Source organism: Xenopus tropicalis, chromosome 5, assembly GCF_000004195.4.
Source record: "Xenopus tropicalis strain Nigerian chromosome 5, UCB_Xtro_10.0, whole genome shotgun sequence".
Classification (NCBI taxonomy): domain Eukaryota; kingdom Metazoa; phylum Chordata; class Amphibia; order Anura; family Pipidae; genus Xenopus; species Xenopus tropicalis.
The window spans coordinates 159,318,543-159,390,631 of record NC_030681.2 but is presented as its reverse complement, the minus strand read 5'-3'; the positions used below and the strand labels follow the sequence as shown (position 1 = coordinate 159,390,631).

Sequence of the window (72,089 nt, the reverse complement as noted above, 5' to 3'; positions counted from 1 at the left end):
AGAATGGACAAACTGTGGAGTAGAATAAAAACATGACTTTAAAGCACAATAATTAATATTTTGGTCAATATATAAATTCATTTCTAAAAGGGATTTTAAAATGGGTTTTACTCCCACCATCACGAACCACACCCTAAAACAAAACTAATCACAAAATCGAAAATCCTTAGGGTTTTAATTAGTATTATGGTGCTTGTTAGCAATATATCCAAGTGCAAGTATAAAAACACTTTTTTGGATACTCATACTGGCCGGGTTTTAGAAATAAATAATAATAACACTGCAATGAGTTCTATGTACAAACTGAGAATGTGAGTGACTTTGTTCTTTTCCCTCCCTCGTGTTTCACTTGATTGCATCTTTACAATCCCAGAGCCACAAAGAAACCCTCATGCTCTGCCCTTGAATTTGATCTTTGCACTAGGGGGAAAATGTTCTTTCCCCCGTTGCTTGAGAAATTCTGCCTTTAGAACCTGCCACACTGAACAACACTGTCCCAAGAAAGATGCACTGGGTGCAATTTAGAGCAGAGGTAGGATGAGGTGTGCAAACTGTGGAAATGTTCAATGTCCATCCTAGATGTTGCCAAGATCTTCTGCCCATGGATCTGTCTCAAGATGAAAAAGTTCCAAAATTACTTCTGCGGTGGTACTAAACCCCACCAATACATGCCTAGAATTACTCCATGTATCATCTTCTGTGGGCACCAAAGTAATTAAGGCCAAGGGGGTAACACATGGGGGCATGAAAGCTATTGGATCCTGCAGGCAGTGGTGCAATGCAGTGGCCTACTTATCCTAGATGGGACCTCCCAACTATGACAAAATCCACTGGAAAAATGCCCCCTTCCTGAGCCCCTCCATCTTGCCAGGTGCTGGTCCCACCCTATGACGGATGTAGAGATTGTCATGTTGTCGCTGGGTAATCTACTGGCTGCAGGCACACCACTTAGGTCTAGCTAGAGTACTCCTAAATCTGGGAAAGACTTTAGCACTTCAACATGGAAAAAGAAATGTAATAAGTAACAACTGGACACCTAGGGGCACATTCACTAATCCACAAATGGTCTGAAGGTGTTTTTTTAATAATGATCGGTATTTTTGCAACTTTTCCGGCACCGTTGCGACTTTTTCGTATTTTCCGCGACTTTTGCGTCGCTGTCACGACTTTTTCGTGAAAAAATCGGATTGGTTTTTCCGCTGTTTACAAAAATTCGCGACGGCGATGAAAAAGTGGAGGAAAATACGATAAAGTCGTGATTGCGACAAAAAAGTCGCGCAAAATATGAAAGTATCACAACGGCAACGAAAAGACGGCGACATTTTCGTTTCCAATCCGAATTTTGCCCATTCGGGATTCGGATTCGTGGATTAGTAAATGTGCCCCTTAGTGTAATGAACAACAGTAAAACTATGAATACCTTGAATACTATTCTATGAATGGCCACCAAAGGGCAACAGCAGGGTCTCGAGTCTTGTGTTTGAAGCAGGGACTAGGTGGGAGCTGACCGGGAAACAGGGGTAGGGTCCAGCACCCAGGCAAAGGTTCAATGCAGGCAGGTAAGGGTCACTACCAGGATCAGGAGTGCCTTCCATGGGCAGGGTGACCCTTAGGAAGGGTGCCCATGAACTGGCAATGTTACATTGCAAGAACAGGGTATATGTAGGCAGTCTCTGCAGGAAGATCTCTGAGAATGAGCAGCACCGGATTATACACAGCAGTAACTGGGAGCAATTGGCAGAAATCTATATAGGCTTCAATACTGCAAAAGTCTATACCTGTCACTTGCCTGTATAGCCTGGTGGTAAGGGGTGAAGACCATTATGTACCAGGTAACTGGTTCAAGCCTAGCAGAGGATAAAAAAGGGAATAATTCCTTACACTAGCTCATTAGAAAGTAAACCTGGGAAGGAGAGGGTTTTGGCTTCCATAAACACAAAGGAACCAGACTTCTGTGATATCTGAGATGTTACCTCTGAAAAGTGAGGGCCCAAGAGATTGGCGCTGTTATTGATAAATAATTGATCCCCATCAGATCTGGATGAGTCAAAGCTTCCAACCTTTATGCTCTGTACAGTTTTGTCTCTAAAGAAGAACAATTTCAGAATATCATAACGGGCTGGTGGGTCTCCATTGTCTTCAAAGTATATCTGGTCCCCAGAAGACGTTCTGAATTTCACATGCCGCATCAATGCATTTAGCTTAAAAGGAGTCAAAAATAATTGTCATTTCTTAATTTTTTTTTACATTAAATGCTTATTATGCCCATGTCTATGAATTACCTTTATAGAATTGTAACCCCTATTTGGCTGTAAACTAGTCAATCCACGGCTCATGTAGGTTTTACAGCATGGGTAACATGCGACTCAATCCTTCAGGATGGGCCTTCGCTATGAGGAAGTGACCAACGGAACTATGGTGTAATGCAACTACAACTCACTGTAGCTGTGTGCAGTGCAACGTAACAAGAATGGGGCCCAGAAGGTTCTTTGTGGTAAACCAGAACAAGACAATGATCCACAGGGTTATAGCAATACTCACACAGAGGAGATATCAGGCAATTGCACAGAAGGTAGAAAAATATGGTATCCATCCATATAGCCCACCTCACCCGAGGGTGGGGAAGGTAAGGACCACCAACCAGCACGGCCTCCCTCTAGAGAGTAGCCTGGCCGAGTATCTGTATCCTCAGGGTGTCCCTTAGCAGCCAAGGATCCCTCACAGCCGACTATGGATCAGGGATAGGAACTGACCTGATACCTGCGTCGTGTCCTGCTCTAAGGCAACAATGCCTGTAGGGAAGATACTTCCAGTCAATCTCTCCCGGTTGGAGCCGAAACTGCTCTTTCTAGCTAATCTCACTATCTCACTTTCTTAGAAAGTGCCCTTATAAATTATCCTGATACTCACTACTCTTCATTCATGGGGTCCCTGTCCTCGATTTCACTAGAGCTAGATGCAGACTCTAGGGTAAAGGCTTTACTGGGGCCCTGTTGATCCCAGGCTCAGTGGAACTTCCACCTGGGTCAACAGATGCAGCCAAAGAGGAAGGCCCACCCCCCTGCTAAGCACTATATCAGAGTGCCAAGGGAGTGGTTTCCCTGTTAACCAATAAGACCCATATGCAAAACAACAAACTCATACATGGGTTGATGCCCAGTAGCAGCATAGACCAGGAAGTTGTAGGGTTTAAAGCCATAGGGCCATGTTAACCCTATGGGTCCCTACAGAATTTTAGGGTAAAAACTTCTAAAATGAAACACCTGCTTGTTCCCTCCTTAATTTGTCTACTATGGTCATTTACATTGGGTTGAAAAAGGGTAGAGAAGCAGGACCTTAGTACAATATCTGACCTCCTGACTACAACGCATAGAAGCTCGAGTGCAGTAATAATTTTGTATATAATTAGTCCCAATGATCTGGAGGAAACATATGACTTAGAAGTCATAGGCTATGTTGGATAAAGATACTCATAAAAATACTGAAGGACAAAATACTTACAAAGTGAGGCTACAAACTGGCAAAAAGCAGATCATAGTTTTGTGTAATTACAAAGCTACAAAAAATACTCAACATAAAACATTAAAAAAAAATGAAATAATACGTTTTACAATATGGCACGATCATCATGAAATTGATAAGTAGCTGATATCAAATACAGATTCCAGACCTTCTGACTGTCTGGTTCTTAGATGGTGAAAATCTAACAAAGTCACAGGTAGACACTGATATAAACTTCTACTGCCACCATCTTGCTATACTCTACCTTCTGTTCTTCAGTCTTTAAACCTATTGTTGGTACCAGTACCCTCATTGATCCCAACCATCATGGAATGAACACCATACTGTACAAAGGAACGTACCTGCCATTGCTTAAAGTACACGTGTAGGCTCTCTGCTGATTTAGGGGAACGTGTCATTGTGCCGTACAGTTCATGGAGAGTGTGAGCCATTGTGTAAACTGCAGTGTAAACCCCATAAGCTATTCTGTAATTAAATGTTCCGTAGGATTCCAGAACTGTATCATCAAATGTTTCATTCCCGGTACATTTTTTCCATAAAATGCGGCAAGGGAATAAATTTGTTAACGTTTTTGTGAATAAATAATCATGTTGACATTTAAATGGATTTAAGGAATAGAAAAACGGCTTGAAACCAGGAATTTCCCCTTGTTGCAAGGAAAGTACCAAAGTGCCATTGAAAGTTCCTTGTACTAGTGGATATCGCAGCTCTGTTAGACGGGCGAAAGATAAGGACCCAATCCAGATTTTCTTTGGTATTTTGTTAAAACGAAACACAGGATGTAAACTGTCAACATCCCGTGAACTGATAGAAATGATCACATTGGCTTTGGTCCTGAAGATTGTTTGCCTGTTGTTTTGCATTATATAATCCTCTATGTAAGTAATCTTTCTGACTGACCACTTGTTAAATATAATAAGGAAGGCCAAGCAGCCGCCATCTTTGCTCATTATGTTTTCCAGCCTTTCCCTTGCCCTGTGCCCAAAGTCATCATCCGATACAATAAGCCCAACCCATTTCCAGCCAAAATGCCTAATCAGGCTCATTATAGCATCAATTTCAGATAAGAAATTGGGGATCATTCGGTAGAAAGACGGAAACTCTAGTCTGTTATTAAATATGGGATCAGTAGAGCCGTAACTGATCTGCAGATTAAAAAAGAAAAACAGTTCCAACTAAATCAAAATACGAAGCAGTCATGGCATTAGCTACGCGCTACATACACTCACACTTATTACTCCAAGGATCGATGGAAAGATCGGTGGGGTTCCAAACTGGGGTGAACTCCTTTTTATCCACAAAGAACACGAAGTATATAATCGCAGTGCAGAGATATTTGTCGTAGCTCTGATGTTCTATTTTGTAACCTAATTGTATATGTAAATAATGCTTTTATAGTACCCCCCTTTATTGTAGATTTATCAACATCCTACAATTCTTCTTGATTCGTCTGAGAATGTCTCATTGATCACATCGATTCTTTCTTTTTTCTATCTCTAGTATTTATCATGTGCTGTGTACATTTTCTTAAGTATGAAAACATGAAAAGAAAATCTTTCTTGCTTTGTTCCATGTTCCTAAAGACCAGTAGTTTCAAAACTTTTTCACTTCAGGCCCCCCAGTTTGTGGTCTAAAATTTGGTCTGGTCCCCAATTAGCTATCAACGGTGGAAAGGTAGTTTATGATGTAGCCACATTGTACTGCAAAAAATAATTAATAATAACATAAATGACCTTCAAGCTCATCAGTCTCAAAGCTTCTCTAAATGGGCACCTCACCCACAGCTCTTATTCTCCCTAGAGAAGCCATCCTTAAAATTTGGGGACCACTGCCATAGAATGTGCCAGTAAACTAATGTTAAAGACCCAGGGCTAAATGACCAAATTAGTCTAAATTCCACCAATATCGCCCAACCATATGTGGGGATATGGGGAGAAGATCCGCTCGCTTGGCGACTGGATCTTAACATGTATGGCCACCTTAAGTAACGTGACTGAAAGATCTTCATTCAAACCAACCTAATGTGTCCATTAGTTTGAATTGATCTCAGGAGCTTTGAGCTCCTACATTTATTAATCAGATAAATGATGGGTTATCCTTGCAAGGTTTGAGAAATAAACACTCATTAACCCTAAGGACCAAAATGAGCAGATCTGAATTGCAGCAGAAGGATTCTGCTCAGCAGTGGTGCCAGATTGATTTACAACAAATTGACTGTGATATTATGAGATGAAAGGATGGTCTGTGCTAGCTATACCTAGAAGGTTTCATAACAAAGCCATTGGCTAGGTGGTAAATCTCTATATAAAACTAATGATTTACTGTGCCCTTCACTATGTTCTCTACACTGCATTAAAATTTAAGATGATGAATGGGAGCAGCCTATGGAATATGTCACAGACCTGAGGGTACCTGTAGATCCCTGCGAGCCACGCGATGGACAGAGATGATTCTGAAGACAAGTCTCCTATGAACCCCACAACCTTCCTGTTATTCCAGCAGCTGTAATTTGGGATTGGTTGTTCTGTTCCAGACAGGATGGTGAAAGCGCTTCCAAAAGACTTCATTCCCGAGGCACAGGAGTCATAGATCCGATAGCCCAAAGTCACATTAGGCAGTATCTCCGGGTCCTTATTGATCTCCTCAATTGTATACATGAGAACCAATAGGTAGCGAAATTGTCTGAATGAGCCTCTGTTATGTAGGGAGAGAGGTTAACCTATTAGATTCTATTAATGTTAAAGGTTAATTCTATTTATAGTTCAGGTAAAATATAAAGACTATGCCAAAGCTCGCTCTCCGTGTCTCATTTTACAACCCCCAAAAATAGTTACAGTTTAGGCGTTTTCAGTTGAAGTTCCACTGAGAGTGAATGATCTTGAACACCAAATGGGGCTTCTGTTGTTTAAACAGGCAACCTGGGCGGACACCATGTAAACACACTATGGGGCACATTTACTTACCCACGAACGGGCCGAATGCGTCCGATTGCGTTTTTTTCGTAATGATCGGTATTTGGCGATTTTTCAGAAAATTATTGTGACTTTTTCGTTGCCATTCCGAATGTTGCGCAAAATCTGGTGATTTTTTCGTAGCGTTAAAACTTGCGTGAAAAGTCGCGCCTTTTTCGTAGCCATTCCGAAAGTTGCGCAAAATGTTGCGATTTTTTCGTAGCGTTCGGATTCATTCAAGCTTCAGTATGGTGACTTTTCTTGGGCCAGGTTGGAGCTGCAGAGTGCCATTGAGCCCTATGGGAGACTTTTCTTGGGCCAGGTTGGAGCTGCAGAGTGCCATTGAGCCCTATGGGAGACTTTCCTTGGGCCGGGTTGGAGCTGCAGAGTGCCATTGAGCCCTATGGGAGACTTTCCTTGGGCCAGGTTGGAGCTGCAGAGTGCCATTGAGCCCTATGGGAGACTTTCCTTGGGCCGGGTTGGAGCTGCAGAGTGCCATTGAGCCCTATGGGAGGCTTCCAAAATCATGCTAAGTCTGAAAGTTTCGCCCGCCGCTTACGAGCGCTCAATATGAAAAAGTTGCGACAAGATACGAGCGAATCATAATGGCTACGAAAAACTCGAGTTTTTTCGTGCAAGTCGTAATGGCTACGAAAAACTCGCGTTTTTTCGCGCAAATCGTATTGGTAACAAAAAAGTTGCGACAATTTCCGAAAAGTCGCAAAGACGCCGAAAAAATCGCAAAAAAATACGAAAAAGTCGCAAAATGTTCGTTTTCCAATCGAAATTTTTCCAATTCGGATTCGAATTCGTGTCTTAGTAATCAGCCCCTATGAGTAATTGCAATGTGCGTATTGTGCAACCGGACTGTTCCCATGTTCAGCCAAAGTTCAAATAGTTCGGTGCTCCAAACCTTACTCATGGGGCGAAGCTCCTTTATATGCACAAAATGTAAGTATGAGAATTAACTAAGAAACATATGAGAATGAGTCAACTGGTTACCAACATATCAGTGTCCTGGCCTTCTGTTTTCAAAGCTAGAATCCAGTTTCCTACAATTATTCCAAAATTATGAAAAAATCATTGGGCATTGGACCTCAAGTGCAGGGCTGGACTAAAGCACATAATGTTCTACTGCTTCAGAACATATAATCTGAGTTTTTTTTTTAAAGAGAGAGATTGGGGCTCATTTATCGATGCATCGCAGCGTACAAGCTGACGCATCCCATGATTATGCGCCATTTTGTGCACACACACAATTGCATAAATATTACATTGCGTGGGTTGATTTATTTTTTACTCCAGTTATTTTTATGCGCATGTCGCAAATACTGGGCAATAATGTCGCAAGCAACAATGTGTTTTTTGGGGGTGTGGCTAGGGGCGTGTTTTAAGCGCCCGATAAACCAAAGTTAGGCGCAAAGCCAGGCAAGATATAACAAACGCAACCAAATTGGTTTTTACGTTCATACATGCGCCAAAAATGTAGCTGCAACCTCGCGCCATCTATGCACATAATTTATGACAAGTTATGCGACGTCATATGCGCATGTTTGTATGGCGCAGCCGTTTGCCTCAAAACTAGCGCATGAAACATTAAGTGACTGTGTTTGCTATCTTGCGCTATACTGTTACATATGCTTATGTGCAGGGCAAAAGTTTTGCCTCTGCGACTATTACAGCGCCGCCATGCGTTGATAAATGAGCCCCAGTGTTTCTTAAGGAGGAATTTATGGATAGAATTCCAGAGGGAAGGAGCAGCAAGAGAGAAAGGTAGACAAGAGGTAGTAGTGGGTGTGGATAATGTGAAAGGATGGCAGCTCTGAGAGTAGCAAAGGAAATGTCTAGTAATATTGAGGAAAGAAGTAGAGAAGTGAAGGGTTTTGAATATTAGGAGAAGGATTTTGTATTTCATTATTTGCTTACCATGCAGAAATAATAGAGGTTTTACCAGGGGATGAGCAGGTAAAGAGAGCAGAAGGATCCAAGCAGCAGACTTTTGCAGAGGAGTCTGGGAGCCTGGTTAGTAGGATAGTGCGTTAGTCTAAGGAGGTAAATGGCTTGGTTTGGGTGGGAAGACTATGAGCTCCATTTTAGTTAGGTTGAGTTTGAGGTGCCGTTGGTTCATCCAGGAGGAGATAGCTAGATGGCAGTTAGAGATTCGGGTCTGAATGTCAGTGGTTAGTGACTGGGGTATCTATGTTTAATGTAAGTGATATTTAAGGCTAAATGAATAGATAAGGTCTTCTAAAGAGACAGTGTAGAGGGAGAACAGCAAACGTACGAGTACAGAACCCTGAGGTACTCCCACACTAAGCAGAACTGGGGAAGAGGAATTGTTATCAAAAGCAATGGAGAAGGAGCAGTTAGAATGTTAGGAAGAGAAGCATGATACAGCTTGATCACAGATAGAGAGTTTGCATAAGAACAGAGTGGTCAACAGTATCAACAGCAGAAGATAAGTCCATGAATTAAGTCTAGAGTGCCCTTTGACCTGGCAGTATGGAGATTATTTGCAACTCTACATAAGGCATCTCAATAGAGTGTGCAGGTCAAAAGACAGACTGCTTGGGTCCAGCAGATTATGGGCACAGAGAAAGTTGGTAACCCAAGAAAAGACAAGATAGTTAGGCAGGATGGGTCCAGTGTAGTCTTTTTAAGAATGGGCTTGACATAGGTCTGTTTGGATAAAGATGGTAAAATACCAGAAGCCAGAGAGGAATTGACTATATGAGTAAGAGCTGGAGTGAAGGCAGGGGCACAGGGTTTTTGTAATGATGAGAACAAAGGCTCAAATGAGCAAGCTGTAGGTGGAAAGGGTAGTAAAAAATAGTAAAAAAAACTTTAGGCTCAATAACAGAATAGGTAAATCTGTCCGCCTTCTCCAAACTACCAAGTTGCAATGCAAAGCTATCCATTTTTTATAAAAATGTGTGAATTTTTTAAAACAATTGCTTCAAAGCTTCCAGTCTATAGCATCTTATCTCCTACGGGTCGTAAGTTAACCAGATAAAACTTTCTAAATTTGAATGTGGGATAAAGCTACACAAAAGCACACTCACCCCAGAAAAGCGCTATAATTTTAGAAAATACACATTCCCCCGAATTCAGAATGGGTACATGCCTTCTACTCCAAGGTACCAAACCGCAAAGTTGGTGAGTTTGATGACATTTCATTTGATGCCCAATATGCATAGATGTCCCAGAGAATGTGATATGTACGGACCCCAAACCCCAAACGGACCCCATAATACTCACCAATTGGTGAGTATTATGTATTGTAAGACCCCCTAACTGTACAGAAACAGTCAGAAGTACATATTCTAACAAATTAAAGATGACTAAAGACGCCTTTCTACAACAAAGTACCAATCTGCAAAACTTTTTTTTTTAGAAGTTTTTATGACTTTTCTGAAAATCACCTAAAACTGTTGCAGTTTGCAGCATTTATCTCACAGAATTTTTTACATAAAATGACACAACACCCTAAATAAGAACGCCAGAGGTCTACTGAACAGTTTGATGCCCAATATGCATAGATTTATCAAAGTATGTGATATATACAGACCCCAAATGAAAATTAGTGCATATGAATTTTCTCGGCTGCCAACTCAGCTTCTACAAATAAGACCCCCTGTTGCATATTATATGTCGTAAGACCCCCTAATTTACAGAGACCCCTAAAAAACCATATATATATTTAAAGTAAACATTCTTATAAATCCAACACAGATAAAGACTCCTTTCAACACCAAAGTACCAATTTACAAAGCTTTCCTAAATATAGCTTTTTTTTTCTTCTGAAAATCGCCTACAAATGTTGCAGTTTGCTGCATTTATCGCACACAATTTCTTGCATACAAAGGCAGCTCACCCCAAATAGGAACACCAGAGGTCTACTGAACAGTTTGATGCCCAATATGCATAGATATACCAAAGTCTGTGATATATACAGACCCCAAATTGGTGCATATGAATTTTCGAGGCTGCTAACTCAACTTCTGCAAATAAGACCCCCTGTTGCAGAAACCCATGAAAACCATATATATCATATTAAGAGGAATCCAACACAGATAAAGACTCTTTCAACACCAAAGTACCAATCTACAAAGCTTTCCCCAGATGAAAATAGTGCGTATAAATATTCTCGGCTGCCAACTCAGCTTTTGCAAAAAGAGCAAAAAGAGTGAATTAAGTGCCCCTAATTAAGACCCCCTAACTGTACATGAACCCCCAGAAAACATATATTTTTGGAAAGTACACATTCTGATAAATTCAAAATAGGTAAAGACGTATTTCTACACCAAAGTAACAAATGGCAAAGCGATGCTAAAAAACAGATCAGGAACACTAATGCATGGATAAAAATGATATAAAACCACAAAAAATTGTGCAAGTCAATTAAATAAAACAAAATAAGTCACACAACAGTGTAATTAGTGGCCAGAATACCTGATCCAATAGTCAGGCTGCCAAAGTAAACAGTTTTTATGGGTAAAACAAAAGACAAAGGGGTAAGGATGAGAGAAGCTCTGGCACTGCCGCCCTTGTGCCGCTTTTCCAAATCATGGCTTAGGCTGTAGGGAGACTGAGCCGGGCCACCCCTGCAAGGGCATTTTGTGCCCCTTTACACACAGCTCTTGTCTAACCCTCGGGCCGTATTACCCACAGTGCACCTGTCCAGGGTGGCAGTTTTAGGGTGCCTATATAGTAAATAACAGATACTTGCCATTTCATCCAATGGGGGAGCTGAATGGGAGGGAATGCCTCACAAAACCAACAAGATCTATAGATTTACTACAATTCATTCATATTTTCCATGATAGACTTTATTTACATTTATTGTATTTGTCCTCCCAAGACTGTGATCTTCTAATAGAGTTCATTACTATGCCAAGGCTCAATTTCTTACTCAATGTAGTTATATATCCTGTAGAAAGAAATAAGAGTAACTTGCTCTTACATTGTGCCCACTATACCCCAATGATATTGCACCATCATATCATGTATCTGGAGAATTCCCCCAACGATCAAGTCCCCATCACTAAAGTAGTTCAACCAGCCGAGACTGCTCAGCCGGCACCCAGAGCTGGGACTGGGCATTTCAGCTGCAGAAGGGAGTACCTGGAACATCAGAACCACTAAAACAACTTTGAGCCGGGCAAGAAACAGAACCTCCATTGATCCACAGAACAGAACAAAGACATAATGTAATTGCTGAGCTGATGGGTGAAGAGAGGAGATGCCCTTGTGCCAGAGTCTATATCCCTAGCAATGTTCCCTTAGTTATATATCTTCCCTGAACTGCAATCTATGAGCAGCTGCAGCCACTGACATATTTTAGCAGCACAGTTATAGAGTTTCCTAAATCAGCCATAATAGCCGGTGTCCTGCTCTTCCCAATACAGCAGCAGCCTTGGGATTTATGGACTTTATAACATAATTCTAAGCAATATACATTTATACAAATTTGCAATGGTTCTTGACTTATTTATATATATTATTGCTAGTAGTATAGTGTTTACCAATCCTTTTCTATTCCCTGCCCTGGGGGCTCTGACTGAAACAATGTAACACAAGGCAGCAGCCTGACAGACCTGACTCGCTGGGGGAGACTGACCCCTGAAACAGTGTAACACAAGGCAGCAGCCTGACAGACCTGACTCGCTGGGGGAGACTGACCCCTGAAACAGTGTAACACAGGGCAGCAGCCTGACAGACCTGACTCGCTGGGGGAGACTGACCCCTGAAACAATGTAACACAAGGCAGCAGCCTGACAGACCTGACTCGCTGGGGGAGACTGACCCCTGAAACAGTGTAACACAGGGCAGCAGCCTGACAGACCTGACTCGCTGGGGGAGACTGACCCCTGAAACACTGTAACACAAGGCAGCAGCCTGACAGACCTGACTCGCTGGGGGAGACTGACCCCTGAAACAATGTAACACAAGGCAGCAGCCTGACAGACCTGACTCGCTGGGGGAGACTGACCCCTGAAACACTGTAACACAAGGCAGCAGCCTGACAGACCTGACTCGCTGGGGGAGACTGACCCCTGAAACAGTGTAACACAAGGCAGCAGCCTGACAGACCTGACTCGCTGGGGGAGACTGACCCCTGAAACACTGTAACACAAGGCAGCAGCCTGACAGACCTGACTCACTGGGGGGACTGACACCTGAAACACTGTAACACAAGGCAGCAGCCTGACAGACCTGACTCACTGGGGGAGACTGACCCCTGAAACAGTGTAACACAAGGCAGCAGCCTGACAGACCTGACTCGCTGGGGGAGACTGACCCCTGAAACAGTGTAACACAAGGCAGCAGCCTGACAGACCTGACTCGCTGGGGGAGACTGACCCCTGAAACAGTGTAACACAAGGCAGCAGCCTGACAGACCTGACTCGCTGGGGGAGACTGACCCCTGAAACACTGTAACACAAGGCAGCAGCCTGACAGACCTGACTCGCTGGGGGAGACTGACCCCTGAAACAGTGTAACACAGGGCAGCAGCCTGACAGACCTGACTCGCTGGGGGAGACTGACCCCTGAAACACTGTAACACAAGGCAGCAGCCTGACAGACCTGACTCGCTGGGGGAGACTGACCCCTGAAACACTGTAACACAAGGCAGCAGCCTGACAGACCTGACTCGCTGGGGGAGACTGACCCCTGAAACAGTGTAACACAAGGCAGCAGCCTGACAGACCTGACTCGCTGGGGGAGACTGACCCCTGAAACACTGTAACACAAGGCAGCAGCCTGACAGACCTGACTCGCTGGGGGAGACTGACCCCTGAAACACTGTAACACAAGGCAGCAGCCTGACAGACCTGACTCGCTGGGGGAGACTGACCCCTGAAACAGTGTAACACAAGGCAGCAGCCTGACAGACCTGACTCGCTGGGGGAGACTGACCCCTGAAACAATGTAACACAAGGCAGCAGCCTGACAGACCTGACTCACTGGGGGAAACTGACCCCTGAAACACTGTAACACAAGGCTGCAGCCTGACAGACCTGACTCACTGGGGGAGACTGACCCCTGAAACAGTGTAACACAAGGCAGCAGCCTGACAGACCTGACTCGCTGGGGGAGACTGACCCCTGAAACAGTGTAACACAAGGCAGCAGCCTGACAGACCTGACTCGCTGGGGGAGACTGACCCCTGAAACAGTGTAACACAAGGCAGCAGCCTTACAGACCTGACTCGCTGGGGGAGACTGACCCCTGAAACAGTGTAACACATGGCAGCGGCCTGACAGACCTGACTCGCTGGGGGAGACCGACCCCTGAAACAGTGTAACACAAGGCAGCAGCCTGACAGACCTGACTCGCTGGGGGAGACTGACCCCTGAAACAGTGTAACACAAGGCAGCAGCCTGACAGACCTGACTCGCTGGGGGAGACTGACCCCTGAAACAGTGTAACACAAGGCAGCAGCCTGACAGACCTGACTCGCTGGGGGAGACTGACCCCTGAAACACTGTAACACAAGGCAGCAGCCTGACAGACCTGACTCGCTGGAGGGTACAATGTAACAACCAGGAGTTCAGCAAATGCTGCTTTCAATAGCAATTACATTTACACATAACATTTATAGCACTACAAATTTTTAATAAATTCACACTGGAAAGTTGCTTGGAATTATGTTTTCTTTTATTAGGCAAAATATTATTTTGGGGTTGACATGCCTTTTAAAAAGTAAGGGACCAAGGACAATTAAAAAAATGTCTCATTTACCCCCACTCTTTGTAATGTGCCATTCAGCCAGTTTTCTATCCAAGTACAAATATTATGTTCTAGGCCAATATTCCTCAATTTTATCCGAAACTTTCTGTGCGGTACTGTATCAAACGCTTTAGCAAAGTCTAAGTAGATCCCATCCACTGCCATTTCAGCATCGAGGTTCCTGCTCACCTCTTCAAGCTGCTCGGATGAGTAGTGAAACGTCTTCAACTATTACCAAACAAGTCCAGTTGCTTTAAATCTATTTATACTAGATACTCCTCATAAGAGGCAATTAAATTAGTCTGGAGGTAGTACATGTCCCAATGAGGGCGGGGGGGGGGGGGAATAGAACACACCTGTTACTCCAATGCGAACCAAAATGGATTCATAAAATGGGTACAATAGAACATAGACTCTATATCACTATATAAATGGACTGAACAATAGTATAAGGTACCTTGTTTATAGACTATAGTGATCATGACTTTTGAATGCTGTTAGGTGCTACTAGGGAGTAGGCCACTAGATGGCAGTACTAAAATAACGTATGTACCTGGCCACACTATGGAGCTGGTGGAACTTGTTGGTGTAATGAAGGGTTTAAATGTTGAGCTGCTGAGCCTGAACATATAGTGCATGAGGCCTCCTCAATAAAGTCACTGTGATGGAGCTATAAGGCTCATTGTGCTCTTTGGGTAACTGTTTTCTATATTTGTAACTATATGCAGCCAAAATGGGAGTCTGCAAGCTGTTGAGAGGCACCTACTACTCCAGAACACATTCCACAAAGGACAATTGATAACCTCTGGAACCGGTTGCAGATTTCACACATTGAACTGAAACAAGTATTAAGGCACTTAGGCACCACATAGTCACTTCTTAAAGGGGTCTGTACTGCAATTGAAAAGGTTTATGTTTTGGTCTCCTCAGTGGCGTAGCGAGGGGGGTGCCGAGGGGGCCATGGCCTCGGGCGGCGTATCAGAAGGGGCGGCGGCGGCTCCTTCTCTATTACAGGCAACAGGCGCTTTTATAAGGTTGCGCCCGTGCCTATGACGTCACACGTCAGCGAAGAGGCGCAACCTTATAGAAGCGCCTGTTGCCTGTAAGAGAGAAGGAGCCGCCGCCGATGGTCTGTTGGGGGTATGTACTATGGGGGAAATTGGGGGCACTGTGTGGGGGCTACTGTCTATGGGGAAATTGGGGCACTTTCCATGGGGGGGCCAGGTCTTTGTGGGGTATTGTGTATGGGGGCACTGTGTATGGGGCAATTGGGGCACTGTGTATGGGGGCACTTCCTATTGGGGGCACTTTGTATGGGGCAATTGGGGGCACTGTGTATGGGGGCACTGTGTATGGGGGGACTTTCTATTGGGGGAACTGTGTATGGGGCAATTGGGGCACTGTGTATGGGGGCACTTTCTGTGGGGGGGCAAGGTCTTTGGGGGTTACTGTCTATGGGGGAACTGTGTATGGGGAAATTGGGGCACTGTGTATGGGGGCACTTCCTATTGGGGGCACTGTCTAAGGGCAATTGGGGGCACTGTGTGGAGGGGGCTGTCTATGGGGACACTGTATGGGGCAATTGGAGGCACTGTCTATGGGGAAATTGGGGCACTTTCTATGGGCAATTGGAGGCAATGTGTGTGGGGGGCACTGTGTATGGGGAAATTGGGGGCACTGTGTATGGGGGTACTGTCTATGGGGCAGTTGTATGGGGGGACCGTGGCCAGAATAGCGTTAGGGGGGCCTGGCCAGCATAGTGTTAGGGGGCACTGTGGTAGGGTGACCCTAATACTTTTTATGTCTGTGTGTCCTGTACTGATGGGAGGGGCCCCGTTATTTCTGATGGCGGCCCTGCCACCATGGGCAGCCACGGACGCACAGCTGAATCCACTTTTGACAATTATGACATGCGCACCGCATTTCAAATTCAATCAAAAAAAAAAAAAAATTTAATGCTGCTTTTTTTATTTTGTCTATTTTTTTTAAGAATAACTAAATAGAGGGGCGGCAAATTTCCGGTCGGCCCCAGGCGACGAAAGCCCACGCTACGCCACTGGGTCTCCTTAAGGCTTTTAATTTCGCCATCAATTTTACACAGTTTCGCCCAAATGGCAGATTTATTACAAGTAGTGATGGCGAAATTATTCAGCAGACATGGACTAGTGATGAACTTCCGTGTTTCGCCATCGGCAGATTGTACCGCAAAATGGGCGTCAAAATTCAGCACGTAAAAAATCAGTGCACGACCAAAAAATGTCGCCCATGTCAAAAAATTGTCACCAGTGGCATTTGTGTAAAATAAAAAAAATTACACTCTTCAAAAAAAAAAATCACATGCGTCATTTTTTTTGATGTGACATTTTCGCCATTGCACACATTTTCCACTCTAAATTTTTCAGACAAACAGGACAGATTTGCTCATCACTACTGATAAGCAGGAGAACCCATATTATACAGCACTGGGGGGGGAATGGCTCAGGACGTATGACTGCATTACTCTGGGCTCTTACACAACTTGTACAGCAATAATACAACAAACAGAACCCACAGCAGAGCACAGCTGCCCACATACAACGGGTTCCAGGAAGGATTTCCTATGCCCCATACCAAGTGTCACAGAAACCTCTGAAAGTGGAAGAAATCAGGAAACCAGAGTACAGAATAAAATATAAAGAAATATTGTCCAATTTGTAGACATTTCCCTTTTTATTCCCCCAGGATTCTCAGTAATTCCCAGCCCTAAATAATTCTGTTGGCTTTTGTGTTCAGTTCAGGCCTTATAAATATGATATAGCACTTGGGAATGAATATACAGGCCAATAACCCAGCACTGGAGGATAAGATGGCAAATATCTCAACTGCCACCATACTACTGCCCTTACTGCTCAGGTATGCAGGGACAAATGCCCCCCACACGCTACAGAACCCCAACATACTGAAAGTGATGTTTTTAGCCTCATTAAATCGGTCAGGGAAATCCTTGGCTAGAAATGCAGCAATGAAACTTAGTAGGGCCAACGTTCCTATATATCCAATTATACAGAAGAAGAAAGAACCCGATCCTTCATTACACTGTAGAATAATGTTATATGGATCTGAAAAAAAATCAGTTTCTGAGAATGGAGGATTGGAGGCCAACCATACAATGGAAATTATACTTTCACCCAAAGAACAAACAATGACTAATATGGTGGCCAGTTGGGTTCCTACATACTTCTTCAGCTTGCTCCCAGGCTTTGTGGCATTGAAGGCAATAATAACTGTGAGAGTTTTAGCCAACACAGAAGAAACAGAAATAGTAAATACAATCCCAAATGTTACTTGTCGGAGGAGACAACATATCTGAGTTGGGCGCCCAATGAATAATAAAGTGCAGAGGAAACACAACATGAGAGAGATGAGGAGGAGACAGCTGAGATATCGGTTGTTGGCTCTCACTATAGGAGTCTCGTGGTACTTTATAAAGATTCCCAGGATTACAGCACAAGAGATGGAGAATGTTACAGAGATGGAGGATAAAGTAGAACCCAAATGGTCATCATAGGAAAGGTAATTTATATCCCTCGGGATGCAGCTGGTTCTGCCCCTGTTTGACTTTTCATATTTAGAGCATTTTGTACAACTCTGGGCATCTGTAATAACATTGAAAAAGGGAAATAAGGTGTTAGATTCTGGGGTACAACTCAGTTGCCCAACTTCACAGGAAAAGAGGAGAGCACCTTCACACAGATAAACTGCTTCAGCCTTTATTCAAACCACAGCACACAACAACTTTAAAGCTAATACACAAGCTGACACGCAAGTATCTAGAGACTTTATCGAACATAAGCATAATGTAGCACCACTTAGATGGTGTGTCTTAGATGAGGTGACTTTAAAATTGAGGGGTAGAGATAGAAAGAAAGAGCTTTTAAAGTGTGAAGGTAAATGGATAAAGAAACTCAGTACATTGGTACCGGATGGGCTTAATGATGCTTGGAGTTTAAAACCTTTTTTATGAAATTCTTGGATCTATATATGTGTTATCTTTTTGCAGGCTTTAATAATCTTATTTACCAGAATGGGTAGCTACGTAAAATTAAGGGTAAGATTGCTTTTATAATAGTTTTTATTGTGCTATTTGCCATACATGGTGCTTATTTGGTAGGCATGGTGATGTGCAGTCCCAGGTATCCTGGTATATGTGTGTTTAAAAGAAGAACTGAGCATGCTAAGTAATCACGAGGCAAAGTCAATTCCAAAGGGAGGGGCCTAGGGAGTTACAGGGGGAGAAGGAATCCTAAGTGGTAAGGGGGTGCTGCAGCCTTACTATTAACCTTTAAACAAGGCAGGTATTTACAGATTATTAGTGGGGGTTTACATGTCTTTTGACGATGACCCACATTGCCATTAATATCATACGTACCTGTTATGTTAGACATTTCCCCATCGGCACACAGTACACAGGTATAACAGCAACTTGGCGCCCCTTTTATCTTAGCTTTCCTGAATCCAGGCTTACAGGGTTTGCTGCACTGAGACTGGACACACTGTGGGGTAGAATAGAGACATGAATTTAAAGCATATAGAATAAATATAAGAAAATAAAGATTTCGGTATAATAAACTTATTTCCTAAAGAATATTTAAAATGGGGTTTGCTCCAATATTGTAAGCAGTATAGACGAGTACAAGCAATTGACAGAATTATTTTGGCTTGGTTTCAGAAAATAATAGTATTAACATTGAAACGTTGCAGTTGAGGCCCTCGCATGTACAAATGTCTTCTTTTTACTCCCCATCACTAATGTTGGAACCTATTCACCTATCCTCAGCAATCTCTATGGAAAACTAACAATTCTGGGACTCCTCCTCCTTCCTCTATATCCTTCCTGCGTAACCCTTTCACTGCCAGCCATTTTGGTCAAAGTGGAACTTCTACTGCCAGACAGTTTTTGAACATTTTGCACTGTTTAATTTTAGGGGCCTTTTCTCAGGGGGACTTTTAGTTTACCCAGGAAAACAATATATTGTTTTTTTCAGGACAACATAAGCTTTCAAAATGTGGTAGAATTTTTGTGTAATTACAATTCTGTAACAAGATATAGGCTTCTAAATGTCTAAAAAATAAAAAAAAAATCCATATTATAAACACATACACCAGAAACAAAAATTATTTTATGCATGAAAATACAACTCATTTGGAAAGTCCCATGTCTCCTGAACGTGCCAATACCAAATATATATGGTTTTATGGAGATTTCTTACTTGTATGGGTCACAAACTCCCAGCAGTACCCTACCAAATTCCCAAAGCACTGCTCCAGAAAGCTGCATACTTTAGATTTCAACTCCAAAAATTCCACTAAGAGAAGGTTTATCCCAGAAAATTATACATTTTTAGAAAGAACAGATTCTGGGGAATCTGAATAGGTAGAACTGTCTGTCTACTCCAAACTACCAAATCACAATGCTTTCCTAAAGTTATTGGTTTTTATCACAATTTGTGAAATTTTTTAAAAATCGCTTCAAAGCTTCTAGTCTATAGTATCTTATCTCCTACAGGTCATAAAGTAACCAAATAAAAAAAACCCTAAATATGAATGCCAGGGGTCCACTGAACACTTTAATGCCCAATATGTATAGATTTACCTAAGCATGTGGCATGTAGGAGAACATGTGAACATACCCCCATATGATCTATCATTTCCTTCATTCCAGCTTCTGCAAAATCAACACATTTATATCATTTTAAAGCTACAAAAAGTATGCTCACCCCAGAAATCCATATATTTTTGGAAAGTACACATTCCCCCTAATCTAAAATGGGTACCCGTGTCTTTCTACTCCAAAGTAGCTAGCTGCAAAGCTTTTCTAAATTTGGCATTTTTGATAACATTTCCAAAAATCCTCTCAAAGCTTCCAGTTTGCAGCATCTTATCTCCCACATATCATTAGGTACCAAGATAAAAGACCCTGAATTTGAATGCCAGGGGTCCACTGAACAGTTTGATGGCCAATATGTATAGGTTTACCTAAGTATGTAGCATGTAGGGGCCCCAATGTGAACATACCCCCATATGATCTATCATTTCAGTCATTTCACCTTCTGCAAAATCAACACATTTACATCATTTTATGTGGGATAAAGCTAGTAAAAAGAACACTCACCCCAGAAAGTCTGATATTTTTGGAAAGTACACATTCCCCCAAATTTAAAATGGGTACCCATGTCTTTTTACTCCAAAGTAGCAAGCCGCAAAGCTTTCCTAAAGTTGGCAATTTTAATAACATTTCCAAAAATCCTCTCAAAGCTTCCAGTTTGCAGCATCTAATCTCCCACATAGCATTAGGTACCAAGATAAAACACTCTGAATTTGAACGCCAGAGGTCCACTGAACAGTTTGATGCCCAATATGCATAGATTTACCAAACTATGCGGAGTACAGGGGCACTCATATAAAAATTGTGCATATGAATTTTCACAAATGACGCTTCGGCTCATGCAGTTTTTGCACCCGGTATGTGTATTATGTGCCATAAGACCCCCTAACAGTATGGAGACCCTAGAAAACCATATATTTTCTGATAATACACATTCTGACAAAACAAAAATGGGTAAATACATCTTTCTACTGCAAACTACCACACTACAAAGCTATGATAACCATAATGATTTTTATGACATTTCTGAAAATCATCACAAAGCTTGCATTTTACCCCATTATGTACCACCACATTTTGTAACATATCAACATAAAACATGCTAAATATGAATGCCAGGGATCTACTGAACAGTTTGATGCCCTGTATGCATAGATTTACCCAACTATGCGGAGTACAGGGGCACCCAAATGAAAATAGTGCTTATGAATTTTTACAAATGACGCTCCAGCTAGTGCACCCGATATGTGTATTATGTTCCATAAGACCCCTTACAGTATAGAGACCCTAGAAAACCATACATTTTCTGAAAGTACATATTCTGACAAAACAAAAATGGGTAAATATATCTTTCTACTGCAAACTACCAAACTACAAAGCTATGCTAAACAGAATGGTTTTTATGACATTTCTGATAATCGTCACAAAGCATGCATTTTACCCCATTATGTACCCCCACAATTTGAAACATATCAACATAAAACACTCTAAATATGAATGCCAGGTGTCTACTGAACAGTTTGATGCCCAATATGCATAGATTTACCAAACTATGTAGGGTACAGAGGAAGCCAAATTGAAATACAGCAGACAAAATGTCCATGTGCAAAGTCAAGTAACAAAGAACAATGTGAAATGCAATAAAATTGCTAAAATCCCCCCCAAAAATGACTAAATTCAATGGGTTTTTTTCCTAGTGATATCTGCAGTCAGAATCACACAAATTAGTTTTACAGACAAAGTCAAGCGAACAACAATTATGCATAACTGAAAATGCAATAAAATGACTAAAAATGCACCAAAATCACATAAAATATAATAAAAACACCAAAATTATACACAAAGGGGATTGCGCAGTGCACTTAGTGAATACGCTATCTGCAATGCCAGTGAAACATTTTTTTCAGGCAAGAAAAAAATGATGCAATAAAAAAAAATTCACAAAATTGCATAAGTGTGTAAGCGAGTGTGTACACTAGGCAAAATGTGTTTTGTGTGCATGTGTGTATGTGCAAGTAAGTGTGAGTGCTGTAAGTGCTGTGAATGTGTGAACCCCCCCCCCCACAAAATGTATATGTGTGTGTGTAAGTATAAGTCTGTATTAGTGTAATAAGTGTGTGTTTGTGTGTGTTTTTGTGTGGCTCTAACCTGGAGACAAGAAGCTGGAGATCGCAGGAGGGACACAGGAGGGACACAGGGACAGCAGCTGCAGTCAGATTGGTTAGTGGGCGGTATAGGAAGGGAGAGGGGAGCGGAGGAAGGGAGGGGGAGAGCAGGAAAAGCCAGGCACGTAGAATCTATGTGTCTGGCTTTTCCTATGGGGCCCCTTTGCAATCGCGCCTCAGTGGCCACTAGTTACCACCCTGTCCTCATTCTCTAGGGGGTACTTTACCTTGCGCTCATTCTCTGCATTCAGATAAAGCACCGAGTGCAGAGAATGAGCGCAAGATCAAGAAAACGTAGCTTGGTGCCTAACGACTTTTTATGCCAGCAGTAGGAGCTACGTCGTTGGCAGGGAAAGAGTTAAAGCCTTAAGTCAGTTTTGAATAGTAACTCCAAAAAAATGACCAAAACATAACAAAAAACTCACAATTACGCACTAAACTGCAGGGGGAGAGTCTTTCAGGGAGGGTGGTCCAGTGCCCCCCAAGTGACTAAAGAGAAAGACATACAAAAAAAAATCTCCTTTGGTTTAAAATCCATGGGGGACACAGGAACCCTGGGGACTTACTAAAGCAACCCTATCAAGTAAAATACAAAGCAAAGGGAGAAACAAGACATAGTCTTCCTCAGTTTGTAGATATGACTGATTGCAGAACTTTTCTGCCAAAACTGTTCCCTAAGAAGAACATCTATAAAACTTAACAAATGTGTGAATGGAAGACAATGTGGGAGACCTACACAGACCTAATCTGCAGAAACCTTATTCCTCCTAGCCCAAGAAGCAATTAAATGTCTGGTTGACCTCGCCCTGGGGATCCTTGTCAAGAGCTTTATATGCCTGCGGAATTGTTTCTCTGATCCATCTAGAGAGTTTTGTTTTTTTGCAGAATCTTCTTTCATTGACCCTAAAGGTATTGCAAATTGAGGCTGTCTACACAAATTAGTCCTCCTCAGACCATTGTCCACAACCAATAAATGAAGCTTAGATACCATGGCATTCTTCAGATTAGGAAATAAAGATGGGACAACAATAGGCTGGTTAACATAATACTCAGACATGGCCTTTAGTGGAGAGACTGATCAGTTCAGCTTTGACTGAAATATACAGAAATACTTTCCAGGTTGGCCAGCACAGACCAGAAGAGGCTCCCTATCAGGATTGTCCACTGGCACTCCTGTCTTCTCAGCAAAATCCAAAATGGCGGTGCCCATGGCCACCACGTGGGATGCAGCACTGTCACGTTCACATGTTTGTTATGGATTGGATTCTGTGCAGGAGAAGACAGGAGCAGTGGTAGGCACTCCTGACAGGAATTAGGCCCCTAGAGCAGGGCTGTATTAATAAATTGGTAAAATGGGCTTTTGCCCATGGCCCACCAAGGCAGGAGGCCCACCATCAGACCTTTTTAACTTTTAACTGAAGCACCCTCTGAAATGCTTAACATTGTTAGGTTCTTTACTGAATTTTGCTTTCCTATTATGGTTTATTCCAGGTCCAGGGTGGTTTACCTGGACCCTACCTGTTTAAGGATAGTACTATGACAAATTTATTGGGATGGTTGCAGGCCATACTGAATGAAATGGGTTAGCCCCCCTACATGGGGAAACAGAAGATCAAGTCAAAATAGAAGTTTAGGCACACTCAGGAACTCAAAGAGAAAGACCTATATTTGGCCATTAAACTTGTGTCCTTGGCATTCATTTATTTTAAATTTGGCGCTAAACTGGGTCAGCATGTGACATCATCATGTTACCAAATTAAAAAAAGGGGTTTGTATCCTGAATCCCAACGTTGGCCCCCATGAACTCAAAACACAAAGGAACCAGATTTTATCTGTGATGTTACCTCTGAAAAGTAAGGGCCCCAGAGATCGGCGCTGTTATTGATAAATAATTGATCCCCATCAGATCTGGATGTGTCAAAGCTCCCAACCTTTATGGTCTGTATATTTCCTTTTCCAAAGAAGTACCATTTCAGAATATCATAATTGGCTGGTGGGTCTCTATTGTCTTTAAAGTATATCTGGTCCCCAGAAGATGTTCTGAATGCCACATGCTGCATCAATGCATTTAGCTTAAAAATATATAAGAATACATATGTCATTTCTTTAAAAAATATTATAATATCCCTATACAGGTTGCCATGTCTACTAATTCCCTTGAAAGAATTATGGATTGTATAATCTAGATCATATAACTATCCCCAGTGGTCTGGAAGAAACATGTGGCTTAGATATTACAGGTATGTTGGATAAAGAAACTGAAAGACACATAGACAAATGCAAAGTGGGGCTACAAACTTGTGAAAACAAGTTCCTTGGTTCTTAGATGTCAACAAAAACTGAAAGATCACAAGTTGAGCTCGGATATAACGTTTTTCTGGCACCATCTTGTCCTACTCAACCTTCTGTCATTCAATTCTTCTTACCTATAATTGGTCCCAGTATCAGGATCCCAACACTTTTGGGTGCAAGGAACACCCACCTTCTTCCTGCCATTGTGATTGGGGTTGAGTTGGTAATTTCAATCCATCAGTACAAAAATTAGCATTCTTAACAACATCTTTAACCTCCAGTGGGAAAGTGTTAAAAGCCGGGGTACTTCAAGTGGGTATCATTATATCTGGGTACAAGTGACCCTTACAGACTTTGTTATAGGTCTTAGTGTTCAATTAGTGAAACTTTCTAGAATCTACAAATGTAATGCTAGTCTGTTTAGAAAAATAATTACAAAGCCTAAAATGAGCAAAACTTATAAAGATCAAGACAAAAGGTATTAATGTATAATGACTGTACAAAGGAACGTACCTGCCATTGCTTAAAGTACATGTGTAGGCTCTCTGCTGATTTAGGGGAACGTGTCATTGTGCCGTACAGTTCATGGAGAGTGTGAGCCATTGTGTAAACTGCAGTGTAAACCCCATAAGCTATTCTGTAATTAAATGTTCCGTAGGATTCCAGAACTGTATCATCAAATGTTTTATTCCCGGTACATTTTGGTAGAGAGACCTCGGTTGTTTTCCCTGGGGCCAAGTCTGAAAAACTGCAACTAAAAAACATTTCCCAGATCTTTGAGAACAAAGTATCATCTCGATGTTTAAATGGATTTACGGAATAGAAAAATTGCTTAAAACCGGGAATCTCCCCTTGTTGTAAGGAAAGTGACAAAGTGCCATTGAGAGTTACTGGTGTTTGTGAATATCGCAGCTCGATTACACGGGAGAAAGAGGAGGATGCAATCCATATTTTCTTCGGCATTTTATAACCACCAAACAAACGATTAAAATTGTCAATATACTGTGAACTGATAAAAAGAATGATCACCTTGGCTGTGGTCTTGTACATTGTCTGCGCTATAGACCTATATATGTCTGTAATATTTACTTGTGACCTAGTTAAATCTGACAATTTTTTAAGTCTAATGAGGAAGGCCAAGCAGCCGCCATCTTTGTTCATTTGATTTTGTAGCCTTTCACTTGCCCTGTTCCCAGTGTCATCATCCGATACAACAAGCCCAACCCATTTCCAGCCAAAATGCCTAATCAGGCTCATTATAGCATCAATTTCAGATAACTCATTGGGGATCATTCGGTAGAAAGACGGAAACTCTAGTCTGTTATTAAATATGGGATCAGCAGAGCCGTAACTGATCTGTAGATACAAGAAAAACATGTCAACAAAATAAAAATAAGAAGCAGCTAATTAGCTACGTGCTACATAAACTAATACTTATTACTCCATGGATGGTGAAGGCAATAGATGGGCACTCATATGTTCATGACATTTTGACTTTTGGCACAGGAATCTCTGTAACTGTTGGGCAGAGAAGTTATGGAATGAGGGACTCACTGGTGGGATTCAATATTGGGGTCAATGTCTTTTTAGCAACAAACATCTTAAAGTGTATAGTTGATCAACCAATCCAATTGCCTTTGGTGAAAATGAATTAGCTGATGGATGCCCAGCTTTGGGTTTATTTGCTTTATCTGATTCATCCTGTAGAGGGTTTTGGAATGGTTGAACCTGATGTGCTTTGTAATTAGAGGTATTTTTTTAATGGTTTTATCCCCTTGTTTTTAATAAGGGCAGATTTTCTAAATCCTAAAATTCTAGATTCATCTTAGAGTATCCCATACTTATCATATTGTCTTGCATAATTTTCTGTCTCTAACATTTGTTGGTAGAATTTATTGAATGTGAAAACAACCAAGAAAAGAATATCTTGCTTAATGCAGTCTTACCATTGACCAGTGGTTGGTTTCCAGAACTTTTTTAGTTCAAACCCAACTTTTTGGTCCAAAGTTTGGCCAGGACCCCTCTTAGCATAAAACAGTGTCAACATATAAAAAGGTAGTTCTATCTGCCATTCAACCACATTGCATCGCAAAAAAAATAATTTTTTTTTGCAAATCTTAACCTAAATGATCTTAAAGCCCATCAGTCTCCCAAATCTCACTATAACTGGTCACCTCAACCAGATCTCCAGGCCCTCTAGAGAAGCCAGCCTCTAGATTTGGGAAAAGCGCCCATAGACTGTGCTATTTAACTAATGTTAAAACCATTCAATAATTCTTTGGAACTCCTAAGCATTCTAAAGTACAGTAGAAGTATTCAATTCCAAAAACCTGATGTGCCTATTAGTTTATAATTCATCTAGTGGCTTAAAGCTCCTAAATGTTTTCATGACAAAAGTTAAAGAAAAACTAAAAAATATCGAACAGTCTTGATCTGCAGAAGAAATCCATTTTTTCATTGACAGTGAACTACATTTTTCCATTGTCTTCTTCAAAAACAGAAAGGATTAAAATAGCAAATAATTGTTATGTCAGAAGAAATGACTGCCACTAGACCACAAGAAGACTTTGTAGGTATTTGTTCTACCTCAGCAGTGAATGGGGGCAACTTGGGATGCTAAATTTCTTTTCTCCAAGTCTGTACAGATGGAGCAAAGTGAACTGCAAAGTGCTTTGGGCCAAGCCATACATGTGTTGATTTCTACATATCACTTCTTTGACTCTGATGGAGTTGAATGAAGTTGAGTTGAATCCCAGAGCTTCTTATGTCAATGAACTGGAAGGTCTATCATTATTCTCTTCTGACTTTCCATGTTCTTGATGGATTGAGAAATAAGCATTAATCAGATTGCAATGAGCAAAATGAGCAACTCTGATTGGCAGTAGAAGGAATCTGATATTCCTCACCAGTGTTCCCAGATTGATTTACCAGTGCCTTATCCATAACCCGAGTATTGCCAATATCAGGATAAATTGTCTATCGCAACAGATTGACTGTGATTTAATGAGATGAAATGATGGTGCCACTTTGCAGAGAGATTTGACAAAATTGGAAAACTGGGCAGCAAACTCGAAAATGAACTCCAGTGTAGGAAAGTGAAAGGTTATGCCCATTGGTAGAAATAATATAAATGTGAGTTATACACTAAATGGTAGTGTGTTGGGGGAACCTTAATAGAGAAGGGTCTGGGGGGGGTTTGTAGATAACAAGTTGTCTAATTCCAGGCAGTGTCATTCTGAGACTGGGCTCACTTGGAAGTGTTGAACTTGATGGACTTTGGCCTTTACAAACCAAGTTTAATATGTGACTATGTTTGTACTAACTGTACCTAGCAGGTTTTGTAACAAAGCAAATGGCTAGGGGCTACGGTCAACATTGAACAAACTGCCAATCTTTATATAAAAATAACAATTACAATTTAAGACAATGAATGGGAGCAGCTTATGGAATAAATCATTTCCACACAGACCTGAGGGTACCTGTAGATCCCTACGAGCCACGCGATGGACAGAGATGATTCTGAAGACAAGTCTCCTATGAACCCCACAACCTTCCTGTTATTCCAGCAGCTGTAATTTGGGATTATTTGTTCTGTTCCAGACAGGATGCCAAAAGCACTTGCAAAAGACTTCATTCCTGAGCCACAGGAGTCATAGATCCGATAGCCCAAAGTCACATTAGGCAGTATCTCCGGGTCCTTATTGATCTCCCCAATCGTATAAATGAAAACCAGTAGGTGGCAATAGTGTCTGAATGAGGAGATTCTGTTATGTAGGGAGACAGGCTCAACTATTAGATTCTATTAATGAGATTAAATATTAAGATAATGACAAAGCTCTATGTTATCATTTTTTAATGCCCCAAAAAATAAGTAAATATAAATCCTGTTTCTTTACAAAGTGTATTGCCAAACAAACACTACAATTTAACATTTTTTGGTTGTATTTAAAGTGCACTGAGATTGAATGATCTTTACACCAAATGGGGCACTTTGTATTCAATGTAGTTTTATATATCCTATAGGCAAAGTGAAAAGAAAACTAACTTGCCCTTACTGTGTGCACAGTGTAGCCCAAAGAAAATGATGGAACCTATCATTTATCTGGAGAATTCCACCAATGATCAAGTCCCCGTCACTAAAGTGGTTCATCCTGATGATACTGCTCAGCTGGCTCCCAGAGCTGGGTCTGAGCATTTCAACTGCAGAAGGGAGTACCTGGAACATCAGAACCAGTAGCAGAACCTTGAGTCTGGCAGGAAACAGAACTTTAATTGATCCACAGACAAGAGCAAAGAGATGATGCAGGTTCCTGAGCTGATGGGGGCAGAGAGGTGACATCCATGTGCCAGTAACAGAGCAGCCAGAGTCTATATCCCTAGCAATGTTCCCTTAGTTATATATCTTCCCTGAACTGCAATCTATGAGCAGCTGCAGCCACTGACATATTTTAGCAGCACAGTTATAGAGTTTCCTAAATCAGCCATAATAGCCGGTGTCCTGCTCTTCCCAATACAGCAGCAGCCTTGGGATTTATGGACTTTGCTTAGAACTTTTCTCCTAAAGGTTAAAGCTGTAGATTTTAGACTTGTTCCCTATGGGTCCCTACATATGCCAAAGTAGCTATGGCTATGAAAAAAAGCATCAAAGAACCCATTAAGTTTTGGCTTTCTATTTATGTAGGGTATTGAAGCATATGGGTTTGTTACATGAAGACTCTGCCCACAAATTTGTTTAGGTGCCAGTGGGGCATCCCAGTCAGATATCTCAGGAGTTAAGTCTCTTAAAAGTGCTTTTGTAAAGTTGGTACTTGGGGCTGGTGTGCTTCTAGCTTGGGACCAGTGTAGGCCTTTACTATAACTACCTTGAACCACAGCAGATGAATGAAGACTCCAGGACCCCATTACACTGTACAGTCCCCAAGATTCACTCAAGCCGCAGGTTCTCCTCCAACCTACACCTGAACGCTCTCAATTCCCTACCTTGCACACACTTGCACAGGGGCTCCACCCCCCAAATACTCACTCATCCTTGGGACCCGGGCTGTCCTTGCTATCTTATTATTGTTAGAACCATAGTAGTCGCATTGTGTGGTTTTCATTAAAGAGAACAATACTTTTTATTATACTGAAGAAACCTTGGTCGAATTCTCTGGTCATATGATGGTTTCTTTTAAATTGAAAATATCCTGAGAAATGGAACAGATTATGGAGGCTAGGTTTTGGGTCTCTAAAGAAGGCAGCTGCAAATAGCTCTTTAGAAGATTTTTGAGGCCCAATGGGAGTGGAAACAAATACAAAAAAATCCAAACCTTCCTCACAAACCTACGTATCTGCTAGATGGGAGGGTTTAACATTTAGAACATAACAGTCTCTGAGGAAAAAGTTGGTAACAGTACAGTACAGTCATCGGATTCTATGATTTGGATCTGGAATGGGATTTCAAGCAAAAAAACTCCCCAGACCCTTTTCACAATTGTAGAGACACCTTTAAGAAAAATCAAGTAACTCAACTCAAGGATTTTTTGCAGAAGTCCACAGAGGGTTTCCTTGAGGTTGTAAAGTCGTACTATGCTAGTTTTTTTCAGGCATTAGGCCTTGTAGAGGGTGCAATTGGTAGAATGAATAACAAGAAATCTCCGGGGCATGATGGACTTACAGCAGAATTCTATAAGACATTTGAGGAGATGTCAGTCCCAGTGGTAACTAAGATGGGTGTCAATGAGGTATTCTGCTTTATTGCTGCTGTCACATGGGAGATGATTGAGAACTAAGGACTGACTTCCTTTCTTAATTTGGATAGGACAATTTTGCAAGGATTCTTTTTTCCAGGTTAATTTTATTTTCTGGCACTTTATTATCATCCTGTCAGTTTTCATGGTGAAGAGGCAGAGTGCAATCCTTACTTTAAGGGAAGACTTGGAGTTATGCAGAGCTCATGGGGCAAAAACAGTATCTGTTGTCTTTGGATCAGATAAAGGCTTTGATAAGGTTGACCTCAACTATCTATGGGTGGTTTCATCTAAATAAGGTATCCCAGATAGATTAATTAGTTGGATGAAGATATTGTATGACTGGGCAAAACCCTTTCCAATGATTAATGGCTGGCAAGGGAAGGATTTAAGTTGGGGCCTGGGTAAGGCATGGCTACCCTCTAAGTTCTCTTCTCTCCTTTCCTGAAGATGGAGCAGGACAAAGGCTTGGAGTGGGATTGCATGCCTGTTGGGCAGCCACTCACCTTTGCAGCCTACATGGATGAGGTGTCAGGAATCATTTCTAAGAAAAAGGTTGTTGATGCAGTCACTGATTGCATCAGAAGTAGTTTGGGCACCTTTCACTCTCCTGTCGACCACAAAAGTTGGAATTTTTTGGGTTTCTAGGAGGGGAGCCAATTTTTCAGGTTGGTAATTTCTCAGTAGCCCCAGTTCAGGTAAAGATCATGGGAGTTAAATCTCTTTATTCTCAAGTCCACGGCCTGTTCTTCTAGGTGCCCTAGGGGATCAGACTGAACCCAGTAAAAAGAGGGGTAACATTCCTCTACAGGAAAGAGGGAGGGTCAGGGATGGTTTGTCAAATCATCTTCCTAGGCACCATTTTTGTAAAATTTAATCTTTGGAATCTGGGCCAAAGGATGTGTTCTATGTGGGGAACTTTTGTTAGGTTTGGATATTTAAGGAACCTCACAAGGAGACAACTGTATGAGATGGGGCTCAGAACCTTTTTTGCTTCTTCTTAAGCTTTAATGGACTATCCTAGTGGATCTTATGAGGTGGAGCATAAAGGGTTTGCTCATCCTAATTGTAAGTAAGGGGTAGATAGTAGAATGTGAGTAATGAGTAGATAATAGAATTCTACGACAATTTGCAGATATTTTGTTTTTTGTTCTATCGGATGTTAATACCAATTACACTGAAATTTAAAATGGCAGATGAATAGTAGAGGTTTTTTATGGAGTGATAAGCAATAAAACAAAAAAAAATAAATAAATAAAACTGAAGCCCAAAGAATTTGCGGTCTAGGAGATAAGCAGAATAATATATTTGATAAAAAACTAAACACAATAAAAAATTAACTAAATAACATAATAATTGCTAAATATAAATATAATATGTACCCAGTATTACGATTAGGGATTTAACTTGTGTCCATCTCTCTCTTTGGCTCACTGTCCCTCTGTTTTGTCTGATTTGTGCATGAACATTAACCAAGGTTGTTCTCATTAATTCACATGCTTTCAGGATTGAGACCCCTTTTTTGGTCCCTATGCTTATAGCAATGTTACAGATAAGTCCATGTATTGTCATCAGAATCACCCTACTTTAGTTCCAGGGGTACACAAGGCAAAAAATCATCCCACACCTCACCGTAATTGACCCTCAGGTTGGGCCACCTTAGCTCATAACAAGGTTACAGAAACACTGAGGTAACAGCCACCATGTTACAGTTCCAGGATACCCAGGGCAGAAAGTAAAACCAGTACCCTGAATGGACTTCAAACTGGTAACAAAAAAAACAAGTATTCAAAACCACATTCTAGTTTGTAAATATATTTATTTTCTTTAATCTTCTAGAAAGCCCATAATTCTTAGCAATAGATAATTCTATCATTTTCTAATAACATTGGCTTTTGTGTTGAGTTCAGGCCTTAGAAATAAGATATAGCACTTGGGAATGAATATACAGCCCAATAACCCAGCACTGGAGGATAAGATGGCAAATATCTCAACTGCCACCATTCTACTGCCCTTACTGCTCAGGTATGCAGGGACAAATGCCCCCCACACGCTACAGAACCCCAACATACTGAAAGTGATGTTTTTAGCCTCATTAAATCGGTCAGGGAAATCCTTGGCTAGAAATGCAGCAATGAAACTTAGTAAGGCCAACGTTCCTATATATCCAATTATACAGAAGAAGAAAAAGTCAGACCCTTCATTGCACATCAGAATAATATAGTCTGGGTCAGAGAGAGTATCAGCCTCTGGAAATGGGGGATTGGAGGCCAACCACACAGAAGAGATGACAATTTCAACTAATGAACATACAATGACTAATATGATGGCCAGTTGGGTTCCTACATACTTCTTCAGCTTGCTCCCAGGCTTTGTGGCATTGAAGGCAATAATAACTGTGAGAGTTTTAGCCAACACAGAAGAAACAGAAATAGTAAATACAATCCCAAATGTTACTTGTCGGAGGAGACAACATATCTGAGTTGGGCGTCCAATGAATAATAAAGTGCAGAGGAAACACAACATGAGAGAGATGAGGAGGAGACAGCTGAGATATCGGTTGTTGGCTCTCACTATAGGAGTCTCGCGGTACTTTATAAAGATTCCCAGGATTACAGCACAAGTGACGGATAATATTACAGAGATGGAGGATAAAGTAGAGCCCAGTTGGTCTCCATAGGAAAGGTAATTTATATTCCTTGGGATGCAGCCGTTTCTTCCAACATTTGACTTTGCATATTTAGAGCATTTCATACAACTCTGGGCATCTGTAATAAAGTTTAAAGAAGGAAAATAAGGTGTTAAACCAAACTGATATGAAAATCTTTGGCAAAAGATCCAGACATCCCAGGTAATCAGTAGCCAAGACTGTGGGGCACATTCATTAAAGTATGACAGGTCTGATTACTAAAAATTCATATTTATTCTAAAGTTTAGAACCTTGGTGTATTTTCTACAATATTTTTGTTAATTTGTGCAACTTTTACGTATTTGTCGCAAAGAGTAGGAAAGTTTCGGATTCATTTAAGCTTCGGTATGGTGACTTTCCTTGGGCCGGGTTGGAGCTGCAGAGTGCCATTGAGCCCTATGGGTGACTTTCCTTGGGCCGGGTTGGAGCTGCAGAGTGCCATTGAGCCCTATGGGAGGCTTTCCTTGGGCCGGGTTGGAGCTGCAGAGTGCCATTGAGCCCTATGGGAGGCTTTCCTTGGGCCGGGTTGGAGCTGCAGAGTGCCATTGAGCCCTATGGGAGACTTTCCTTGGGCTGGGTTGGAGCTGCAGAGTGCCATTGAGCCCTATGGGAGACTTTCCTTGGGCCGGGTTGGAGCTGCAGAGTGCCATTGAGTCCTATGGGAGGCTTTCCTTGGGCCGGGTTGGAGCTGCAGAGTGCCATTGAGCCCTATGGAAGACTTCCCTTGGGCCAGGTTGGAGCTGCAGAGTGCCATTGAGCCCTATGGGAGACTTTCCTTGGGCCGGGTTGGAGCTGCAGAGTGCCATTGAGCCCTATGGAAGACTTCCCTTGGGCCAGGTTGGAGCTGCAGAGTGCCATTGAGCCCTATGGGAGGCTTTCCTTGGGCCGGGTTGGAGCTGCAGAGTGCCATTGAGCCCTATGGGAGACTTTCCTTGGGCTGGGTTGGAGCTGCAGAGTGCCATTGAGCCCTATGGGAGACTTTCCTTGGGCCGGGTTGGAGCTGCAGAGTGCCATTGAACCCTATGGGAGACTTTCCTTGGGCCAGGTTGGAGCTGCAGAGTGCCATTGAGCCCTATGGGAGACTTTCCTTGGGCCGGGTTGGAGCTGCAGAGTGCCATTGAGCCCTATGGGTGACTTTCCTTGGGCCGGGTTGGAGCTGCAGAGTGCCATTGAGCCCTATGGGAGGCTTTCCTTGGGCCGGGTTGGAGCTGCAGAGTGCCATTGAGCCCTATGGGAGGCTTTCCTTGGGCCGGGTTGGAGCTGCAGAGTGCCATTGAGCCCTATGGGAGGCTTTCCTTGGGCCGGGTTGGAGCTGCAGAGTGCCATTGAGCCCTATGGGAGGCTTTCCTTGGGCCGGGTTGGAGCTGCAGAGTGCCATTGAGCCCTATGGGAGGCTTTCCTTGGGCCGGGTTGGAGCTGCAGAGTGCCATTGAGCCCTATGGGAGACTTTCCTTGGGCTGGGTTGGAGCTGCAGAGTGCCATTGAGCCCTATGGGAGACTTTCCTTGGGCCAGGATGGACCTGCAGAGTGCCATTGAGCCCTATGGGAGACTTTCCTTGGGCCAGGTTGGACCTGCAGAGTGCCATTGAGCCCTATGGGAGACTTTCCTTGGGCCGGGTTGGAGCTGCAGGGTGCCATTGAGCCCTATGGGAGACTTTCCTTGGGCCGGGTTGGAGCTACAGAGTGCCATTGAGCCCTATGGGAGACTTTCCTTGGGCCGGGTTGGAGCTGCAGAGTGCCATTGAGTCCTATGGGAGACTTTCCTTGGGCCGGGTTGGAGCTGCAGAGTACCATTGAGCCCTATGGGAGACTTTCCTTGGGTCGGGTTGGAGCTGCAGAGTGCCATTGAGCCCTATGGGAGACTTTCATTGGGCCGGGTTGGAGCTGCAGAGTGCCATTGAGCCCTATGGGAGACTTTCATTGGGCCGGGTTGGAGCTGCAGAGTGCCATTGAGCCCTATGGGAGACTTTCCTTGGGCCGGGTTGGAGCTGCAGAGTGCCATTGAGCCCTAGGGGAGACTTTCCTTGGGCCGGGTTGGAGCTGCAGAGTGCCATTGAGCCCTATGGGTGACTTTCCTTGGGCCGGGTTGGAGCAGCAGAGTGCCATTGAGCCCTAGGGGAGACTTTCCTTGGGCCGGGTTGGAGCTGCAGAGTGCCATTGAGCCCTAAGGGAGACTTTCCTTGGGCCGGGTTGGAGCTGCAGAGTGCCATTGAGCCCTATGGGAGACTTTCCTTGGGCCGGGTTGGAGCGGCAGAGTGCCATTGAGCCCTATGGGAGACTTTCCTTGGGCCGGGTTGGAGCTGCAGAGTGCCATTGAGCCCTATGGGAGACTTTCCTTGGGCTGGGTTGGAGCTGCAGAGTGCCATTGAGCCCTATGGGAGACTTTCCTTGGGCCGGGTTGGAGCTGCAGAGTGCCATTGAGCCCTAGGGGAGACTTTCCTTGGGCCGGGTTGGAGCTGCAGAGTGCCATTGAGCCCTATGGGAGACTTTCCTTGGGCCGGGTTGGAGCTGCAGAGTGCCATTGAGCCCTATGGGAGGCTTCCAAAATCATGCACTGAAGGTTCAAAGTCAGAAAGTTTTTTGCGCCGTTTACGATCATTTGGATACGAAAATTTCGTAACTTTCGGATCGTACCGCAATATTTTCATGCCACAACATTTCCACACATCAGAAATTATTGTTAACTAAATTGTACTTTAAAATAATCTAAATTCGTACATTGATCAATGAACCCCTTTGTGTAAGGACCCAAAGGGCTAACAGCCCCAAGGATGTAAATCCCCTACCTTGCTAGGCAGCTGCCTGTGTATCAATTATATGTAATTCGCTTTAATATAGTGATTTGGAAAGGTGGTTCTTTCTCTTTGGCCTCCTTCCTCTGAGCCAGGAGGATGTGTCTGGGGAGCCCATGCCAACAAGACCCAGTAAAGAGTTCTGCCTTAGAAGGACAAGTGGAAGTCAGGCTTAGTATATTGCACCCTGAACTACTTCTGCTGGAAGGGATACAGACCACTAGCTGGTAATGTTAAATGGGTGTTAATACAATGCCCCGGGGTTCCCTCGAGGACATTAACAGGTCACCAGTTACTTGCCAAGTGTCTCCACAGTGGTGTCCACAGAACCCTGCTCTACCTATGCCTGTAAAGAGTCCAGGGTGACCCATGGTCTACCATCACTAACTGGAAAGGAACTTAAGTGAGGGTTACATATGTATGTACTGAAGCAGGAATCATCATCCTTTATTTATAAAAATACGGGCAAAAGTTTCTAGATCTATCGATTTCTGAGGGGAAGGTTCTGGAATCAATATAAGCCACCCACCTTCTTCTAGATTTATTAAAGACCCTTTGCCTTTGAGACCAGACGTACCTGTTATGTTAGACATCTCCCCATCGGCACACAGTACACAGTTATAACAGCAACTTGGCGCCCCTTCTACTTTAGCTTTCCTGAATCCAGGCTTACAGGGCTCGCTACAGCGAGAATGGACAAACTGTGGGGTAGAATAGAAACATGAATTTAAAGGTACAGTAAGGGCAATGGCACAAGAGGTGATTAGTCTTCCCGCAATTAATCTCCTGTAGTGGTGGTGACTAATCTCCTCTGAATGTTTTCCTTCCAGCAATAATGTATATCGAAAAACATATCCGTCCCCTTGGCTTTCCAAAATCATCCAACGTGTCCTCGCGAGGCAACTTCAGTTAGCCTAAGAGATGCCTATGTTCTCCTACTGGCGATTTACATTATGTCTAGTAGGTAAGCATTTGGAGGAGATAAGTCTCTATTGGAGGAGATAAGTCTAGAGGAGATAAATAATGATGAGCGAATTTTTCCCCAGGGATGGATTTGCAGGGAATTTCCGCATTTCGCCAGTGGCAAATTGTTTTGAAAATTTGCAGCGGAAAAATTCATCACGCAGAATTTTTTTTGTCGCACGTCAAATTGGGTGCGGTCACGTAAAAAAAAGCGTGAGCAACAAAAAAAATAGATGCAGGCGACAAATAAAGGCACGGACAACAAAAAAAAATCAGGCGACAAATGCGTTTGGCAAATTTTTTTGCCGTTTTGCGAATTTTCTTGCCGTTTCGTGAATTTTATGGCGAAGCAAAACCGGACAGATTCGCTCATCCCTAGAGATGGTCATTTCTTTAACAAATCAATTCCTTCTTCACAAAAATACCCTTTAGTGGTTTAAGTTTTTTTTACCTCAGTAAAGTGGATTAGTAAAAGCTTTGATGAAGCATTGGGGTATTCTTACTGGCTGGGAGTCGGAAAAAAAGAAGAAGAACATTGCGCCTTTGCATTTTAGGTCCCTGCATTTTTTGTCTCTATGGGGCAAATTTACATAGCAATTTTGAGAGAAAGTCATTTTTTTTTCTTTTTTTACAAGATTTACAAATGTTTTTTTTGCCAGAACTTTATTTTTCTGATATGGTTTCTTGAACAATTTTTGTTTTTCTGAAATTTTTCCCCCCAAAATTCGAGTTTTTCAAAAATAACAATAATTTGTGATTTATTCATGTTTAGTTAACTTTTCAAATTTTTTTTTGTCAGGTTTTTTGGTCAGAGTTTTACTCAGTTTCAAGGAGAAGTTAATCCCATCATTGTTTTCTGTTTCACTCAGTTTCAAGGGGAAGTTAATTCCCCCTTATTGTTTTCTGTTTAACCTAGTTTTAAGGGGAGGTTAATCCCCCTCATTGTTTTGTGTTTCACCCAGTTTCAAGGGGAAGTTAATCCCATCATTGTTTTCTGTTTCACCCAGTTTCAAGGAGAAGCTAACCCCCCTCGCTGTTTAATGTTTTTACTCAGTTTCGAGGAGAAGTTAATCCCCTCATTGTTTTCTGTTTCACCCAGTTTCAAGGACAAGTTAATCCCCTCATTGTTTTCTGTTTCACCCAGTTTCAAGGGGGGGTTAATCCCATCATTGTTTTCTGTTTCACCCAGTTTCAAGGAGAAGTTAATCCCCCTCATTGTTTTCTGTTTTACTGAGTTTCAAGGAGAAGTTAATCCCCCTCATTGTTTTCTGTTTAACCCAGTTTCAAGGGGAAATTAATCCCATCATTGTTTTCTGTTTCACACTGTTTCAAGGAGAAATGAATCCCCTTATTGTTTTCTATTTCACCCAGTTTCAAGGGGAAGTTAATCCTCTCATTGTTTTCTGTTTAACCCAGTTTCAAGGGGAGGTTAATCCCATCATTGTTTTCTATTTCACCCAGTTTCAAGGGGAAGTTAATCCCCTCATTGTTTTCTGTTTCACCCAGTTTCAAGGGGAAGTTAATCCCCTCATTGTTTTCTGTTTCACCCAGTTTCAAGGGGAAGTTAATCCCCTCATTGTTTTCTATTTCACTCAGTTTCAAGGGGAAGTTAATCTCCTCATTGTTTTCTGTTTCCCCCAGTTTCAAGGGGAAGTTAATCCCCTCATCGTTTTCTGTTTAACCCAGTTTCAAGGGGAAGTTAATCCCATCATTGTTTTCTGTTTCCCCTAGTTTCAAGGGGAAGTTAATCCTCTCATTGTTTTCTGTTTAACCCAGTTTCAAGGGGAGGTTAATCCCATCATTGTTTTCTATTTCACCCAGTTTCAAGGGGAAGTTAATCCCCTCATTGTTTTCTGTTTCACCCAGTTTCAAGGGGAAGTTAATCCCCTCATTGTTTTCTATTTCACTCAGTTTCAAGGGGAAGTTAATCTCCTCATTGTTTTCTGTTTCCCCCAGTTTCAAGGGGAAGTTAATCCCCTCATCGTTTTCTGTTTAACCCAGTTTCAAGGGGAAGTTAATCCCTTCATTGTTTTCTGTTTCACCCAGTTTCAATGGGAAGTTAATCCCCTCATTGTTTTCTATTTCACCCAGTTTCAAGGGGAAGTTAATCCCATCATTGTTTTCTATTTCACCCAGTTTCAAGGGGAAGTTAATCCCCTCATTGTTTTCTGTTTCACTCAGTTTCAAGGAGAAGGTAATCCCCTCATTGTTTTCTGTTTTACTCAGTTTCGAGGAGAAGTTAATCCCCTCATTGTTTTCTGTTTCACCCAGTTTCGAGGAGAAGTTAATCCCCTCATTGTTTTGTGTTTCACCCAGTTTCAAGGAGAAGTTAATCCCCTCATTGTTTTGTGTTTCACCCAGTTTCAAGGGGAAGTTTATCCCATCATTGTTTTGTGTTTCACCCAGTTTCAAGGGGAAGTTTATCCCATCATTGTTTTCTATTTCACCCAGTTTCAAGTGAAACTTAAACACATTATAGTTTTCCAAGAATGAGCACCACTGCACCTAAAATGGCTGCTGGAGCATTTACTGTTTGGGAAAAATAAAGAGGATTCATAGAAAAAAATCATGTTTCACCCTACCCATATGTATTATGACTATATATTTTTATACATATTTTTATGACTTTTGGACTGATTGGTCCCATCTTGGCTTTCGTACTTTATTTGTGCTGTTACCTCTGAAAAGTAAGGGCCCCAGAGATTGGCGCTGTTATTGATAAATAATTGATCCCCATCAGATCTGGAAGGGTCAAAACTCCCAACCTTTATGCTCTGTACATTATAATGAGGTCCTTTTTTCAAGAAGTACCATTTATGAATATCATAACGTGCCGGTGGGACTCCATCGTTTGTTAAGTGTATTTCAGCTCCAAAAAAAGTTTGGAATTTGACACGGTGAATCAGTGCATTTAGCTTAAAAACATCAAAAAGTGCATACAGTGATTCTTAAAAAACTATAATAACAATAAACATAAGAAATTCTTTATTCTCATATAGATTGCAAAGAATAATCATGCCACTGCTCATCTTAAATACTGGTCTATGCCCTGGGCACCCCTGGAATTATAGCAGGGTGACTGTTACCCCAATGTTTCTATATATCTGTAACCTTGTTATGGGCTAAGGGGGCCCAGCCTGAAGGCCAGTTAGGGGGGGATTTGGGGTGCTTATTTGTGCCCTGGGTACCCCTGGAACTATAGCGGGGTGACTGTTACCCCAATGTTTCTATATATCTGTAACCTTGTTATGGGCTAAGGGGGCCCAGCCTGAAGGCCAGTTAGGGGGGGATTTGGGGTGAGTGCTTGTTTGTGCCCTGGGTACCCCTGGAACTATAGCGGGGTGACTGTTACCCCAATGTTTCTATATATCTGTAACCTTGTTATGGGCTAAGGGGGCCTAGCCTGAAGGCCAGTTAGGGGGGGATTTGGGGTGAGTGCTTATTTGTGCCCTGGGTACCCCTGGAACTATAGCGGGGTGACTGTTACCCCAATGTTTCTATATATCTGTAACCTTGTTATGGGCTAAGGGGGCCTAGCCTGAAGGCCAGTTAGGGGGGGATTTGGGGTGAGTGCTTATTTGTGCCCTGGGTACCCCTGGAATTATAGCAGGGTGACTGTTACCCCAATGTTTCTATATATCTGTAACCTTGTTATGGGCTAAGGGGGCCCAGCCTGAAGGCCAGTTAGGGGGGATTTGGGGTGAGTGCTTATTGGTTCCCTGGGTACCCCTGGAACTATAGCGGGGTGACTGTTACCCCAATGTTTCTATATATCTGTAACCTTGTTATGGGCTAAGGGGGCCCAGCCTGAAGGCCAGTTAGGGGGGGATTTGGGGTGAGTGCTTATTTGTGCCCTGGGTACCCCTGGAACTATAGCGGGGTGACTGTTACCCCCAATGTTTCTATATATCTGTAACCTTGTTATGGGCTAAGGGGGCCCAGCCTGAAGGCCAGTTAGGGGGGGATTTGGGGTGAGTGCTTATTTGTGCCCTGGGTACCCCTGGAACTATAGCAGGGTGACTGTTACCCCAATGTTTCTATATATCTGTAACCTTGTTATGGGCTAAGGGGGCCCAGCCTGAAGGCCAGTTAGGGGGGGATTTGGGGTGAGTGCTTATTTGTGCCCTGGGTACCCCTGGAACTATAGCGGGGTGACTGTTACCCCAATGTTTCTATATATCTGTAACCTTGTTATGGGCTAAGGGGGCCCAGCCTGAAGGCCAGTTAGGGGGGGATTTGGGGTGAGTGCTTATTGGTTCCCTGGGTAACCCTGGAACTATAGCAGGGTGACTGTTACCCCAATGTTTCTATATATCTGTAACCTTGTTATGGGCTAAGGGGGCCCAGCCTGAAGGCCAGTTAGGGGGGGATTTGGGGTGAGTGCTTATTTGTGCCCTGGGTACCCCTGGAACTATAGCGGGGTGACTGTTACCCCAATGTTTCTATATATCTGTAACCTTGTTATGGGCTAAGGGGGCCCAGCCTGAAGGCCAGTTAGGGGGGGATTTGGGGTGAGTGCTTATTTGTGCCCTGGGTACCCCTGGAACTATAGCAGGTTGACAGTTACCCCAATGTTTCTATATATCTGTAACCTTGTTATGGGCTAAGAGGGCCCAGCCTGAAGGCCAGTTAGGGGGGGATTTGGGGTGGGTGCTTATTTGTGCCCTGGGTACCCCTGGAACTATAGCGGGATGACTGTTACCCCAATGTTTCTATATATCTGTAACCTTGTTATGGGCTAAGGGGGCCCAGCCTGAAGGCCAGTTAGGGGGGGATTTGGGGTGTGTGCTTATTTGTGCCCTGGGTACCCCTGGAACTATAGCGGGGTGACTGTTACCCCAATGTTTCTATATATCTGTAACCTTGTTATGGGCTAAGAGGGCCCAGCCTGAAGGCCAGTTAGGGGGGGATTTGGGGTGAGTGCTTATTTGTGCCCTGGGTACCCCTGGAACTATAGCAGGGTGACTGTTACCCCAATGTTTCTATATATCTGTAACCTTGTTATGGGCTAAGGGGGCCCAGCCTGAAGGCCAGTTAGGGGGGGATTTGGGGTGAGTGCTTATTTGTGCCCTGGGTACCCCTGGAACTATAGCGGGGTGACTGTTACCCCAATGTTTCTATATATCTGTAACCTTGTTATGGGCTAAGGGGGCCCAGCCTGAAGGCCAGTTAGGGGGGGATTTGGGGTGGGTGCTTATTTGTGCCCTGAGTACCCCTGGAACTATAGCAGGGTACCCTGTAATCCTATTGTACTTATGGCTAGGACCCTTAGCTCTCACTCTATATTTTAGGATACATCATAATTTCCTCATCAGCTGCTTTGGACCCCTCATGACGAGCCTGCCCTATAGTGTTGAAACCTTTGTTGTAAAGAAAAAAAAGCCAACCCCCATTAGATTGAGAAATGGCATTTACATGAACTTTTGAAAAATATATATTCTTTCCACTTATATAGAACACTCATATGGAAAATAAATAAATGACAGACCTGTTTCAGTTTATAATTGGAGATGACAGCTGGACATCTGAGAATGTTTCCCTACTCATTTAAATGACTTCTTCAATTTAAACCTCTTATATTCCTCTGACTGGTGAAATGTTTTCAAGAATAATTAAAAAGTCTAATTTCCTTAGACCTATGTTTACAGCTCCTGGTTCAGGAGCAACATGTTGATCACCAACAACCTTGGATTTTGCTCCCAATGGCCTTAAAGAAAGTTCCTGGCTTGGAGGCAAGTTTTGCTTGAATAAAATACAGATGTACTGCCAAACAGAGCCTTCCTTAGCTGCCAGTCCACAGGGGCCATAGGGGCTGCCAAATAGCCAATCACAGCCCTTATTTGGCACCCCGGAAACATGTTTCATTCTGGTGTTGCTCCCCTACTCTTTTTACATTTGAATTTGGCTCACTGGTAAAAAAAGGTTGGGGTTCCCTGGTATATAATGACCTTCATAGTCACATAGACAGTGTTCCCTCAAACGTAACACAAAGGGAAAGAAAAGATACTGGGGGCCCTTTTACATTCCCCTGGGGCACAAATACTAAAGCACCGGCCCAACCCGCCCACCCCTCTTGGATAGAGATCTTCCTAACACTCTCATCCCAGACCTAAAAGCCTCTGTAAATTTACACAATGCAGAAAGCCATGTGCATTGGAAATGACCCATTTTGGAAAAAACAATATATACATTGATAAATCATACAAACAAGTGGTACATTCATTAAAATTGCACAAAATATTGATTGTACCAAAAAAAAAAGATTATTTTGGCACATTGGAAACTTACAATAGAAAAATAGAAAATAAGACATTTTCTAAATACCAAAAAAACCCCATAGAAATCTTGACAGGGTTTAGATGGTGCAATTGTTTTTTTTTTTGTTTTTCTGACCATTTTTGTTTAAATCGAGCTAAATCAAGGAAATAAAGAACAACTATCCCCCTTTTTGTACATGATGAGACCATCATGCCCTTCCCCTACTTCTATCCTCCACTCTTCCTGCCTACAACTATCCCAGAACCAGGGCTTCAACCAAGGTAACAGGAATAGGGAGGTCCATAACCTCCATGGAAAAATGTCTTAAAATAGGTGGATGTTATTCTTGACATACAACAAGAAGACATTGCTACTAGTGAGAGCGAAGGCATGGATTCCCAGCAAATTTTTTGCATTTTGCCATTGGTGAATTGTTTTGCGAAACTTCCATGAAAATTTGCCGTGGAAAAATTCCTCGCGCAGAATTTTCTTTTGTTGCGTGTCAAATTGGTCGTGGTTCGAGTTAAATTGGGCGTGGTCGCATCAAAATAAGGGCTCGTTCGTGTAAAAATAGGCGTGATCACGGTAAAAACACGCGGGAGACAGAAAATAGATGCGGCCGACAAAAAATAGCCGCGGGCGACAAAAAAGCCACGGGCGACAAAAAAATTGCACGACAAATACGCTTCGAAATTTTTTGCTGTTTTGCGAATTTTCTTGCCTTTTCGTGAATTTTATGGCAAACCGAAATGGGACAGATTCGCTCATCACTAATTGCTACATGTGTCCATAGCGAACTGGATGGAGTAGCGTGACTCCACTTGTAATGCATGTTGGATAAATGTGAACATTGCAGACTGTGCTCTACGTCTTAGGGGCTCATTTACTTATATTTGTATTTTTTTGTCTAATTACATGAAAACTCTAAAAGTTTGTGATTTATTAAGCAAAGAAAAGACAAAAATGTCATCTAAAAGCTGTTGAGATCATGTAGAAGTCAATGGGAGCCGTCCTAGGTAAATTGTAACAATCTTTCTTTTATTTGTGGCTTTAGGGCAGGGCCCCCCAACCTTTCTTATTCGTGAGCCACAGTCAAATGTAAAAAGACTTGGGGAGCAACACAAGCACCATAAAAGTTCATGGAGGAGCCAAATAAGGGCTGTGATTGGCTATTAGGCAGCCTCTATGCACCCTATCAGCTTACAGGGGCTTTATTTGGTAGGAAATCTTGTTTTTATTCAACCAAAACTTGCTCCCAAGTCAGGAATTCAAAAATAACTCCCTGGTTTGGGGGCACTGAGAGCAACATCCAAGGGGTTGGGGAGCAACATGTTGCCCCCGAGCCTCTGGTTGGGGATCACTGCTTTAGAGGTTTTCAGGGTTTTTTTAAGTTTATTTGTAAGGGCAGGAAAATTCTTACACAAATGAAACTTTTCTGTTCTTTCCATTTCCGTTCCACATTTCAATTAATTCATGCGATTACAATTCTTTTAATAAATGACTAGACATTTGTGGTTGTAGTGGAAATGAGTTTTCTTGTGGTTTCAATTAGGGATGCACCGAATACCTTCATAAAGGATTCGGCTGAATACCGAACCAAATCCGAATCCTTAGGTTTTGGAAGGGTTATATCTGGGGAAAATGAGGAAAATTTTCAACTTCTGTGTTTCCATGACAAAAGGTCACTTGATTTTGTGGATTTTTAGGATTCAGATTCGGTTCAGCCAGAGGCATGGATTCTGGCGAATCTGAATCCTGGTGAAAAAGGCCGAATCTTGGCCTAATATCGAACTGAATCCTGGTGTAAGGCTCTCTGCCGGTGGGGTGCATTCTCCTACCTTAGGTTGCGCCAGCCTGCAGACATGCTCCTGTATTAGCCTGTGCTTCCGGGTACGTGCTCACTAAGGGGGGACATTGCGGTGTAACTGCGCATGCGCATTGGCCTAGTGACATGTGAAGTTGCGCGCATTTAAGTTTTAGGCGCCATTTTGGTTAAGGTTTTTTGTTACCACTTGCCCTCACTTCCTTTATTGCTTGACGCCAAAACTCCCTATTTAAACCCTTTCCCTCAGTCTCTGGCTTCTGGTTGTACCGGTTCCTGCTCACGCCTGTTTTTGATTGTTTCCTGACTTCGGCCTGTCTCCTGATTACGATTATTGCTGCCTCGACCTTTTGCCTGTTCCTGACTTTGAACCAGCCTGATCCTGTACCTTGTATTTAGTATTTGTTCTCTGGAGTTGGTAGGGCCCAAGCTAGGACCGCAGCAGAAAGTTCCGGGGCCCCAAAAGGGAGACTAGCTGGGTGTCTCTGCTTACAGAAGGATTTTAACCAGCGGTATCATTCATTGGCTCCTGCCTAACTAATACGTTACACCTGGATTCTGTGCATCCCTAGTTTCAATGAACTCTAAAACTACTAAAACCAGAATGTTGATAAATGGGCCTCCCTGTGTCCAATGAGTAAACCTCTGCAAATTTATTGAGTGCTGGTCTTTCTGTACAAAGGAACGTACCTGCCATTGCTTAAAGTACATGTGTAGGCTCTCTGCTGATTTAGGGGAACGTGTCATTGTGCCGTACAGTTCATGGAGAGTGTGAGCCATTGTGTAAACTGCAGTGTAAATCTGTAAAGATGTTCTGAAATTAAATGTCTCATAAGATGGCAAATTTGAATCATCAAACGATTCGTTGCCGGTACATTTATTAATTGAGGTGCCTTCTCTGGGTGCCGTCTCTGAAAAGGTGCAAAAAAATAATGTTTCCCAAATCTTTGTGAACAAAACATCCCGTTGATATTTGAATGGGTTTATGGAGCGGAAGAACTGCTTGAAACTAGGAGCCTCCCCTTGTTGGAAGGAAAGTACCAACGTGCCGTTGAAAGGGAATAATACCCGTAAATGTTGCAGCTCGACTGAATGGAAGAAAGACGATGTCGCGATCCATATTTTTGGGAGTTTTTTACTCTCATATATTATCCCGATGCAGGTAAAATACTTGGAACTGGAGAAGAGAATGACCACTTTAGCCGTGCTTCTATAGATCTGTTCTCTGATGGTCTTGATGTCTGCCTTGTTACTCAAACACCTTCTCTTCATTGTAAAGCGAAAGGCCAAACAGACACCATCTTTGCTCATTACTTTTTCCAGCCGATTAATCACCATGTTCCCAGTGTCGTCATCCGATACAACAAGCCCAACCCATTTCCAGCCAAAATGCCTAATCAGGCTCATTATAGCATCAATTTCATTTAACTCATTGGGGATCATTCGGTAGAAAGACGGAAACTCTTGTCTGTTATTAAATATGGGATCAGCAGAACCGTAACTGATCTGTAGATTTAAAATAAATCATCGTATTCCAGTAAATTATCTTAGATCAGAGTAGCTACATTTTATATAACATCATACTCATTGTACCAGGAACAGCAGAAGCAACTTGGTGTATAGAGTAACATTGATTTACCCATCAGGTTGGCTTTGTGGGCAGTAGGGAAATGATTTAGCTGATGATTACTTTGGGTTTATTTCCTTTATCTGATTCATTCTGACAGAATATGCCAATAATGAATCTAGCTGAACCTTTGTTATTTGTGATTAACATTATGGGGCTGATTTACTAAGACACGAATTCCGACCGAATTGGAAAAATTGCGATTGGAAAACGAACATTTTGCGACTTTTTCGTATTTTTTGCGTTTTTTTCGGCGCCTTTACGACTTTTCGGAAATTATCACGACTTTTTCGTTACCAATACGATTTGCGCGAAAAAACGCGAGTTTTTCGTAGCCATTCCGAAAGTTGCGCTTTTTTCGTAGCGTTAAAACTTAAAAGGCGCAATGTTTTGCGCAAGTTTTAACACTACGAAAAAATCGCAACTTTCCGAATGGCTACGTTTTTCCGCAAAAATCGTATTGGTAACGAAAAAGTCGCGATAATTTTCCGAAAAAAACGCAAAATACCGATCATTACGAAAAAAACTCAATCGGACGCATTCGGCCCGTTCGTGAGTAAGTAAATGGGCCCCTTAGAGTGAGTATTCAAGAACAAGTCTAAAGGGTTGAGGAGACCACCTCATACATATGCAAAACAGACCAAAGGGATTCTGGGAACAAATTCCTTAAGGCTCCTGAAAAAATTACATTTACATGGGTTTATCCTATAGGCTAAAGCTCACCCACTGGGTTTTTGAAGCAGAAGTCGGGATAATAGCTGATCAGATTCCCAACTACAGACCGGTTTCGCCCTTCTTGGGGCTCATCAGTGTAGTGCAGGGTTTTCTGATCAGCTTAGGGAGAGCCAGGAGTGGGGATTCAAGAACAAGTCATAAGGCTTGAGGAGACTGCCTCATATGTATGCAAAATAGATGAAAGGGATTCTGGGAATAAATTCCTTAAGGCTCCTAAAAATTTGTTCCCAGAATCCCTTTGGTCTATTTGCATATGTATGAGGCAGACTCCTTAACCCTTTTGACTTGTTCTTGAATCCCCACTCCTGGCTCTCCCTAAGCTGATCAGAAAACCCTGCGCTACACTGATGAGCCCCAAGAAGGGTGAAACCGGTCTGTAGTTGGGAATCTGATCAGCTATTATCTTGGCTTTTGCTTCAAAAACCCAGTGGGTGAGCTTTAGCCTATAGGATAAACCCATGTAAATGGGATTTTTTTAGGAGCCTTAAGGAATTTGTTCCCAGAATCCCTTTGGTCTATGAGTGAGTAAAAATGACAACTTGGTGTTTATCAAATGGAAGCAGAATTTTTAATTTTGCTAAACCTTGGCTTCTGGAAGACAATTAAAGCAAGTAGAGTGTTTAATGGAAGCAATTTTATAAAATAAATTTCTTTTCTTACAATAAAGCAGCCTCTTCTGCCAACCAGTCTTGTTATATAAGATAACCTTCTGGTAGGTAAAACAACCAATAACCTCAACCTTTTCTTTGGACTTTCCAGCCTGCCCTGACCTTGGCCTGTTTATCGGATAACAGAGCTGATGTAAGGCCTGCCCCTACTATCTGAGTACTTTACTGAGTGCCCTTACTCATCCATTAGCATTGGCAATAAGTCTACACTTGACCCCAACCCTTCTCTTATACATTGTCTTCTTTTAGCCTGACTATTATCAAACTGGCACTGCCAGAGTACAAGGGGAAACCCAGTGGGCACAAGCGCTTACGGACCCCCACCATGGGCAATTAATACATAACTGATATGACATTTAAGTCCATCTATATGCAGTTGCTATGACAGTGGTTCTCTAGTTGGTCCTATAAGTTTCTGTTGGACCCTGAGGCTGACTTTCCACCCCACATATACAAAATCTGAAGAAAAGGAATCAGTAATGGGCTGAATTTACTGCCAGTCTATGGAATGTGTTATTTCAGCACAGACCTGAGGGTACCTGTAGATCCCTGCGAGCCGCGCGATGGACAGAGAAGAAACAGAAGACAAGTCTCCTATGAACCCCACAACCTTCCTGTTATTCCAGCAGCTGTAATTTGGGATTGGTTGTTCTGTTCCAGACAGGATGCCAAAAGCACTTGCAAAAGACTTCATTCCCGAGGCACAGGAGTCATAGATCCGATAGCCCAAAGTCACATTAGGCAGTATCTCTGGATTCCTATTGATCTCCCCAATCGAATAAATAAAAATCAGTGGGTAGTCATATTTTGTCCACAAGTATCTGTTATGTAGGGAGACAGGTTACATACAGTGATAGTAGTAAGTCTCTATAATGTTTTCCCAATGTTCTGCACAAGATTCCCAGCTTCACTGTCACTTTTATATCTGCAAATATTTACACAGATCCTATTAAATATAAAACTGCCATAACCTTGTATCTCTGAACCAGTTCCCAATGCTGGAATCCGGCCCTATTACACTTACAGAAGAGCTGGATTAATGTTATATTCATATTATTGCACAGTAACCCATGGAAGCCAATGAAATACCTTCTTTCAACGTTGTAGATCTTAGATACGATGGAGAATGCCTCGGCCTAGGCAAGCTATTGGGCAACTCCCGCTTGTGCTTTATGTGCAACACAAAGACGTAGTATCTTTTACTCTATAGTGCAGAAAAAAGCACAAAGCACCTAGTTCTAGTAAATATATAAAGTAAATGAATGTCCCTTTCTGTCCCACTCTCCCTATAACCCATAGTGACCCAGGCAGCCCATGTCACTCAGTAATGTATAATGGCAAATAGAAAAAAGAAATATGTTTCTTTATGTCAAGACTCACTGTTTATTCATTTATATAATACTGTGTATTCTGCAGGCAAAGGGAAAACTAGAGTAACTTGCCCTTACGATCTACAGTCTGCTTCCTTCATTCCATAAAATATAGGATGGGAACTGATGTAAATATCATGTATCTGGAGAATTCCCCCAATGATCAAGTCCCCATCACTAAAGTAGTTCATCCTGATGTCGGTGCTCAGCCGGCACCCAGAGCTGGGACTGGGCATTTCAGCTGCAGAAGGGAGTACCTGGAACATCAGAACCAGTAGCAGAACCTTGAGTCTGGCAGGAAACAGAACCTCCATTGATCTACAGAACTGAGCAAAGAGATGAGCTGAAGTGGATACTTCTAGCACTGTAACAGTAACAGTTCCCTTATTTATACATTTTCCCTGCGTTGCAATCTATGAGCAGCTGCAGCCACTGACATATTTTAGCAGCACAGTTATAGTTTCCTAAATCAGCCATAATAGCCGGTGTCCTGCTCTTCCCAATACAGCAGCCGCCTTGGGATTTATGGACTTTGCTCAGAATTTCTCAGAGAACTTTTTTCCATTCATGGAGCTGAAACTTGAAGCTTAATTTTTGGACTTCAGTTCAGGGACCTCAATGGCTCACTGAGCATGTTCAGTTCTTCTCAACTCAGGGTACCCCACACACACACTATGGGGCCCATTTATCAAAGTACAATTGGGTACGATTACAAAAAAATCATATTTTTTCTAACTTTTAGAACTGTGCGTATTTTCTACGATATTTTCGTTAATTTCCACAACTTTTTCACACTTTGCGCCAATGTGTGCAACAAAATCGTATTTGACGCAACGAGTACAAAAGTACTCATTCACTCATTCAAGCTTCAGTATCGTGACCTTTGGCCACATTGAAATAATATATGATTCCATAGGGAGCAATTACCACTTGGCTCAAGTCATAGCCTCATATATAATAATATATAAAATAAAAATAATACAGTTATTTTACTGTGAGAAGATGAAGGAAGCAAAAAGACAAAGGGTCAAGAAGCTGGAGATCACAGGAGGGAGACAGGGGAGACATCAGGCACAGCAGCTGCAGTCAGGTCCGGTGAGTGGGTGGCACAGGAAGGGGGGTGGAGTGGAAGAAGGGAGGGGGAGAGCAGGGAAGGCCAGGCATGTAGAATGCATGCGGGAAGCGAAGGAGCAGCTTGAAAAGTCACTCCTCAACTCCCAAACCCGGAAGTGCAGCAGGATGTAGAATCTACGTCCTGTGGCACTTAGTTACTATTATACACAGGACGTAGATTCTATGTCCTGCTGCACTTCCGGATTTGGGAGTTGAGGAGTGACTTTTCAAGCCGCTCCTTCGCTCCCCGCTTGTTCCCCAGCCCCAAGACAACGAGCAGAGGCGGGGAACGAGTGGCCCCTGGGGCGCGATCATTCAAGGGCCCCACAGGAAAAGCAAGACACATGCATTCTACGTGCCTGGCTTTCCGTGCTCTCCCCCTCCCTTCTTCCACTCCACCCCCCTTCCTGTGCCGCCCACTCACCGGACCTGACTGCAGCTGCTGTGCCTGATGTCTTCCTTCCAAGCAATTTATTTTTATTGTGGCAAAATTTTCTACCCATTTGGCAAAAAATTCCACCAATGCCAAAATTGCGCTCATCACTATTGGCTAGGGGGTTCTTAGCTCTGCATACTTCAAAAGACTTTCTTACACTTGACTCTTCCGTCACTTCGCAACGCTAATTACTAATTACATCGCTACAGAGGAATCTGGCTGAGGGTTGATCAGTATCTATGGGAATGATTATAACACGTTTTTTTCTTTGTTCTAATGCGTATAAATTAGGGATGCACCGAATCCCGTATTCGGTTGGGGATTCGGGGCGAATCCAGCCTTTTTTTAAATCTGGATCCTAATTAGCATAAATTAGCATATGCCAATTTGCATTTGGAAGGGTTAAATGGTAGGGGGGGGAAATCTTCACACGCACAAATTTTTAACCCTTACCAATCATAATTAGCATATGCTAATTAGAATTTGGATTCGGTTCTGGATTTGGCAGAATCTGTCGGGGTGGGTTAGGGGGTTCGGCCGAACCCAAAAAAGTGGGTTCGGTTTCATCCCTAGTATAAATGTCATGATTTTTTAGTTTCTGTATATATTTTTGGGGTTTTCAATAGGTGACATGGACTAGGATTGTAAAGGGCTTACAATATCTCCAGTTAAGGCAACTTCCTTAGCTAAAGTATCAGCCAAAACATCGTTTGGATCCTTACCGTTCCTATGTACAGGTACCTTGACTACAACATATAACCCTGAAGCCTGTGCTTCTAAATCAAAGAATTCTTCTCTGTATGGGAACCATACTGGAGGCATCTAGGTCATCTGTTTTACGACGTTAGAACTGTCTCTATATTATTAGTGGCTGTTCCTTATTTCTATCAAGGGTAAGAACAGGTTTACAGCTTCTATTCCTGCCCTTTAATCTAAATAATGTCAAGGAAGTTCATGTCTGACTGAACCATTCCTGTTTGGGGACCTGACTGCAACTGGAGATTTTCCGTATTGTTGCACAAAAGCCAATGTCAAAAATCCAAAAACATCTAAAAATTCAAAGCAAAGGAAGGTCTTCTAGGGAAGGGAAGGAACATCTGACATTGATTTCTACATGATCTCTACAGGTTTTAAATGGAGTATTGAAAAGCACAGCATCCTTAGGGGTCAGACTACGTCAGCCTGGGATGTTTCTGGTTTGTCCATTGGAAGAGTGTAGGTTGGCAGAGGTCTCCGTGCCCAACTGTAATGTTTGGTCTATCCTTTTAGAAGATTATTCAATTGACTGGTGTGTGGCTGTGACATGGGTGGAAAGTTGGGAGGAGGAAAACACCAAGAGCAGAACAGGAAGATGCCAGATGTGGAGGCCATCGGAGGAACTGAGGAGGTGACCCAAGCTACTAATCCAACGTAAAATACAAAAATAGCTGAATATGTTTTTTTGGATTTATTAAATCAAACATAGGAATAACTCAACTCTGCATTACCTATGTAGAGTAATTTAGTACTGACTTAGTCAAGATGGTTACACACTGTAGGCTCCTTAATGCCCAGCCTTCCTATTAGACCAAGGCACAGCAGTCAAGTCACTGGTTACTTGTGCTCTAACGTTATACACTTCTGTTGCTTTGGAACATTACCCACTCAACGTGCCTTACTCATACATCTTCTCCTGCCCCCCTGGCTATGGGGAATAAATATGTATTATAGTACTGGTGAACTCTAATCCCACATACTGAACATACCAGAAAAGAAAAAGACAAAAATATTCCTGGGGCACCTTTATTTGTATCTTTATTACAAGCTGTGATCAGTCTCCTCAGGTAAACTGGACAATTAGTCTCTTCATAATCACCAACATACAGTTTAATCACATATTAATGCATTCTGGGTAGATATAAAAATGAATACACAAAGACAATTATGCATGGCCAACTATAGCAGAAGACCATTGGGTAATCAAATTTACTATTATTAAGATAAATCAAACACATGATAGAAGGGGCTAAAAGGGTTGAGGAGACCGCCTCATACGCATGCAAATAAGTCAAAAAGGGATTCTGGGAACAAATTCCTTTAGGCTCTTGCATTGAAAACCCAGTGGGTAAGCATTAGTCTATAGCAGTGATCCCCAACCAGTAGCTCGTGAGCAAAATGTTGCTCTCCAACCCCTTGGATGTTGCTCTCAGTGGCCTTCAAACAGGTGATTATTTTTGAATTATTGGCTTGGGGGCAAGTTTTGGTTTCAAAAAAACAGATGTACTGCCAAACAGACCCTCCTGTAAGCTTCCAGTCCATACAGGGGCTTCCAAATAGCCAATCACAGCCCTTATTTGGCTCCTCCATGAACTTTTATGGTGCTTGTGTTGCTCCCCAAGTCTTTTTACATTTTAATGTGGCTCACAAGTAAGAAAGGTTGGGGATCCCTGGTCCATAGGATAAACCCATGTAAATGGGACTTTTCTAAGAGCCTAAAGGAATTTGTTCCCAGAATCCCTTTTTGACTTATTATGATAGAAGAGAAAACTTGGATGTGGTTCCATGTGCTTCATCTCCTGGAGGTCCCTTTTCCATTATTACAAGCGGTGATCAGTCTCCTCAGGTAAACTGGACAATTAGTCTCTTCATAATCACCAACATACAGTTCAATCACATATTAATGCATTCTGGGTAGATATTAAAATGAATACACAAAGACAATTATGCATGGCCAACTATAGCAGAAGACCATTGGATAATCAAATTTACTATTATTAAGATAAATCAAACACATGATAGAAGAGACATCTTGGATGAGGTTCCATGTGCTTCATCTCCTGGAGGTCCCTTCTCCATTATTACTCATTAGAGGTAACTGTTGAATGGCGGTAGGATCTGATTCCTGGGATTTCCTTTCAATTCCACCAATGGGTCAACGGCTCTTTTGATTGTCTATTTTGATCAGATGGGGCAGTTGGAGTCCTGCAAGGGTTCCCCATACACTTGAACTTAACATAACACATAACTGCACAATCGTCCTTCCTGGTCTAAAAATGTTGACAAAGCGCCCGACCATCCCTTTGCACTCAAAGGTCAGAGTGGCGCCATCCCCAATGTGAGTGATCTGCGCACAGCTGGTGGGGGGGGCAGAGAATATGGCAGAATTAGGTTTCCAAAGTACTATAATAAAATTACTTTCGCTTAAGTATTTGTCTATTCAAGTTCAATGCCATGCGTGGGTAGGTAGCCCAGCCCAATTAGAGTAACAGTTCAACTACAGTTACACAAATGTTACTAAATAATGTATAGAAATGTTATTATGTAACATTATTAAAGCCTGTGGGGGCTTGAATGCTAGTTAGGGTAATATTTGAGGTGAGTGACCTGGGTACCCCTGGAACTATAGCGGGGTGACTGTTACCCCAATGTTTCTATATATCTGTAACCTTGTTATGGGCTAAGGGGGCCCAGCCTGAAGGCCAGTTAGGGGGGATTTGGGGTGAGTGCTTATTTGTGCCCTGGGTACCCCTGGAACTATAGCGGGGTGACTGTTACCCCAATGTTTCTATATATCTGTAACCTTGTTATGGGCTAAGGGGGCCCAGCCTGAAGGCCAGTTAGGGGGGGATTTGGGGTGAGTGCTTATTTGTGCCCTGGGTACCCCTGGAACTATAGCGGGGTGACTGTTACCCCAATGTTTCTATATATCTGTAACCTTGTTATGGGCTAAGGGGGCCCAGCCTGAAGGCCAGTTAGGGGGGGATTTGGGGTGAGTGCTTATTTGTGCCCTGGGTACCCCTGGAACTATAGCGGGGTGACTGTTACCCCAATGTTTCTATATATCTGTAACCTTGTTATGGGCTAAGGGGGCCCAGCCTGAAGGCCAGTTAGGGGGGGATTTGGGGTGAGTGCTTATTTGTGCCCTGGGTACCCCTGGAACTATAGCGGGGTGACTGTTACCCCAATGTTTCTATATATCTTTAACCTTGTTATGGGCTAAGGGGGCCCAGCCTGAAGGCCAGTTAGGGGGGGATTTGGGGTGAGTGCTTATTTGTGCCCTGGGTACCCCTGGAACTATAGCAGGGTGACTGTTACCCCAATGTTTCTATATATCTGTAACCTTGTTATGGGCTAAGGGGGCCCAGCCTGAAGGCCAGTTAGGGGGGGATTTGGGGTGAGTGCTTATTTGTGCCCTGGGTACCCCTGGAACTGTAGTAGGGTGATGTAGTCTATATACAAAGGGAAAGCCCAACTAAGTGTTGGATCAAAACTAAGACCACTGTTGCAAGTAGGTGTAACTCCAAATAGTTTCAGCTTTTAAAGTTAGCAAAGAAAGTGTGTGAGATTCAGTATAGTGTGGGGCAATTCAGGCCTATATAAGGAAGAGGAATAGAGTCCTGCAGGTATTACAAAAGGTATTGAAAATCACTTTATAAAAAAACCAGAACATATGTTAAAAAGTATACATATACCTTGGGTTGTTATTGCCATTATTATCCAGTGAATCACCAATGAGAATTAAGGCACCGTTGAGGCCATGTGAACAGCAGTCGCCCCTATTGGTCACTACAACCTGAGAGATCTTATAGGGCTGCAGTAAATCCACTCGCCACCAGGGGGACAGTTCAGAATTGGTGAGGGAACAGGAGCCATGGTAATAGTTAGAATCCAAGTTTCCATCATTAGAATTAGCAGCGAGGGCTAAATATCCAATGTTGTAATTGTAGTAAGTAGAGGACTGAGTGGCGCGGCCCCGGAGGGCAAGGTTCTGCCCTATAGAGGAAAGATAATGATACGGAGGATAAGCCATTGGAACTCAATAGCCTAATGAAACATTACATGGGAATTACTGTATATATCATGATGTATTTTAACCCCCTTATATACATATCAATAGTATAATAATGTTTTTATAGTCAGCAGATCTTGGAGTAACACTCAGGTAGGGCTGGGGCCCCTTTTATTGTGGGGCAAGGATTGGTTGGATACATTGGAACAATTTACCCATTAGATATAACAGATAGCCACCTCCATCCAGGAGAACACTTTTAGGCTTAAAATGGACATATGCCCAACCACAAAACTTCATGTGTATTTTGCTTTCTTTAAGTTACTGAATAGTAATGCAGGAAGCAGCTCCTGGCGCTTTTCTTCTCAGTTCTGGCGATCACTGACTGTAGGGGGCGCCCCTGTTACACAATCATATTAATATTAACAAAGCTTTTCCAAATCATGATAGGAGCCACTGTATAGGAGATATAGGTACTATAGGGCCAGATATCTACACCATGCTGCTGGGATAATACTGAATATAGAGGTGTTATTAACCCCACCTATAGGGAGTCAGGCGCTAGTATAGGGGAAGTGATGAAATTATATAGTTTATGGCAACATTAACAACTGCAACTATTGCGCATTAGTAACCACACCCCCTAAATACCATTCCCATCCAACAAAATGTGGCAGGTTTTGTAATGTTTGAACACATTTCTGGGGGTTTCAGGATCTTGTTTTATGCGTTATTACAGTTTTGCTAATGAAGGTGAAGTTGCCCTTTAAACTGCAAGTCTCAGTTCCCCCAAGAGACCTGTTTAGCTTATTAGTTACATTTGTATCTCAGTGCAGGGGGTGAGTATTCTGGGCTCTGCCAAAAGCTACTTATTTAATTAAGTTTGAGAAACATTGTATCTTTTTTGGGGCTCGGTGCAGGAGATCAAAGGGAAATGAGGGACTTTTCAGTAAGAATCTGGGACTGCGACATGAGCTGTCATAATTGGGACAGTGAAAATCGGCAGTTAGAGTCAAAATGATATCAAATAAGTCAAATAAGTCCATGTTAATCTTGCAGAAAGTCCTTTGTAATAAATCGAATTAAAAGTCCAATGATTTCCTGTGGAAGCAAATGTAATTACATATATCGTTACATATATACGGACAGCAAAATATATTATTTACTTTATCTTGCTGGAAATATTCTATCATGGTAGGAAATATCACTAATGCGACTTACTTTGATTACTCTGCTGAGCCGCAGTACCAGACACGATGCATAAGAGGGCAGCAGTGAGTAGAAAGCCCATTTTCTGCAAAAGAGCAAATGTGACTCTTGTGAGCAACATTAGGCTAATGCCACACGAGGCTGATTCTTAGGTAATCTTATCTACAGCCCGAGAATAAAGGTGGCCATACACTGTAAGATCTGCTCCCTTTGCCACCAAGCAAGCGTATCTTCTCCCGATATACCCACCTACTAGTGATGTGCGGGTCGAAATAATCTCTTACCCACACCTGACCCTAACCCACCCACTCCCAACCCTAACCCTACCCAAACCGGCTGCTCCCCTATATTTATGGAAAAGGCAGCTGGCAGTGTTAGTTCACAGGCCAAGAGGGTTATTGGACAAGCTCAACCCAAACCCACAAGTGACCCGCAAGTGATGTGAGGGGGTGGGGGACCCATGGGTCTGACAGGTTTGGTCCTGGCCCGCACATCACTGCCACCTATGGGGGGGTTATCGGCCTGGCCCGCACATCACTGCCACCTATGGGGGGGTATTGGCCTGGCCCGCACATCACTGCCACCAATGGGTGGGCGATATTGGCCTGGCCCGCACATCACTGCCATCTATGGGGGGATATCGCCTGGCCCGCACATCACTTCCACCTATGGGGGGTATCGGCCTGGCCCGCATATCACTGCCACCTATGGGGGGGGGCGATATTGGCCTGGCCCGCACATCACTGCCACCTATGGGAGGTATCGCCTGGCCCGCACATCACTGCCACCTATGGGGGGGTATTGGCCTGGCCCACACATCACTGCCACCTATGGGGGGTATCGGCCTGGCCCACACTTCACTGCCACCTATAGGGGGGGTATCGGCCTGGCCTGCACATCACTGCCACCTACGGGTGGGCGATATCGGGCTAATTTGATCATTTGGCCAAATGATTAAATTAAAATGGCCGGCAAATCAACGAGCCAAAGCGGTCCCCAATCCAACGTAAAAATCAGACCTGCCCGATTTCAGGCCAAAATGTTGGTCGGGGAGACCCATGTTTGGTGCCCATACATAGGCAGGTAAGCCTGTGTATGGCAAACTTGAGTGTGGTGTTAGCCTTACAGGCCGGCTAATGCAGCCTAGAGCAAATTCCTAGGTGGACTGGACTGTAATGCATGATTATTTTAACCCTCTTGTTGGGATTGTACCACATTGGGTGGGTGTCAGTGTTAAGAAGGTCGAGATTGGGTGCTGGCTGTATAGTTAGGCTCCCTTCATCCTACAGCAATTTGAATGTAAGCGTGTAGGATCCAAATTAGAGAGTAACAAAAATTAGAAAGAAGGAGAAAGAAGGTCCATTAATTGCACCACTGATGCCCAGAGCTCAGATCTAGGACATTTGTAGATTCCAACTTAACTTACTCCAGGCTAGAGTATTTATACGTGTGGATAGATAATGACCCAGTCCAGCTCTGTGACTTCAAACCTTGTGGGGTCCATCCAAGCAAATGCCTCTCCCCATTTCTATAACTACAAATACCCATAGGGAAAAAAGTCAGAAGGTGGGTCTTACTGCTTGGCCCCCAAGCAAGTTCCACATTCTTACTGGACTTCCCCCCCGTGCCAAATTCCCTTCCTCTGGTGCTTAATAGACTTTAAAAGAGATTATAATGGAGAGCTAAGGTTTATAAAACAATCTTCCTAGAAATGCTGTATTTATATACTGTACTTATGGTACCAGCCCAGAGGCTCCGCAGCCCTATAACAGTAATGAACCAGGCATCAACTTTGCCCCCAGCAGCTCCCCATCTTGGATCTTATTAGGCTTATTAGCAGCTCCCCATCTTGGATCTTATTAGGCTTATTAGCAGCTCCCCATCTTGGACCTTATTAGGCTTATTAGCAGCTCCCCATCTTGGATCTTATTAGGCTTATTAGCAGCTCCCCATCTTGGATCTTATTAGGCTTATTAGCAGCTCCCCATCTTGGATCTTATTAGGCTTATTAGCAGCTCCCCATCTTGGATCTTATTAGGCTTATTAGCAGCTCCCCATCTTGGACCTTATTAGGCTTATTAGCAGCTCCCCATCTTGGATCTTATTAGGCTTATTAGCAGCTCCCCATCTTGGATCTTATTAGGCTTATTAGCAGCTCCCCATCTTGGATCTTATTAGGCTTATTAGCAGCTCCCCATCTTGGACCTTATTAGGCTTATTAGCAGCTCCCCATCTTGGATCTTATTAGGCTTATTAGCAGCTCCCCATCTTGGATCTTATTAGGCTTATTAGCAGCTCCCCATCTTGGATCTTATTAGGCTTATTAGCAGCTCCCCATCTTGGATCTTATTAGGCTTATTAGCAGCTCCCCATCTTGGATCTTATTAGGCTTATTAGCAACTTCCCAATATACTGCACATTCACCACTCATTGTCAGTGGTTATAATGGGCTTTTTAATCAGTATTAAAAGTAGAACCTCTCTCTTTGTTTATATTCTCTGCACTGGGGGTTCTAGAGCAGGGGTGGCCAGACTTTGTCCATCGTCGATCTACCGGTGACTCTTCCCCCATGATGCACCGTATGTACGCGACACATTCATGCCGCACTTCCGCATCTCCTGGCTTCATCGCGGCCCACTATCCACGGGGATCGACTATGGACCGCAATGGACATTTTGGCCACCCCTGTTCTAGAGAGAGCAGAAAAGGAACAAACAGACACTGCTTTCCATAGCAATTGCATTCACGCACAACTAAAAACCCTCTGTCAATGAATGGATATTGGGAAGTTTCTGAGAATGACAATTTCTTTCATTAGGCAAAATTCACTTTTTGGGTGAGTTCCCCTTAATTGCCCCCCCATATTAATGTACAGTACCTGTATGTTTCTGCTATTTCGTCATGCAGGAACTGACTGCGAGTGAGATAAGCGCTGACTTTATAGGATTTACACATTTATGGTCGCAGGAATCTCTAAGACAGACGGGGCGGGAACCATCTGATAATATTTATATTCTATGGACATCTGCTCACAGCATTGATAAGAAACAATAAAACTTAATCATTTGAATGAAACCCAATCAATATTTAAAGCTGGGCGGTGACACATTTCGCTCAGGGAGTGCGAGCAGCTTATCAGCCTTATGCCAATAACCCCTTTCCCTCGCATCCAGGGAGTAAATCCTATAACCAATTCCTTTCTACAGGCTGCAGTACAGAGACTTAAGGTGGCCATACATGAGCAGATCCGCTCGCTTGGCGATGTCGCCAAGTGAGCGGATCTTCCCCCAATATCCCCACCTACGGGTGGGCGATATCGGGGAGCATTTAGGTTAAAAAAAAAATAATCCGATCGTTTGGCCCTGGGGCCAAACGATCGGATTATGTGGGCGGCAATGGGGCAGTCGGATCGGGGACCACATCAACGAGCCGATGCGGTCCCCGATCCGACCAGATTTTCTAACCTGGCCGATCGAGATCTGGCCAATTTCAGGCCAGATATCGGTCGGCCAGGCCGCTCTGCTCTCCCCATACACGGGCCGATTAGCTGCCGAATCGGTCCAAGGGACCGATATTGGCAGCTATAGTCGGCCCGTGTATGGCCACCTTAAGGGCTATGGAACCTGCTCTTTTTTTTTTTTAATCTCTACTTTTATCTACTACTTTGGGGGAGCAGTTTGGAATAGAAGATGGTGTCGGGGGCTTCTGGGTAGTGATGAGCGAATCTGTTCCGTTTCGCTTCACCGAAAAATTCCCGAATCTTTCAAAAGATCCGTGAAATGGTGAAAATGTCGCCCGTGGCTATTCTTTTGTCGCCATTGGCTATTCTTTTGTCGCCCACGGTTATTCTTTTGTCACTCGCGGTTATTATTTTGTCGCTTGCGGCTATTATGTTGTCGCACGGCTATTATTTTGTCGCTCGCGGCTATTATTTTGTCGCACGGCTATTCTTTTGTCACTCACGGTTATTATTTTGTCGCTCGCGGCTATTATTTTGTCGCACGGCTATTCTTTTGTCACTCGCGGTTATTATTTTGTCGCTCGCGGCTATTATTTTGTTGCACGGCTATTCTTTTGTTGCCCGCGGCTATTATTTCGTTGTGCGGCTATTCTTTTTTGACGCCATCGTCAATTTTTGATAGTGCGGTGAATCTTTCCGCTGCAAATTTTTTCATCCGTTTCATGACACAAATTTTTTCATCCGTTTCATGACCAATTGTTCAACGCGGAAATTCGCCGCGAATCCATGCCTGGCGAAACATTTCGCCCATCACCACTTCTGGGTAATGGGTGAAGAACTATAAGTTGGATGCTGTGTCAAGGCATATAGAGTTTGATTCCCAATAAAGCTGTATTTAGTTTCTCAAGACAAAAATTATGAAAAAAGCACAATGGACCTTTTTATGCTTTACATAAAAGAATTGTCTAGATATAAAGCAAGATAAAGCTAATTAATTAATTGATTTGTGTGAGTGATTTAATTAGGCACCACAGATTATGCAGGACAAAGCAATTTGGGAGATTACATATAGAAGGAGGTGAATGGAGAGGGGACCACTGTGGCTGTGCCATATATTGTGCAGTGCTTTTCTTGTTAGTATCGGACAGTAAATAAGTCAGAAGCTGGGGCGCTGCTGCTACTTTTTGTAAAGGATGCGTTTTATCAAACTAGGCACAGGGATCAGCATCATTTACAACTTATAATGTTCTATGCCTTCCTACTCTATGTAGTTGTTTCTCTAGACTGTGGCTCTAAAAGATGGATGCACAGTTTTGCCCAACATCACTATGTTACATTAACACGACACTACTTTTCTACGGAACACAGGACTGGCAAACAGGTCACGCTGTAGATACTTGTGATCCTAATGCTGCCCTGTGAAACTGCTGTTATCTTTAGTATGCACCCCGGCTGTAACCATTGTGAGCACTTGCTGGTTTTATTATATTGCGCAATGTTCCTTGGGTTCCAGCATTTGCCCCAATGTGAGAATTCCTTACATAACTGTCTACAAGTTGCAACTATATACTTACCTGTACAACATTCCCTGGGTTCCAATACCTGCCCTTAAGTCTTAGATAGGAGTTTTATTTTTATTTAGGTGTAATAGCAATACATCAATATTGGGAGTTTTATTATAACTGAATGTCACCTGAGCATAGTGGTTGCCTAGGCAACTGTAGCTTGGGATAGAGGGGAAAGCAGGGTAGAAGGTTGGACCATCTGACTGGCTGGGAATGTCACATGCTTTTTTAAAGTTTGAAACTTTATGAAATATTTTCTTGTGTGGTTAAGCATCTTTACAAGTCTTTTTCGTCGATTTGCGCGAAATCGCGCCGCCGCGTCTGCCATCCCGCCGGCAACTTACATGTTCGCCGGTGGGATGGCAGGGGTAGGCAACTCGGGGAGATTAGTTGCCCGTGAACAGGGAGTTTTGTCGCGGGCGACTAATCTCCCCCGTGTGCCAGAGCCCTTAGCCCACAACCCCCAAGCCTTCCCCCTCTCCTCTCTTTAAAATTTCACACCAGACCTACAGAGTATACAAGGAGCAGTAATTTATGTCCTAAATTGATTAAGGTGTGCTACACAATGGACAAACCAGCTAATTGTAGCCCCAGGTGCAAGCTGAACCCTCAGCCAGGGTAAAACAATATCCAGGATAAAATGAAAAAACAGCAGCACTCCGGAAATGTTGTAGAAAAAAGTGACTTTACTCAAGTGCACACAGCAACGTTTCGGGCATAAACCAGCCCTTTATCAAGCCTCAGGCTTGATAAAGGGCTGGTTTATGCCCGAAACGTTGCTGTGTGCACTTGAGTAAAGTCACTTTTTTCTACAACATTTCCGGAGTGCTGCTGTTTTTTCATTTTATCCAGTAATTTATGTCCTGTTCTTATCAGGCTCTAACAAAATTTAGCACTTTCTACATTCCAAAGATAAAGCAGGAGAAGTCTTCAAAGAAACGCTGAATCCCCTGCTGTGCAAGTTCACATTCCTCCAGGCGCCCCCTCCTGTCCAAAAGCAATATTGCAAGCAAAGGAGGATTTTTCCCCTGGTGACTGCAGAGAGATAACTCGAGATAACACAGGCTGGCTTATTTGTAACTGGTTAAGTTTTGGGATAGCTCCATCTGTATACACAATTTTTTTACTAGTAATAACCCAGAGAAAACATCATTTCATCAGGTGTCATCCATAAAGATACTCCTTTTGTCCACATTGATACCCTAAAAGACAACAACGAACGCTACTTGTAAAAGGTAAGTTAGCAAACTCCCTAGTCACTCTTGCAAGTATCTAGTTACCTATCTATGTTCACTTAAGCCAGCTTGCGGAAATAGCTACCCAACTAGAGTCATTCTCAGAGGGACTACTTTTACTGGGGGGTGACTTCAGTCTACCCTTAAATCAAATAATAGATTCATCCTCTTGCAAGTACAACATCTCATTCAAAACTCTCAAAAAGTTCTGTATAAAGGGGCACATAAAATCCCCTAGTGTCCCCTATAAAGACAACCCAAGGCAGATGAGGTAGGAGATAAAGGTATATAAATATACTATATAGAATATAAAAGCCTAGTATAGCATCTTATAAAATCACAAAGGTCAGACATGATAGTGCTGACTAGCTAAGCCCCTACATGCACTTTGCTATTTGCACAGCTGGAACCACAGAGCGCACAGACAGTTGTAAAAGGGGTATCATATACTTTTGAGATAAGGTATGTCATCCTCTATAAAAGACTGATAGACTTTCAGGGTCTCATTGGAAGCTGTTAGTGACACATTTCAGTTGCTGTTCTGTGTTGCTGAAGCTTCCACACGACTCTGTGTTTGATTAATAAATAAATTGATATACTGAGAACCTGTTTTTGAACATTTTGCATTTTGTTTTTCCTCGGGGGGACTTTTAGTTTACCCAGGAAAACAATATATTGTTTTTTTTCAGGACAAACTAAGCTTTCAAAATATGGTAGAATTTTGGTGTAATTCCAATTCTGTAACAAGATATAGGCTTCTAAATGTCTAAAAAAAATTTAAAAAATCATATTTTTCATAATATAAACACATATACCAGAAACAAAAATTATTTTATGCACAAAAATACAACTGATTTGGAAAGTCCCATGTCTACTGAATGTGCCAATACCAAATATATATAGTTTTATGGAGATTTCTCACTTGTATAGGTCACAAACTCCCAGCAATACCTACCAAATTCCCAAAGCACTGCTCCAGAAAGCTGCATACTTTAGATTTCAAGGCCAAAACTTCCACTAACAGAATATTTATCCAAGAAAATTACACTTTTCTGGAAATAACAGATTCTTGGGAATACAGAATAGGCACAACTGTCTGTCTGCTCCAAACTACCAAGTTGCAATGCTTTCCTAAAGTTATTGGTTTTTATCAAAATTTGTGAAGTTTTTTAAAAATCGCTTCAAAGCTTCCAGTCTATAGTATCTTATCTCTTACAGGTCATAAAGTAACCAGATAAAACACCCTAAATATGAATGCCAGGGGTCCCCTGAACAGTTTGATGCCCAATATGTATAGATCTACCTAAGTATGTGGCATGTAGGGGCCCCAATGGGAACATACCCCCATATGATCTGTCATTTCTGTCATTTCAGCTCCTGCAAAATCAACACATTTACATCATTATATGTGGGATAAAGCTACAAAAAGTACACTCACCCCAGAAAGTCATATATTTTTGGAAAGTACACATTCCCCTGAATCTAAAATGGGTACCCATGTCTTTCTACTCCAAAGTACCAAGCCACACAGCATTTCTAAATTTAGCAATTTTGATAATATTTCCAAAAATCTACTCAAAGCTTCCAGTTTCCAGCACCTTATCTCCCACATATCTTTAGGTACCAAGATAAAACACCCTGAATTTGAACGCCAGGGGTCCACTGAATAGTTTGATGCCCAATATGTATAGGTTTCCCTAAGTATGTGGCATGTAGGGGCCCCAATGGGAACATACCCCCATATGTACTGTCATTTCAGAAAATCAACACATTTACATCCTTTATGTGGGATAATGCTACAAAAAGGTACGCTCACCCCAGAAACCCATATATTTTTGGAAAGTACACTTTCCCCTGAATCTAAAATGGGTGCCCATGTCTTTCTACTCCAAAGTACCAAGTCACAAAGCTTTCCTAAGTTTGCCAATTTTTATATTTCAGAAAATCGCCTAAAAATGTAGAAGTTTGGAGCATTTATCTCACACAATTTCTTGCGTACAAAGGCAAGTCACCCCAAATAGGAACACCAGAGGCCTACTGAACAGTTTGATGCCCAATATGCATAGATATACCAAAGTCTGTGGTGTGTACTGACCCCAAAATGAAAATAGCGCATATGGATTTCTCGCCTGCCAACTCAGCTTTTGCACACAGTGCCCCCTGTCAGCGTATTATGTGCCGTAACCCCCCCTAACTATACAGAGACCCCCAGAAAACCATATATTTTTGGAAAGTACACATTCTGATGAATTCAAAATAGGTAAAGTTATTTTTTTTACACCAAAGTTACACCTGGCAAAGCTACGCTAAAAACAGATCAGGAACACTTATACAGGGATAAAAATGCAATAAATCCACAAAAATTGTGCAAATCAGCGAAACAACAAAATAAGTCACATGAAAGTGTAATTAGTGGTCAGAATATCTGATCCAATAGTCACGCTGTCAAAATAAACAGTTTTTAGGGAAAATAAACTAAAAACAAGCAGTAAAATGGAAAAAATAATAATACAAAAGAAAAAGTTTGTGTATACACGTGTGTACATATGTAAAAGTAGTGTGACAGTGTGTAAGTGTGTATATGAGTGTATATAAGTGTATATTAGTGTGCAAAATGGAAAAAAACAAAAAAACACAAAAAGTGAGTGTAAGTGTGTAAAAAATAAACAAAAAATGAAAACACACTTACCTGTCCAGAAGCAGGGATAGCATGGCTGGTCGTCTTGTGCAGCCCTGGTGAGTTGGCAGCTCTTGGGGGGGTAAACAGGAACCAGGAAGCTGGGATTGCATCGCATCTGCTGCTTGGGGGGGCCTGCAACGATAGCGTTGCAGGGCCGACATGACAGCCCCCCTGGCTCATTGCCCAGGGGGCTGTCATCACTAAAAACTCTATGCAGAACTGGCGCATGCCGCTTCTGCAGAGATACTCTTTATCTGCCAAACGACGTACGGCGCACGTTGTTGGCAGATAAAGCCTTTTCCTGCAATGACATACGCAGTACGTTGTTGGCAGGGAAAGGGTTAAAAGGCTCCCCTTTTATAAGAAAAAAGTGGGGGTTCTTTAAACAGTTTCCCATATGACTTGTCAGTCTGAAGTAAAGGCCAAAATCTTTTGATCACAGGTTCAATTTTATTATTTCTGTGATCAAAAGTGGAGACAAAAGGAATGTGATGAGGTTTATTTCTTACTTCTCTGTAACCCAATAAGGATTGCTGGGTACTTGTTTAACCTCTTTAGATACATGTTCTGTTTGTTTAACCTTTTTAGTGCCATAGGACGTAGATTCTACGTCCTAGGTACCAAGGGACCAAAGTGCCATAGAACGTAGAATCTACGTCCTATGGCACTATCGGGTTTACAAGCGCTGCGCTCGCTTTTAAAGCAGCGCAGCGCTTGTAAAGCCTGCACAACCCCCTAGGCAACGAGCGAATAAGGACATACTCACCAATCCGGTCCCCCAGCGCCGCCGATCCGGTCCCTCAGCCAATGACAGCAGTGGACACGCATTGATGACGTGTCCACTGCTGTCCCTTTAAATATCGCCGCCCCCGCCGTCGCCTCTTCACTCCTGCTGCGCACTTGTGACTGCTGGAGCCCCCCTGCTGCCTTCCTGCTGGATTGGTCGCCCTGATTGCCTGCCTGCATTGTGTGAGCTGAACTACAACTCTCTAACCACTGTTATTTTATCTCAAATTTTTTTTTTTCCATTTCTTCTTCTATCTTTGTCATTATTACACTTTTGCACACATACACACTTATTTACAACTTTCCCAAGCACACACATACACTTACACACACACTTACACTTAGAAAAAAAAAAAAAACTTTCTTTCTTTTCTTTTCTTTCTTTCTTTGCTTTCTTTGGCAGTCTTTTTTTTTTACTAAAACTTTATTTCTGATCTTGCTCTATAATTATCTGATTTATTTGGTTGCATTTTAGTGTTTTTTTTTGCATTTTCATAATTGATTTCTGTTTTTATTGCACTGTAACTTTTGTATTGCTATTGGGTGCTGAATTTGCAGTGACATTGGTGGATCCAGGGCTCTGACCACCGATTTCATTGCAATTATTGTTCTTCTGTTGGTTTAGGTGGTTTTATTGGATTTTACTGATTTTATGGTGTTTTAGCTTTGCATTGTTCTTTATTGTGTGTTTAGTGCCCCAAAAAAGGTTGCTTTTGCAGTGACATTGGTGGATCCAGAGCTCTGACCACCGATTTCATTGCAATTATTGTTCTTTGATTGCTTTTAGTGGTTTTATTCCATTTGATTTCAGTTGTTCTAGAAAGGTCCAGAGGTGCTAAGTTCAGATTGTTCTGGTAGTTTCTATTGCCAAAGGTTAACTCCTGGTCATCTCTTGCTGGCTTGAGTTTATCAAAAGGTTAGAGTGAGTTTTTTTTTCTAGCTTCTCCTATTACAAGTGTTCTCCTATTACATTATTACATCATTACAAGTGTTGTCTTGCTTTTTTTTTGCTTGCTTGTTTTGACTTTGCCGGCTGATTGCTAGATTTGCAGTTGTCAGTATATTTCTGGCACAATGGCCAAACGGTTTTACAGCACCGAGGAAGCTGCTAGGTATTGCATGGACTCCAGCTCAGAGGAATTTAGCGATTCTGAGTCTGAGTATGTGCCATCTGACCACTCTACTGAGGAATCAGAGATCGAGGATAGTGACACGGTTAGGGCAGAGGTTAGTAGTGGTGGCACGCTTACTGCTGAAGAGGCAGAGGCTGGGGGTAGTGCACCAGAAGTACCCATGGATGTAGAAGAGGGTGAGGGTAGCACTGATGCAGCAGTTGGAGAGCCTGCGTGGGGGAAATTCCCCCTTTCACTGCAGTCCCTGGCCTCAGTGTGGACACCACTAATTTTAAATTATAGATTTTTTTAATCTCTATATTACAGAGGCCATCCTACAGGACATGGTCCATTACACAAATTTGTATGCTGAGCAGTATCTTGCCAGCAACACGAAACCGTTATCAAATTTTATTGCGGTTTCTTCACTTTAACGACAACACAACGGCTGTTGCCCCTAATGAGCCCGGTTATGACAGGCTTTATAAATTGAGGCCCCTTATAGATAGCCTGTCTCAGCGCTTCGCAGAGGTTTACACCCCCTCCCAAAATGTCTGTGTAGATGAGTCCCTTTTGCTCTTCAAAGGGCGCCTAAAATTTCGCCCATATCCCTAGTAAGCGTTCTCGCTATGGGATTAAATTTTACAAACTCTGTGAAAGCAGCACGGGCTACACTAGTTATTTCATGCTGTATGAGGGAAAGGACACTAATTTGGACCCCCCCCGGTTGTCCCACTGACCAGTGGTAAAATTGTTTGGGAGCTCATAACTCCGCTGCTGGGCCGAGGTTACCACTTATACGGGGATAACTTTTACACAAGCATCCCTTTATTTAGAGCCCTTTGGACACCCCAGCCTGCGGCACAGTCAACCGTAACCGCAAAGGACTGCCCAGGGAATTGCTGGATAAGAAACTGAAGCGTGGAGAAGTACATGCTCTAAGAAGCAATGAGCTCTTGGCCATAAAATATTCAGACACCAAAGTTGTTCTTATGCTTACTACTATCCACGATGAGACCATAATTGTCCAACACAGAAGTGGCGGTAGGCCCTCAAAAGCAAAGCCAAAGAATATAGTAAGCATTTGGGTGGTGTTGATAAATCTGACCAAATACAAAATTATTATAATGCCACCAGAAAAACCAGGGCCTGGTACAAAAAAGCAGCAATTGATATGATCCAAATGGCCCTTTATAATTCTTATGTCGTTTAAAAGGCAGCAGTATCAGGCCCCAGATTGTCTTATTACAATTATTTGCTGCAGTTGCTCCCTGCCTTGTTGTTTGGTGATGTAGAGGAGGTTCCTGACATGCCAGGTAATGACAATGTTGCCCGAATGGTGGGTATTTTATTGCACAAATTCCACCAACACCTAATAAAAGATATGCCCAGAGAAAATGTAAGGTTTGCCGTTCCAAGGGTGTTAGGTGAGATGTCCGGTATTATTGTCCCAAGTATCCTAGCAAGCCTGCTTTGTGTTTCCACCCATGTTTTGAAGTGTACCATACTGTGAAAAATACACAACGTCAGCTATTTAGAGACACCATTCTTCGTTTTCTACAGGCAAAATTGTGGATGCAGTTCCGTATACAAGCTGTGCTTTAGTCTGAAAAAAGATATAAAGTTAGCTTTTTCCCCAAAATCTCAATGGCAACTATCAAAAACTTGCTCAATATCATTTTGAAAGTTCCCCCGAATAAAATGATACCCCATATGTGTGGTTGCACATAAATAAATGGCCACCAAACACCTGAAAATGCATAATATTGCAGTATTTTACTTTAACCCCCCCCACCTGTAAAGTGACCCCCCCCAAAAAAACTATAGTCTTCCTGAAAGCCAACACCTTCAGCTATTCAGGGATGCCAATGTTGCTTTTCTACATGCAGAACAGCTCTCTGGATCTGTACAATTAGCCCAAATTAACCCCTAAATTGTACTCACCCATTTCTCTTTAGCGGAGCATCTTTGATTTGAGTTCCATCTTTCCTGTGGTGTTATGATACCAGGTTTTTGCTTCTTCCTGCGCTACTTTAGAAATGTGTTTTATAGGTAGGTTAGGGCTCTCTGGGTTTGTTGGTGGTATAAGGATTTAGTATATCTGAATAGTGGACTTGGCATGTTCTAGGTTTTTATGCACAAGGTTGCAGGACTCCAAGTTAGGTGTGCTGGCAATGTGATGCTGTATTTTTTTTTTTTTAATTTATTTTTATAATAGTTTATCTATTATTCTATTATCTATTATCTATTATTATCTATTATTCTGGCAGGTCTGTACTTTACTTATAACTATAGATATATGTGCTGAAAAGTTTGACAAAGTGTGTCATATAATTGGCAAAAGTTCTTTTTTTTCAGTAAAGTAGGGATTTATGGTGTGTGATTTTTTTTTTTTTTTTTTTGCACAGGTTGTCTGTGGTTGTTTAGACTTGTTTAGACTTGGGCATTCAACTTTTTGTGTTTGAGCCATGGTGATTCAGGCTAATTGCAGCTATACCAAATTTAGGCTGTTGGTATAGCAAACTGAGGTGCTGGGTGACTGACAGGGCGCATGGTGTGTGATGAATCCATGAGATGTTTGTATCTCTAAAGCTGATGCCACGAGTCCTTTTACTGGCACCTCAAAAGCATGCCTGTCAGCGCGGTTATCTGTGCGTAGTTTTGTATATTACTTTGTATTTCTGGGCAGCATTTAACTACTGTAAGTGTAGGCCATAAGTTGTTTTTTGCACGACAGAGGTTCTTGAGCGCAGGATGGCAGAAACATTATGGTTTTTTGTGTTTGCAGTACAAATTGAATATCTATATTCTGCTTCGGTTACACAAGTTGCAGTGGCTCTCTAAATACGAATATTTTGTATAATGCTGGTGTGCCACTGGTGACTGCTGCATGGCACGTAATGGTGCACATAATTTTATCTCTGATGCTAATGCCCCAAGCTTTATTGTTGGCACCTAAATTCCTAACCTTTAGTGTAACTTCTAAGGACACATGCATCATTTATGGGCCAAATTACTATGGACTTTTTAGCAAATATCCTTCTAAATGTGGTGCAGATTTTGTCATTTCTAAAGTAGCGCAGGAAGAAGCAAAAACCTGGTATCATAACACCACAGGAAAGATGGAACTCAAATCAAAGATGCTCCGCTAAAGAGAAATGGGTGAGTAAAGTACAATTTAGGGGTTAATTTGGGCTAATTGTACAGATCCAGAGAGCTGTTCTGCATGTAGAAAAGCAACATTGGCATCCCTGAATAGCTGAAGGTGTTGGCTTTCAGGAAGACTATAGTTTTTTTTTGGGGGGGGGTCACTTTACAGGTGGGGGGTTAAAGTAAAATACTGCAATATTATGCATTTTCAGGTGTTTGGTGGCCATTTATTTATGTGCAACCACACATATGGGGTATCATTTTATTCAGGGGAACTTTCTAAATGATATTGAGCAAGTTTTTGATAGTTGCCATTGAGATTTTGGGGAAAAAGCTAACTTTATATCTTTTTTCAGACTAAAGCACAGCTTGTATACGGAACTGCATCCACAATTTTGCCTGTAGAAAATGAAGAGTGGTGTCTCTAAATAGCTGACGTTGTGTATTTTTAATCAATATATAGTTTATAGGGTTTTGTTTCACAGGTAAGGGGCAATTTTGTCTGAAAAACTTTGAGAAGTGCACATAAATTGCAGCCCCATTATTATGCATTGCCCCTGTTTTGGGGTGTTTGGTGGCTGCATCTTTATGTGCACCCATACATATGGGGTATCGTTTTATTCAGGGGAACCTGCAGATTGATGTTTAGTAAGTTTTTGGTAGTTGCCATGGAGATTTTGGGGAGAAATCTAGGTTTGTATCTAGTTTTTCCTTGATTTCTGACCATAGCACTGACTTCTGCAAGGGACTGGGGCCACAATTGTCCATGTAGAAAGAGAAGAGTGGTGTCTCTGAATAGCTGATGGTGTGCACTTTTCGGAAATATATAGTTTGTGGGGGTTATTTTACATGTAGGAGGGGTTAACACTGAAAAACTGCAGGTAGTGCACATAGAGCGCAGCCCCCAGATTTTCAATTGAAATTGCCCTTATGCATTGCCCCTGTTTTGGGGCATTTGGTGGCCACATCTTTATGTGCTCCCATACATATGGGGTATCGTTTTATTCAGGGGAACCTGCAGATTGATGTTTAGTAAGTTTTTGGTAGTTGCCATGGAGATTTTGGGGTGAAATCTAGGTTTGTATCTGGTTTTTCCTTGATTTCTGACCATAGCACTGACTTCTGCAAGGGACTGCGGCCACAATTTTCCATGCAGAAAGAGAAGAGTGGTGTCTCTGAATAGCCAATGGTGTGCACTTTTCAGAAATATATAGTTTGTGGGGGTTATTTTACATGTAGGGGGGGTTAACACTGAAAAACTGCAGGTAGCGCACATAGAGCTCAGCTCCCAAATTTTTAACTGAAATTGCCCTTATGCATAACCCCTGTTTTGGGGCATTTGGTGGCTACATCTTTATGTGCACCCATACATATGGGGTATTGTTTTATTCAGGGGAACCTGGAGATTGATGTTTAGTATGTTTTTGGTAGTTGCCATGGAGATTTTGGGGAGAAATCTAGGCTTGATCTAGTTTTTCCTTGATTTCTGACCAAAGCACTGAATTCTGCAAGGGACTGCGGCCACAATTTTCCATGTAGAAAGAGAAGAGTGGTGTCTCTGAATAGCTGAAGGTGTGCACTTTTCAGAAATATATAGTTTGTGGGGGTTATTTC

At 42.5% G+C, this 72,089-nt stretch overlaps 1 protein-coding gene across 1 annotated transcript; it reads right to left on the bottom strand.

Annotated features, from left to right (window-relative positions):
• Window positions 1–31,909: 31,909 nt before the first annotated feature.
• On the bottom strand, window positions 31,910–45,899 carry LOC116411040 (vomeronasal type-2 receptor 26-like). Its single transcript, XM_031902813.1, has 3 exons — window positions 45,630–45,899; window positions 36,096–36,219; window positions 31,910–32,805 (listed from the first exon to the last, which is right to left on the bottom strand). The coding sequence occupies exons 1-3, from the start codon at window positions 45,897–45,899 to the stop codon at window positions 31,910–31,912; spliced, it is 1,290 nt and encodes a 429-aa protein (XP_031758673.1).
• Window positions 45,900–72,089: the final 26,190 nt, after the last annotated feature.

What these genes read in the sequence shown, in the direction of transcription:
- LOC116411040 (XM_031902813.1), bottom strand. Translation starts at nt 45,899, where the DNA reads ATGGTGATTAATCGGCTGGAAAAAGTAATGAGCAAAGATGGTGTCTGT. An exon ending in TCGAGCTGCAACATTTACGG is followed by an intron (nt 36,220 to 45,629) that starts GTATTATTCCCT and finishes TCTACCCCACAG; the next exon opens with TTTGTCCATTCTCGCTGTAG. An exon ending in GGAGATGTCTAACATAACAG is followed by an intron (nt 32,806 to 36,095) that starts GTACGTCTGGTC and finishes ACTTTATTACAG; the next exon opens with ATGCCCAGAGTTGTATGAAA.